Here is a 72089-nt window from a genome sequence, read left to right as displayed (position 1 = left end):
TACAAGATTATTCAATTTACAATAAGAGTTCGTTGTATATACACTAATCGCTTACACATTCACTAATATAACATTAAGTCACAATTATCGAAATGACTGGGCCACACAGAAATGCTTCATATATTAATGCTTTTGCACTTATTTGTTTATAAGTATTTTTTTCCTTAATAGAAAGTCATCATAACAGGATTTCACCTGTAACAAAAATAAAATAACCACAAAGTATATTTCCTTAAAAATTCACATTAATTTTCATTTTTTGTTATTAATTTATACTCATCTGATATATTTTTTCTTCTCTGTTATGTATTAAAATTCTTCCTTCTTTTCCGCAATCGTTTTCCAAAAATATTATTTTTGTTTACAATACAAAATTGAGGGTTAATCGCGCCATTTGACAGCTACAGACAAATTCCCTAGAAATCCCCTTGCCACGACGCAAGATTTATGGCCAAAGACTATACAGGATGCATTGTTGCCAGAAAGCGGAATAAAGAGAGAGCGGAGATATTTTCTCGGACCTCTCTGTCTTTCTCGCTGTTAGCTTCTAGCAGAAGAGTCGAGGCAAAATCTTTCCGTTTCGCTTTGCCGAAAATCTACCAATATTCGATGTCATTTATATTTGCAGGCCAATGCCTTTATACATGATTTTTTCAGCATATTTATTTATCAGCATTGACTTATTTAAATCAATAATAAATTAAGGAAATGCGTATTTGATATATAATAATTATTTTAACTATAATTTCATCGTTATATTTCGCTTATTTCCGTAAAATCTGCATTTCTTTAGTTTATTATTGATTATTGTAAGTCAATGGCAATTTAAAAAAATTTAATCTTAAAAAAAAAAGAAAAGTACCGATCAGGAATCGAACCCGGACCCACGAATCGCCACGCGATTACCTTACCGCCTAGACCACGAGGCTTCTTCAGTGCACCGTAAACAGATAGTCTTTTTAAGGGATTGAAATCTTCTATTGAACCATATAAATAAACGAAGAACCGAAATCTTTATTCATTATTATTCTATCATAATGGTACACAAATTAAAGAATAATTATATAATGTAGATTTTCAAAAGCTTTTCCAATAACCAAGAACGGAAACTGCGAGCGTTGATTATTTATCTTCGTTCTTGGCTATTGGAAAAGCTTTTGAAAACTATTCAAAATATAATTATTCCTTAATTTGTGTACCATTATGACAGAATAATAATGAATAAAGCTGTCGGTTGCTCGTTTATTTATATGGTTTAAAAGAAGATTTCAAGCCCTTAAAAAGACTATCTGTTTACGGTGCACTGAAGAAGCCTCGTGGTCTAGGCGGTAAGGTAATCGCGTGGCGATTCGTGGGTCCGGGTTCGATTCCTGATCGGTACTTTTCTTTTTTTTTTAAGATTAAATTTTTTTAATGGCCATTGACTTACAATAATCAATAATAAACTAAAGAAATGCAGATTTTACGGAAATAAGCGAAATATAACGATGAAATTATAGTTAAAATAATTATTATATATCAAATACGCATTTCCTTAATTTATTATTGATTTAAATAAGTCAATGCTGATAAATAAATATGCTGAAAAAATCATGTATAAAGGCATTGGCCTGCAAATATAAATGACATCGAATATTGGTAGATTTTCGGCAAAGCGAAACGGAAAGATTTTGCCTCGACTCTTCTGCTAGAAGCTAACAGCGAGAAAGACAGAGAGGTCCGAGAAAATATCTCCGCTCTCTCTTTATTCCGCTTTCTGGCAACAATGCATATATGTTTTACCCTATTCTAAGCTTAACGCTCGTGCTTCGTGGTCTCTTCCGATAGATGGCGTTAGGGGTTAGATGGACCTGAGACACGCGTTTGCCAACACCAGCGCCGCCTACCGGTAGGGATTGCCTCGGGACCTCGCATGAGCAATCTCCCGTTTCATCTCTGCATATACTTCTTATATAGCTTTAACATTCCTGTTCGTTATTAAAAAGAAAAATTGAATCAAGAAGTATTATCCTTTCTTATTTCACTAATAGCGATAATGGAGCGTCTACTATTACCACTATTACCAGCTTCATGGGTGAGCAAGATCGCCTTTTATAAAAAGCAATCGCACAACTGCACTTGCGAACCTTCAAATTACTTTTCACCGATTTTCGATTATTTTAACATACTAAATAATCTTTATAACATTTTTAAATCATGCAGGTTTATAGCCCATTAAATTATGAAAATAACGATATAATAATCATAAAAGTTCGTGACGTCTATTTTTTTAACGACAAAGGGTACTTGCACCGTAAAATTGAAACCTAACCGTTTTGAAAGTTTGAAAAACATTTTTAAGATAGCATGGAACATACATTTTCTTGTGACACAATAAATTGCAAAATTAACATTGTAATATTCATAAGGGTTTGTGTCAATTTTTCTTGTAGTAACGAGGAAATGCTTCATGCATACCAATCCGGTGAATACCTTAGGAAGGCAAAACTTCGAGAAGATCCTTATGAGGCTTCAATATTTTTGTCTTATTTTTTTAATATTGCTCTTGTAAGGGTAAACACGAGATAGGTAGCATTTCCTCATTAATTAAAAAAGAAATAATAAGGGTGTCACGATCACTCATGAATATTATTACGCGCAGCTTTCACTATTTAATGGTGTAGAAGATAGTATGGTTAAAATAAATGAAATAAATTTTCTGTCATCTTGAAATTGGTGCCGAAATTTTGAGAATGTTACAAAACCTACTTTTCTTATGAAAGTTCCCTTCATTGTTTAAAAACAGGACGTTAAGGTTGTCACGAACTTACAGCATTCTTTCCTTATTGTTGTTACTTTTAATAATAAAAAATGTGTATTTAAATCGCCGCGCGGTGTGATTGGTATGGCATGGCAATATTCACACCGCGCGTTACTCCACACGCCGTGTAATGGTGTGGCGGACTCCTAGGTAACACATAAAATAATCTCTTATTTCGGTTTTCTAGATTTTGGGGAGAGCGCGTGGAGCGGTCCTTTCCATCGAAACGTTCCATGAGCAAGAGAGAGAATTTTGAATTTTTACTGGGTAATCTGTGACTACGCTCCTAGCGGCGTTTTCTGGAACCTACGAGCTGGTTCCATTTTGGTGCGTTTTGGAACATATTTCTCGCGCTATCTCCACAATGGCACCTTATTACTCTCTCCTTTGTTTTTTTTTTTTTTTGCATGGGAAAAATCCTCCTAGGACACCCTGGGATGGATATAACACCCCTCAAGTTAGTTCTAGGTTAGGCAACTTACGAACCAACCCGGCGGGTGTTCCACCTCAGGGTAGTGTTGGACTCACTATTTTTAAACAGTGCCTACCAACAAAAAAACCCATGCTATTTGCTTACAATAGCGGTTGAACGTGGTTGATTCCTTGACGATGCTACAACTACGAGCCATTCCTCCTTCCATAATTATTCCAAGGTATCCATTATCCATGGAGTTTTAAATGAAATAAGAAGATTTATTAGTTGATACAGTTTCATGTCTTCACACCTTTCACCGGGGTTGATGGAGCCTTAACTCTTTATACTTGAGGTACGTAAAAGATGGTCGTTATGTCTACGAAATGAATAAAAAAAATTAACGATAATAAGGAGGGGATTTAGAGATTTATCTTATTCAAGCGCGAGATTTAGGCAACTATTGCGTGGTGATAATTTTTGGATTAGGTAAAGCGTGGTGAATGTTATGCATTATTTATTTAGTGGGAAAACACTCCTATAATGCTATTGCTCAAGTTGCTTAATAACCTATGCCATTCATTGCAATAAAAAATGCTATCATTCATAAGTATCACACTTGTAAGATTCATTCATATTCACTGTCATTTATTGCCCGCACCTGTTGAACCAGAAACGAATGCATGAATATTTTGGCGATATTCATGATCCGATTTACGAACCTCTGGTCACAAGGGTGGCTAATGAAAAGTGAATCACATTCGTATATTCCATGGCCCAAAATCCATTTTCCGATGGATTGTGAACCATTTAGCCTCCGGTACCTCCAGATACGAAGAGTAGGTACCATAGCGCGATGAGTCAACGCTATGAGGCCTAACCCCGCATATTACTGGATCGGAGCAACTGTGGAGATGGAATATTTCATTCAGACACGCTACTCAATCGATTTGAAATATCGAAGAGTTAGCTTTTTCACATTATACACAGCAATCAGTAACCAATGCATTTCAGGAGGAATTTCCGAAGAAATAAATTTTTATTGAGAAATTGGAAGGGCATTCACCGAAAATGTGAAATGAGTATTAAAAGAAATTTCTATTAAAATAGATTGTAAACAAATAAAAGGTTTATTAATATGTCGGAATTTGCTTAAAGATAGATAAACGTTTCAAAGGAATAGCGGAATTTTGAATAAAGCAATGAGGCTTAGGCTTGACAATTCATAAAGAAATAGGAAGTTAACAAAGCAGAAATACGAAACATAAATGAACTGTAGACAGAAGGGTTGAGTTACGGTTACTATCGTTCTGGCATGCGAACGGTTCGAAACTTAGAAGAATGGTTCGGGTGTAAAAATAGTGAATCGGGGTAGGGTCCTTTCTTCGACATATATATATATATATATAGATATATTTAAAATTATTACCTTTTTTGCAAAATGTCGAAAGAAAAAATTGAGAAAAGCATAAAAGCAATTCGGAGCGTCTAATCTTATTAGTATATTGCAGTATCTTCTGATAACATTGGTTTTCGATTCAAAAGGAAGTACCATGATAGACTAAAAGAATAGAAGAAGACAGTCTTAAAAACCATTGCTATTAATTAATGTTTTTCTCGGAAAAGACAGTTAAATACTAATCCATGTCATTTTTTGTAAAATCAAGGTCGAGACAAGTTTTTCAAAACATTAATTTTTCGCTTTACCCATCTGTTGGCATACTTTTCTAGAAGCTGCTGACGCTTCTTCGTCATGTTTTAATTTTCTATTACGTTTATTACATTCCTTTTGTATCAAAATTACACATAATTTGTGTAATAATTGTTCTTTCAATAATATTTCATGGTTCTTACAGATGAACCATTCGTCAAAAGAAAATTCTTCAAGAATGAATGTTTTCAAACGCAAATAGACAAATATGTCGTGTAATGAAATTCTTCGGTTTATTATAATTATTCCAGCTTCTATAATATCATTCAACTTATTGCCACGTAATAAACAAGCCTTACAAGCAGGACATGCTTTCTTTTGAAAGTACCTTATAATTTGTGCTTTAATATCGTGTAATAGTTGATAGTCGTATACAGTAAGTGGTGGAACATTGTTCTCAAACCTTCTACTACTGGGGCCTTCGTCATATGTGATATTAACTGATGGATCATCGACACTGCTAGAAATTTTTAGACAATAAATAATGAGGATAAGCCTTCCTTTTAACGGACAAACAAATGATCGTGCTTCAAATTGTTGTGGAAATACAGTTTGCTGAGAAGCTCATTGAGAATGAAAATAGTAATATTGATAAGAGGAGCAATAGATATTATCGCGTTAATGATTTTTAACATTACATTCTTAATTGTAAATGTTTTAATAGAGCACGTACATAGCGAAGGTCTGTACCAAACTTTCTTATCTAATTCAAATAATACTAAAAATACATTGGCGTGCAAATATTTCAGCTTCAACTAATTGTTATCAATAGTTTTCATAGAGAAAAAAAAGTTGTTCCGCAGGAATAGGACCAAAAGGAATATAATTTATTAATTTCTTCATTCTCTTCGAGCATTACTTATTTATAATGGTAAATCTTTCTACAGGAAATTTTGGATGCTACTTTATCTGAGGTTTAATTAATAAACATTCATGGATGATATGTGTATTGCTTTTTATAACTGCAACATTGAGAACTTTTGATAGTAATATAAATTGGCTTAGTATCCGATAAAAGTAAATTATGATTTTTACTATTAATTACTTATATATCATTACTTCCAAGTATGTATAACCTTCGATTAATGAAAATTATAATTAAAAATTTTCTACGATTTTAATAGACGTCATGAGCAGTTAGCGTGTCACAACGTTTATTCTCTACATTTACATAATTTTAAGCGGAGTAAGCCTATTGGGTAAACAGTCTAAAAAGAAGCACCGGTAATAGAGCCTTTTAGGTCAGTTGTAACCCTTTTGAATTTTTTTATAATTTGTTGTTTTAAATATAGTACATTATGCAAAATAAATTCAAACATTAGAAACTTGTCGTTGCCCACCACTCTAACTTTTTCTTTAACCGTACCTGGATTTCGGTCAATTGTCTCGCGGTCGCCTTACAATGCGTCACGGGTACAAGAGTGACAAGGATATTTTAATAACGTTCTCGGAAACCAAGCTGAAATGTGCAGAAAATTCAGAGCCTTCTTCATTATAATATAATAAAATGTAAACTGTAAGGTACGACTAATATATAAATAATCGTCCGGTTATCCTCGTGATTGGGCTCATTTTCACCTTAAAATTACGCTTAATTTATTGATATTACTTTTACAAATGTTTAATTAATATTATAAAAATTAAAATTTTTGATTGGGCATTGGATTACTGGTATATAAAGGTGCTACAATTTCGATCGGTTCATTGCCATTGGATTATACCAAGGGACTCCATGTTACAACTGCTACATAACATAACGAGACATGGAAAAGTGATATGTAATAGCTAATTAGGGACCTTTAAATTATATAATGACCGATTACATTTCCCAGAGTATACTTCGTAAAAACAATATTGTGGTATTTAAAGAAATGAAGAAATACAATTTTGTATATTTTCGAAAGTATTGGTTTCAAAATTTTTGTTTATACCTGGTGCAACATCAATGATGTATAATATTTTAAGGACACATTCTTGAGGATGATGGAAGAGCGTCTGAGCTAAATCCTAAATGAGAGAATAAAAGAATATTCAGAACCAATATACTGATTATTTACTAAGAATATTAGAGTACTGGACTTTTAGTTTCAGTTTGGCCTGAAGAATGTGTCTTTGAAATATTAAGCATCACTGCTGTAACACCGTGTATAGTCTCTAAATCCTTTTAGAAAAACTCGAGCATCATGTAGATGACAGAATTCTGAAAAATTCTTAATAATGTAGAAAGTTATTGTATTCTTCAACTCTTGTGTCTATTGCATATACTGTAATTCAATGTACTACATTGTTGTAATTAAACATTCAACAAATTTGTATAAATTGATCAAACAAGTTTATATTTACTTTTCTATTTCTTGCGATGTATCTAAACCAAGAATATCTCGCAAAGAATCATCTAAATCATCTTCATCGATATGTAATTGCGGATAATCTACCTGGATTTCATGTTCAATGCCAGCAGCAGGAATATCCTGTGCAAACTGGTCATTGAAAGAATCTCGCTTGCCTAACAAGTCATCGCAGCCTACTAATTGATCCATGCGATCTACTTCGCAATTAGTTCCATCGATTCTTAAATTTGAATATCTTGTGAGTAAAACGGTTCGCCACGCAAATTCAAAATGGGCAACGGTAAGATGGTTATTGTCGCCTTGCTCGCTTTTCAAAAGACCAAACAAATTTTCTAAAGGATCTTGATTTAAGTAACGAAGGTTCAATTCCTGAAAACCCAATCTTTGCAAATCTATCCATAAATCATGAAAAACGAATAAATTGCTTATCAAGACTTTAGGTGTTGACGTATTTACAGCACTTCCGTCATAATGATAAAATTTTAAAGTTTCTGCTTTTAATCTATAGCTTGTCCATTTACGAATATGATCGGACGTCGCAGAAATTGGAGCTCTGGTCGAATTATATTTTTTATCATTACTACTACTACCAAGAATAGGGTCAAACATTTCGTCTATCTCGTCAAATATTTCTGCTGTAATTTTTGCAGTGAAATTGTTTTCAGGATCGTTACTCCACATTTCTCTTAAACTTTCTGCTATTGACTTGCTGACTATCTGAGCAGATTTATTTACCTTCATCTTACTCCTTGAGGAAGGAAATAAATGGTCTTCTGTTAATTTCGTCATATTACCCTGACAATAAGTATAAAATAACTTTACAACATCAGACCAATACCCAATCTTCCCACCCCAGTGTATCGTATTGCCAGGATATTGAGATTTAATGTTAATACCCTGAGTAGAAGAAGGGTGCTCTTTCAACCATTTTTCATATCTGCCCCTTAAAGATGTGACAAAAGTTTTAATAATGTGTGGAACATCTGCAATTATATATATTTTATGGTCGTAATTTGGGATTGTAAAGAAATTCCCTGGTTGATGAACGTTTGTCTTTCGCGCAAGGTTAGCTAAGGCCTTTCTGTTCGGACCTCCTTGATCGGATACAACAGCAACAATGGTTAAGCCCATATCTATTAAATCTTTTATGGTAATTAACAATAAAGTTTCCAGCTCTGCGCCACTCATAGCCGATTTTGAATAATAATACGACAGAGGCTGTTTCCTTGGGGTATTTATACTTTGAATCATAAATAAAAGAACATGATCCACCAAATCACTTTTACCACTAATAAAGCCGGATACGGAGGCCATCCCCTCTGTGTAAATCAACCTTCTTTTCAAGCATGTCTCGTCCATTGTAAGTACAAAAACTTTATCTAAACTACTTAGCCTAGCTACATTCTCTTTAATAGCATTGTATAAGATATCATTTTTACCTGGTTTTATAGGAAAACGTTTAATTGTTCGAGAAATGGTCTTTCTATCTGGCAATATCATGGTATTACCTAAAAATGTGTAGCACTTATTACTACGACGCTGAATATCAACAGCTAGCATTTTCTCGCCTTCTCCGTAACGACGTCCATGAATGTTTCGATTTTGGTTATGAATGTTCATTGACACTATTTCTCGAAGAGCTTTAGAATTTATATTACCATAGGAAGGTTGGTCTTGCAATTTCTTTTTCAATTCTTCGCATTCCTTCATTTTGTCAAAATACTTTTGTTGCATTACACAAAAATCATTATACGAATTTCATAATTTCGTTAGCAGTATTTTAGTTTTCGGAGAGGGTGGCGTATCTAACGAAATGCCCGCGTCTTGTGCCACCTTTTTTATTGTCAATCGTTCAGTTGAATCTATATAAATTGAAAGTAATTATTTTTAATAACAGCAGAAATCTTCTTAAATAATACCAAACAAATAAAGGGAAATATAATTCACATACTTGAAAGTCGCCTCTTTCTCTTGGTATTCGTATTTACAATCATATTACTCTCAACTTCCTGCAGAATACGGTTATTAATAATTTCATAAATGTATATATGTCTCGAGAAGGTCGAGTTAAACTTAATAGTATGTGACGCATTTGCATTATTGAAATAAATGGAGATTATATTATGAAGTTTCATCTCCTTTTTATTATATAAGATTAAAAATTAACGCCTACGTTCATATTTACATATTAGTGAAAATCCATACAGCATCCACATGACTAAATGATATCTTTACTATATATTACATGACAGTTACTATAGAAGCCTCTCGCGTTAAGGTCGAAATTTGGCACCATAATTTATGAATCATTCGACTATGAGCGCTAACGTGGAGATTAATTTAGAAAGCGCCAAGAAGGAAAGACTGTAAAAGTGACGGAAGCGAATGTCGTGTGCTGACAAGGAAACTATTACGATTATATAAGTGATCAGGACAGGTTAATCGGGGATTTGGAGAACAAATTTTGAAAATTTGTATAAAAATTACGCGAAATTATTTTTCAATACACAAACTGAAATCGGGCGAGTGACTTTGCTTGGCAGGGGCTTATAGCAAGTCACCAGGGTGGTTATAAGATAACAGGTCGGTTAATCTGTACAGATTGGACTTTGAGCGACTTTAATGGAGTGTACAAATAGCGAACAAGAAAGTAAAGATAGATTAAGCAATTCGGAGTGTTTTATGACAAAAATTTTGGCTGATACTGAAGAAAATGATGTTTGGACTATTTTGAAGCCAACGCATTGTAAAAGAAAGATAATAAGCTTCGATTTAAAATTTTAATTTTAATAATTGCTAGGTTTTAAGATGGCTTAATGTATGTGCTCCCGAATTATATTGTCGAGAAATGCCACGGCTCTTTCAGCTGTGTCTATAGAATATTTGTACCTTTAGAATTTGTAATGTTGATTTTTCTTTATTATAAAAAGTAATTTGTAGTTTTGAGTATTTTGTTTTAAAAGACTACATCCCTTGGAAAAATGGAGCGTTAAAAACGATTAGTTTGTAAGTGCTGTATGTGTATGAGAATAAATAAAAATATAATACGCATGCATGTATACCTCCGATGCAAAGGTACACAGTGATATAAAAAACCATTTGTTAATTACCTCAGGATTTGTAATTACCGGCTCGTGATTGTCATTCAAATTATAATTTATGAATGATGTGGAAGGTTCATTATGCAAAATTCGACTTGCACACAAAGGAGCTTCGTCAGTATTTACAGGTGTATTTACAAGTGGTATCTCAGCAGCTTTAAGAATGCACAAAGAAATTGTTTACTTGAAATAGTTAAATAGAAATAATGTAAAGATTAAGAGAAGGCAAAGACAGGAAAAATTGTATTATTAATGTTCGCGTTCAGTTATTTGACATAAGTTTGTACAGTCAATTTAATCTTCTGTTCATCCGAAATGAGCTATTACGATAAATTTGTTTAACATTTGATGTACAAAGCGATAAAAAAAATTGTATGATTCAGCAGTTTTAATTACGTCAGTAAACCAATCGAATATTAATGTTACATTCGCGACTATCATACTTCTTGTTTACCCTAATGAGTTTACATTATTAACGTTTTCAAAATTATCTAGTTACCTTCATTAACAACATTTGAATTCATTTTTACGAACTCTGCTACTTGTTCGTTACTTAAAGATTGTGCCCCGTGTACAATCGGATATGCTGTGCTCACAAGTCGTTTTCCAGCTTGCGTACATTTATAATCAGTAACATTAAAGTGACAGCTGCAAACAAAGCGGCTTCTTGAAAGGAAACTGATGGGTAAGCAAATTAGGTCTTCATTGCCTACAATTTGTATCCATCTTTTGCATCTGTTTTTAAAAATTTAGTAATTATAATAATTTTTTTGTAAGTATAAACACTAATATTGCGTGAAGAAAACAATTAAATATTGACAAAGTGACTAATATTGAAGTGAACAAGCGGCTCGTTACGTTTCTTCTTCACAAATACAGTTTCGCGGAATAAGCAACATGTTTTTATCAATGTAATAATCGGTGAAATTAGAGTAAGAGAAAGGTAGTGTGCAATTATTTATCTTTTTCTTTCTCTCCCTCTCTCTCTTATTCACATGTACATACAGAAGCCTTCAAATATTAACTGTGTTATTTTCAACACAGGTAACAATAAACCTACTTGTGTATGTGTATGTTTGAAATTGAAGAAAAGGCTAGAAAAAAGAGTACCCTAATTCCTTTTCACTCTGAGTCCACCAATTGTTAGAATAGCAATTGAAAATATTTCATTAGGTGTGGCAGTAGGAATGATAGAGGGAAGAATAAGTTACTTATGCATCTCTTTGTCTATCATTAATGAATCGTGTGCCAATGTCCATCATTAGGAATTATACGCTTTGAAAAGCTGGGTAATTTTTTCTACATAATTTTAGGTCATGCTATATATATATTAATCCCCTAACCTTTGAAGATCACGTGGAAAACGGAAGAAAGTGCAATTCTCTTTTCCCTGCTTATGACCGCATAATGTAATACAGCACACTGATCGAGTCATGCTGTCAAAATTTCTGAAGTAATTGGTTGATAAATGATAAGAATCGTTTCCTCTGTTAGCCTTTTCAGTTGAAAATTCCTGTATTTAATAATTCTGAAATTATTCTAGAAGTGTAGCCTAATAGTATTGAAAGAATTAATGAAAACCAATTTGTAAACACTTTATGACGCATGTTTATTACATATTAAGGCGATTCATAATAAAATGAATGAAGCAATTCCATTCACGTAAAATTTCATGTATCATAGCATCTTATTAATTTTAATAGTCTCATCGGCTCTTGATAATACATATATTATTCTCAGAAAAAGCCTATAAAGATGATGAGTTTCAAAGGTTTTTGTTTTTACTGATATATATGTAATGAATTTTCAACCGGATAAACATGCGAGCAGAGAAAATAACAAGTAAATTGCAATTTTAATTCCAGTACCGAATAACGAGGATGTAATTACAATTTTGTGGACACTTGTTTTAAAAAAACTATTTCTAACATATACTAAAAACTCATTTCGTACTACAAATTCTGTTCCCTCTATACCCATACAGGACCAAGTGACTTAAAGATATTTTTTAAACATAATTTAGTCATTTGGATGACTAAAATATAAGTTTATAAGAGAACTTTTAGTCAAGTGTGCTGTAGGGGTAATGTTAATGGGATAATTCACCAAAATAAACCAAATAAATCTGATAAGTTTAACCAGTTAAAATGAAAGTTTTACCAACTTAATTTGCACTACAAGGATATCAGCTATACTATAGTACCAAAATATTTTTACAAGTTTATTCCCAATATAAAATAGCTCTTTCAGTAAATGTATGAACAATGTATAAGATAAAAAAAATGTTATTACATTAATATAAAAAATTTTCAGTTATTCCATTAGTTCACTATAAGTGAGTAATTGCAATGGGTATGAAATGTCCTTTCGTAATAAGAATTCCTTTGGCACCACAAGTTCTGTTCACTATATTATGCCATTGGGAGAATACGCATGTTTAACCAAAAAGATTTGAAAAGTTTAAAATGTTAATATGAAACTTTTACCAATTTAATTTACTTTTTAAGAATATCAGGTATATATTAGTAAAAATTCTGTAAAAGTTAGACTTCAATATAATACATTACTTTCTGCAATTGTGGGAATAATAAGAGGCTTAGAAATAAATATTACTGCATTAAAATCAAAAATCTCAGTTATTCCACAAGTCCACTATATGTGAGTAATTGCAATGGGTACGAAATGTCCTGTCGTAATAAGAATTTATTTGATGCCACAAGTTCTATTCGCTCCATAATGCTATTTAGATAAAACATATATAAAAAATTAATTCTTAATAATATTATAGCAGTTAACATGAATTTTGAACAATTTACTTATTCAATGATCTGACACTTTCCTTAACTGTTGACAAAGTATAGTTTGCTAACTATAGGTGACGTGTACAATCTCTTTCTGATTCTCTATACACTTTATTATATAATAAAAAATGAATAATATTGTATTGGAAGAAATTGCATGTGGTTTCCACAACAAATATTGTTTTAAATATTGATAAAATATTATATTTATTACATTTGCTTTAAATTTATTAACATTTCAATTTAAAGTCAAGTGCTATATATTTTCTGTTCTTAAGTTTAACATTATGGAATGATAAGTCTTGTGGGGAAAATTTCAATTAGCCAATATTTAAATAGAAAAAATATAAAATATCTGACCTTCTTTTACCCATCAATTGAATTGTATTTTTAATATTCCTCCTGGCTGCTGAACAAAAATTGGTGAAAGCAATAAATAGCTTCTTCAAAGAATATAACTGAACTGGAACAAACTGGAGCCGTTACAGAGAATTCCCGCCAATTTCGTACACTTCCACAAATTTTAAAAGTTCTAACGTAAACTTACTCTGATTTAAACATCAGCAAATCAGAAACTTTACGTCCACTGTAACACGTTTAAAAAATCAAAAATATTCGAAAATTTTTAATTTTTTTTATGTCAATGTTAATTTTAATAAATTAAACATTAATACCCGCACGTTCTCAGAATAGATGTTTCTATTTTGGAGTCAAGACGAAATTTGCATACTAGCAGTCCCATAGATGCTAATTAGCTGCTTTCCTTTTACACCGAAGTGAGTCCGAGCGACTAAGATCAGTGAGTTTTAGTACTCAGTTAGTGACGCCATTTTTCAATGGTTTTTAAGTGAGCTATGCAGTTTTAAAAGGAACGCGCTTTACTCAGTTTTTGATGAAAACTAAAACTAAATTAATTTTATTGGTCAATTCTCTTAAGTCTAGACCGTCTGGATTATCCTAACCTAACCTAAATTTGAAACTCTCCCGCTATATTAATTGTCAAAAACAAAATAAATACTCCGAAATACTCGGATATTAAAAATAATCTTGAATTGTAATTAGAATGTAAAGAATATTTATACTTATTAAAATTATATTTATAAATAGCTTAAATTATCTTCTTTTTGGTACGAAGCCAATAATCAGTTTATATCTTATACGTGCTACACATCAATATAAGTTATTTAACTATATTTATTTTTTTGTTATAGGAAGTTCTGCTGTCATAGGTGCTCATTGTTTTTGAAAATTACAATACTAACGGATGTACAGTAAGAAGCAACAAAAACGAGCTATTTAAAGGAAACTTACAATATCATTGTTATATATCAAATTTACTTTATATCATTAGCTTTTTTGTTTATAATATGATTAATTCTGTTTCTAATAATATTATAAATGTAAAATTTATTCTTTGTTATATTATAACAGTTAGTAAAACGATTGTATTTTAATATATAATTAAATAAAAACTATCAGATTGCAGTAAATGATATGGATTCAGATTTAAGTACATCAAATTCATCGACATCAAAGATTTTTTCCTCCTCTAATTCATCATCAGATTCGGACTTACCTGATCATCCTAGAAAGAAGCAGCATCGTATAACTTCATTTATGGAAACTGTGCACAAATACGATGATGAAGAATTTAAAGAACATTTTAGATTAAACCGTACAACTGTTGACTTAATAATAAGTAAGTATACTTTGTTTCTTCAATGCTTTCTTAAAATAACATAATATATAGCTGTATAAAAAAGCATAAATTTCAGATATTGTTGAAACAGAGCATATTTTACCACAACATACATTTGGTAGAAAAAAGATATGCGCAGAAAAATCAGTTTTGTTAACTTTATGGTATCTTTCAAATACAGAAACATTTCGAGAAAGCTCTGATAGATTTGATATCACTAAAAGTTCATGCCATCGCATCATTTCCAAAATTGTAGATTTGTTGGTAAAAAAAAGTACACAATATATTACATGGCCTATTAATAATGAGTTGCATAAGGTACAATCTGGGTTCTATAAAATGCAAGGGATAAAGGGAGTAGTTGGTGCTATTGATGGATGTCACGTTAAAATTAAAAAACCAGCTTCTAAGTACCACTATGCATATTATAATAGAAAAGGGGATTATAGTGTTCTTATACAAGGTGTATGTGATCATAAGAAAAGATTTATTAGTTTTTTCTGCGGAGAACCAGGGTCTATTCATGATAGTCGTTTATTAAAAAAGTCATCATTATATAAAAAGGGTATGAATGGATTTTTGAACAGAAATTTTCTATTAGGTGACTCAGCATATCCTTGTTTAAACTGGCTGATTCCACCGTTTAAAGACAATGGAAATTTTATTTCAAATAAAAAAATATTTAATTATCGTCATTCTGCAACAAGAGTCGTTATTGAAAATGCTTTTGGGCTTTTGAAGGGGAGGTTTAGGAGACTAAAGTTTTTTGAAAATGACGATTTAAAATTGGTGACAAAATGTATCATAGCTACTGCTGTACTACATAATATATGTATAGATAATAATGATATTGACACACAATTGATATAGATGATGAAAATGATGATAATGATGATTCTATAAATATACAAGGAGTTTCTGGCATCAACGAAATGTGATCCAGACGAGACGAAGTATATATGAACATGTTTAAATGAACACAATTATATAATTGAATAATAATTCTATTTATTAATGACGAATAAGGAATTTTTTATATTTTTTAATGTATGAAATAGTTTTTCTTATAATTCTTATATAAGATACAAAAACTTTAAAAACAAAACTAATTAAATTAACAAAATTTATTTTAATGAACTTTTTATATAAAATTTTCAATTTAAGTAATAAACGTTACTTAATTACTCTATTAAGCTATATAGTATATCAGCGGAAAACTTTAAACACTATGCAAATGTTTAATGGAAAAATAGTTTAAATTTCTTAGTACTGACTAGTAATTATAATCACATTACTTGTTCAAACGTTTAATAAAACGTCAAGCTTTTCTACATTTTAATACTGGTTGGTGTAACCTTAAATCATATTACGCTTGCAAATATTTAATGAAAGGCAACCTTTATCTATGCTGTAATACTGACTAGTAACCTTAATCTCTCTCTCACATTATTTTTATGTATGTTCAGTAGAAAATTAAAGTTTTTTACTTTTTAAAAGTAATTATGTAGCTGTTGCTGTATTTTATAAAATATTAATCATACACATTTTTTTCCTTTAAAACCTTTTGTAAACTAATTAAAGCCTCTATTTTCTTTTTTTCCATTTCCATTTTATCTTTATATAATCTCACTTTTTCTTCTTTATATTTTAAGCTTTCTTTAATGTAAACTTTCCTGCTCTCCTCTTTTTCTTTCATAACTATCATTTTGTTTTCTAAAAAATCTTTCTTTATTTTTACCAGCTCAATAGTAGGATTTTTTCTTTTTCGCTTTGAAGATGATGAGCTGCTGGAACTATTGGAAGACGGATCATCTAGGTGTTCTTCGAAATTCTCTACTTCAGGTTGTGCTATAGATTCCACTTGAGTTTCTTCGGTATTTATATCATCAACATCTATTGAATGTTGACATGCATTTGTTGGGGAATCTCCTAATAACTCATCCAATCTATTATAAAATACAAATTTCACTGGACCCCTTCCTGTTCGAGATTTTATATCTTTTCTACTTTTATAAGTTCGCACTAAATTTTGCCATTTCTTTTTACATACTGCTTCAGATACCTATAAATAACAGAAAATATTTTATTTTACTACAGGATGGTAATAAAAAAGAATCAATTACTTGACAAAGCAATTAAAACAACACGTAATTGTTACTTGTGTTTTTATAACCTATAATATTAGAAATTTTACTTACCTCAATATTTTGACTACAAAGTTCTTCACTTATAATTGTCCAGAAAGTCTTTCTCTTATGAATGTGATGCATATCATCATACCGTGCTTCAACAGCTGTCAATAAAGTAAGCGTTTCATTTATTGACCAAGTAGTTCTCTTATCTTTTATTTGTGTTGCTTTTGAATTATCATTTAATTCTTGCAACTGGAAGTTTCCATCAAAATCATTTCTTTCCCTCAAGGCTTCCTCTTCATTTTCTTGAAATTCTGAGCTTATGTCAAAAGCTTCGACATGTTTTATTGCATCATACTCTTGATTTTTAATAAAAGGCTCATTAAATTCATTTAAGCCTATAAACTTATTAGAAACCCAAAATCTACTATTTTTCTCTTAAAAATACATGAATTAACAAAATTAAAAACGTTACCGAATATTTTTATTTACATGTTTATACTAAATGCTTACCAATATCTTGTACATAAAAATCATCATTCTTATTGGTTACAAACCCATCATTAGTTCTTAAAATGTAATATGCCATAACTACGTATAAAAATTGATTAAAACTATCGGATTTATTATCGGTTAAGTAAATACTTTTATTTTTGTGCCTCCCTGCTTAATTAATTAGTTATAACCGTTATATTTAACTGTCATAATAGTGTATAAGGAGATGACAGTTAAATATGTACTACATACACGCTCTCTCCATTGTCTCCATACACTTGTCCACACACTTGTCTCTGAGAACCTATAGATGAGTCTGACAGACTCATCAAAGCATATGCTCCTCAGCTAGCTCAAATGCTAGGGGAAAACTCAGTTCTGTCTCAGTTCAATCTCAGTTACCAACATCAAAAGGAACGCGCATTTAACTGAGCCATGACGTCACAAGTGAGATTTAACTGAGTTTTGGTGTAAAAGGAAAGCAGCTAATGATGCCATTTATGCAGTATGCTGTCGGTCCAGTAGAACGATTAAAACATTTAGAGCCATCAAAATCTGTATGCTTGCGCCATCTGCTATATATCGAACAAACTATAGTAAATAAAAGGCACTTTACTCTGTAACCAATTTTAAAGATATACTATCACGCCACCTATGAAGTGCTGCCAATTATCAGCCTTAAAATTAGTTAAATTCTTAGGTTGGCTAAAGATTGCCTTTGAGCTCTGAGGGACAGATAAGAAAGGGTGGGGGTAGCTGAGTGTCCTACCCCTGATAGGGTCTACCGCTGCAATGGTCTGCGTGACTAGCGAGTAGCGGGATGAGTGGGGATGGCTCACCGTTACTACTGGCTGACAGGGGGGTGACACTGCCGTGTTAAGAAGTGGGGCCGTGATTGCAGCGCCACCTATGAACTCTGAGATTTTTTGAGGAACTATAACGCTGCCCCACTTCGCCTATGAGAGTGTCTCCCCCCTGTGGCTGACTGTGTGTTACTGACACTACACTACGGTAAGCGTGGTGGGGAGACAATTCCATCACAATCTAACAGCACTGTCCCAATGCGGTAGCCAAATCCACCAAATCTTTCTGCTCAGTCTGATCACCAATCCTCTGAATCTCCCGATCACCCGATCGCGAATCGCAGATCGAGCTCACGCGGAAGCCTCTGATCCATCTAGTAATTTTTTTTTCAACGTTGCATTCCTGAGGCTAGGTTCGATTGGGCTGGATCGTGATCTGGATCGTATCACGAACGTAAACGTCCCTAGATCCGGATTAATCTAGGGTTGTATAGGGTATCTTTTCGTAAGTTGCAATTTTGCCACAAGTCTGATCCAAGATCCGGATCAAATCTTTGAAAATAAATGTCCTACTTGTAACGCTGAAAGCTGAGTGCAAGGGTGCGCTCCGAGTCACGCATGCACGCAGGCCGTGCTCCGTTATTGACTGTGAGTACTGAAAATCTATAGTTTATGTCACGCAAACTATAGATTACTAGTACTCACAGTCAATAACAGAACACGGCCGCAGTAAGCACTTAAATTCTATAATAAATGTGACATAAACTGTACATTCTATGCGCTTCATGCGTGATGTGGAATACACCCCAAGAATGTCGTGCCGTAGATAGCCGTGGATGCTTATGTTCAGTGATCTGATGCGGGTTAGGGTTAGACCCAGTTTCAGAGCTGCAACTTTCGAAAAAACTCTAGATGGATCCGAGTCTAGTCCGGGTTAATCTAGGGTTTTTTTCGAAAGTTGTATTACTGCGACTGTAGTAAACCCTAACCCGGATCAGATCACTGAACGTAAACATCCCGTGATTGATCGAAAAGGTCCGTTTTTTTCTAAACTATTTAATTAAATAAAATTACACAAGAAAATGATAAAGTTTATTAATTTTATTCCCATGGTTTTAAGGTTGTAAAATTTTATATTTTAGCTCTTTTTTTTTATCTTTTCACTTATTCGTTAACCTTAATATCAATTACAGACATCAAGAAAATATTCAAAGGGAAATATGTACAAACATTTCACCGCTTTACTTTAAAATTACCAACACGCTTTTGTAAGTAATTTTATTTTTGTAATTCCTTTTGTTATTCATTTACAAAAGTAGTTAACTGAAGCTGGCAATTGTAGACTGCATCCTAAAATTAATTGATTATTAAATTCGTTCATTGTAGAAGCATATACTGTGAAAAGGTATAGCGGCATTCTGTTAAAAAAAACAAACCTGCTAAAGGTTGGTTTTATGAATTATTGGTTACTCCTTATCGCATTTATTCGTTGGGTAATGTTTAAAATATTCATTATAATTTATTATAGTTGGTAATTTTTACCACACATTAATTTGACTAGTAAGTAGAAAATATTGTTTTAAATGTATTAAAATTTCTATAAAATTGTATATGTAGCATAGGAATCCAAAAAATTTGCAACTTTTTACTTTTACTATAGTTACTAACAGTAAATTTCTATTATTGACTATATTTAAAGCCAAAAGTTGCAAATCTTTCCGAGCTTTGATGTTACATATAAAATTTGTAGTACTTTTAATGCACTTTGATTTTGAAATAAAACTTATAACATTTTTTCTTAAAATAATATATTATTATGATTTATAATTATCCTTAAAGGATATTGAGGTTTGGCTGTGGAGATGTTCGGTTCAATTAGCCCTTCATTTTAGTTTAATTAAAAAGAGAAGCAGAACCAGAAACAGATATATTTTATATATTTTAGTTGTTATCTTTTATATTTTCTATGCTTTCTCTAATTTTTCAATATTAAACTATACATTAAAAAAAAGATTCTATCAATCGTAATTTTAGCAGAGACAAATGTTAAGAGAGAAATACATGCTATTGGCTAGTTTTCTCAAATCTTATCATTTTATCCAATGGTATTAAGGTTTTAAAAAGAATTAATTAACATTTGCATAACAGTTGACTGCTGAATGCTATTAAAAGTATAGAATCTATAAAAGTACAGTCCACAAATGAACAAATATATTGTTTAACCAAAAGCAGGCCAAATCAGTGTTATACCTGTTCTATTAACTATGCTTAAGAATTAAATTATGCTTAAAAGGCTAATATATTATTTTAATTAATGTAATGGTTTTTTAATCCTTAAGGTGCACTAGGGGTCTAAAATACCCCAAAGAAAATATATGCTTTAACCCTTAAAGTGCACTTAGGGTCTAAACTACCCCAAAGAAAATTGGTTTAATTGTAACTTTTAGGATTTAAAGTTTTGTGTTTGTACCGTCAATTGTGAAAAACCGATTCATGAGAAACATTATTAATTATTTTCGTAATAGAATACTTAAAAATACAAGTTTTATAGATATTATAAAAAGTTAGGGTCTTTTAGGCCCTATGTACGTTTTATGATATTAATAGGAAGTGTGCGCTTTAAGGGTTTAATTGCTTATATGTTGAGTGCCACGATAGTCATAAGTGGCTAACACTGATCTTTCCATTTAAGCCTTGTTAATCATCAATGGTTAACAGTGCAAATTAGGATATAAAACTAAACATTTTGCATTGGTTTAAGTAATGACTAAAAATACATAAATATCTTGTACTGCAATAAGAATCAATGGCCCCAATACATGTTTACACAGTTATATAGGGTAAATTTCAATCTGTTAATTGTATACTTCGCATTTCTACGCCACAGAAACAATGCTTCCATACAACGCACATAGCCTGATTAGGATTTCATTAAGAATTTGCATGGAGCTCAATGTATTAAATTTATATATTTCAAATGATATTTTTATTAGAGTATAAGGATCTGAATATAATGAGAACATAATATCTATTTTTTTATTATTTTACAGAGGTGAACCATTAAAAAAGAAAAAGAAACTTGACCCAGCTATTGTGAGAGCTAGAGTAGAAAGAAGGAAGAAAAAAGTTGAGAAAGAAATTCGCAGGCTTGAAAAATTATCTAAACAGTTAAAACCTATTGATGAAATTGAGATTCCATCTGAATTGATAAATATGAAAGAGTAAGTTTATAAAATTGTTTTTATCTTAAGTATTAAGCATTAAGTATTATTTTCATACTTTCCACATAATATTTCCTTCATTATTTAATGCTGTGAAAGAACTAATGAAAAAGAGTAATTATTATGATACGGAATTAGGAAGTTAGTAATACTCAGATAATATTGAATAATTTACTGATTAATATAAAAGAAATACAATCTTTTGGTAGATTTTTACATTCAAACTTTGTAGGAAAAATGATATAATAGAGTAGATTGTCAGAATATATTATACCACTTTTAAGTATTCTTTGTAGATGGTATGTATCCAAATAGTTATTTGTATCGTATTGAAAGCAATTTGACAGATTTTCAGTAGAGAAAGGGCCATAAAAAAGGAAATTTTCTTTTTTAACTAATATCATCTAAAATAGTTGGATTGAATTTCGTAATATAATCAGTGGTGGATGGCAGGGCTTAAAAATTCCTGCACATTTCAGCCGATTTCTTAGAGCGACGCTTGAATACTCTCCACTGTTGTACCCTATGACATTATGAGAAGCGACCGCGAGACAGTTATCGAAAATCAAAGTATGTCCAAACGAAAAGGTAATAAGAGTGGTATCTCAGAAGAAACTTGTTATGTTTGAATCAATTTGTTTTACATAATGTTATTTTTTTTAAATCATCAAAAAAAGTATTCAAAAAATTCAGTTGGTAACATGCCACCTAAGAGACACTGTTGGTTATGTATTTTTGTTGGAGCGGTATCCCCAACAGGCTTACTCCACTTAAAATTATGAAAATGTACAGATATATTATTTTAAAATAAATATCTGGATAAATCTTTTAAAGTCTTTTATTGGATTTAAATGACCTCTAGCAAATATTCAAATACTTGTATTAATTGCGGGATCATTTTTTCTTATTAATGCGGTTAAATGTACATCTTCTATGGACACAGAAATATCCCTGATCCTAACTGCAATGAATTTTATGACTTAATAGTAGTACGCCATTTCAAGATATCACGTAAAAAAACGCATCTGTAAAAGTATTTCATAAGGGCAATCCATATACACTACCGGTCAATAGTTTAAGACCACTTGGAAAATTTGGCTAAAAAACAGTTGCTTCATTAAACGAGCATAGCTTGATAACGAAGAAAGATACAAGAAAATTGAAAACAGCATGGGAAAGGTGACGAAATTCCGCATATGATGGAATTACATACATTTACAAGAAGCTTATAATTACAGAGTTGCAATTAAATAAAAATGCTACTAAATGAAAAATTTTTCATTTTTCATTATGTCAATTCAACCTGTTGCAGCACTTATAATAATTATGGTAACTATGTGAAACTTTGGTGACATAAAGCTCAAAGTTGTAGCTTTAATTTGAGCCGTCAATCATAACGATATTCATTGTATTTCCTTATTTTCATAACGTTTTTCTGAGTAATGTCGAGAAAAATTTTTCACCGAAAAACAACTGCCCAAGCATTTGAAACAATTTCAGATCAAAGGATCCGTCGGTATTAAACGACTTATTCTACTTATTCCATATTGCGCTTTTATTCAATTAACACAAAGCACCATTCATTTTTAAATGAAATCAACAAATGTAGAGTAATGATTAACCAAATCTATTTTATTAATTCGAAGATTTACAATTATCATATTTCTTTTAATTGAATAAAATTGCAATATGAAACAAGTATAATAAGTCGTTTAATACCGACGGATTCTTCAATTTGAAATTGTTTCAAATGCTTGGGCAGTTGTTTTTCGGTGAAAAATTTTTCTCGACATTACTCAGAAAAACGTTATGAAAATAAGGAAATACAATGAATATCGTTATGTTTGATGGCTCAAATTAAAGCTATAACTTTGAGCTTTATGTCACCAAAGTTTCACATAGTTACCATAATTATTATAAGTGCTGCAACAGGTTGAATTGACATAATGAAAAATGAAAAATTTTTCATTTAGTAGCATTTTTATTTAATTGCAACTCTGTAATTATAAGCTTCTTGTAAATGTATGTAATTCTATCGTATGCGGAATTTCGTCACCTTCCCCATGCTGTTTTCAATTTTCTTGTATCTTTCTTCGTTATCAAGCTATGCGCGTTTAAAGAAGCAACTGTTTTTCAGCCAAATTTTCCAAGTCGTCTTAAACTTTTGACCGGTAGTGTACATGTAGACATTATAGAACGAAATTCTTGCCTTGCGTAGATCCGTCATTTCTTAACCGATTTTGATGTATAAGTACCTTTTTAATAACGCCAGAAGGAGATCTAGCGACCCACGTTGGCCGATTTACAAAAAGTTAAAAAAAAAGTGAAATTCGAGAAATCGGCCAACGTGGGTCGCTAGATCTCTTGGCGTTTTTAAAAAGGTACATCTAAATCGGTTAAGAAATGACGGATCTACGCAAGGCAAGAATTTCGCTCTTAATGTCCCTATACGGATTTTTCTTAAGGTAGTTGTCGCACGCTGAATTCAGAATGGACTAGTCAAACATATTTTGAATTTAAAATAAACAAAATCCTGCTTTATAATTTAATTAATAATGATGAAATATCAAATAATAGGTGGTACACAAAATATAGAAGAAAAGTTTGCACTTTTATATTTGCATCTATTGCCATTTTATTAACTATCATCTTTTTATTATTTTTTTAAAGTTGATTTTTCTATACAAAATTTTGATTTTTCACTAGATTTTAAACTCTGATTTGTCATATTAATTATGAAAACACCTTACCATTTCACCGAATCGACTTTCGAAAATAATGATTCACGTGCATGGAAACCTTTAATATTTAATAAAAAGATGCTTAAAGATACGAGAAAAAATGATATTATTATTGTTTTTATAGATAATATGAAGAATTGATTAGATGGAATTGTAGGGTATGTTTTCACAATTAATATGACATATGAACGTTTAAAATCGAGCGAAAAATAAAAAGTTTGTATAAAAAAAAACCAAGTTAAAAATATAATTAAAAGATGATAGTTAATAAAATGGTATTAGATGCAAATATAAAAGTGCAAACTTTTCTTCTACATTTTTTGTGCTCCACCTATTATTTGATATTTCATCATTATTAATTAAATTATAAAGCAGGATTTTGTTTCTATTAAAGTTAAAGTATGTTTGACTACTACAGTCTGATTCCAGCATGACAACTACCTTAAATGACGTGGAAATCTATTGGATGTTTCGAATAATTTGTTTAATGTTTGAAAAATAAAAATAACATTATTTAAAAAACATAAATTCAAACACCGCAAGTTCCTCCTGGATCACTATTCGTATTACCTTATCAATTAGCCGTACTTGGATTTCAGGTAATTGTCTTGCGGTCGCTTTATAATGTGTTACGGTAGGGTGGTTTTTAATTTGACGAATTTTGAATTTTTATAGCAGGACACATTTATTTTATTGTAAATGTTAAAAAAAAAAGATGTATCAAGCCGCATTTGAATTGCACAATTTTAACGCATATTCTTAGTCTTCCCATTTTCATCATTTAAATAACATAGGATTTTCACAGACTTTGAGATTTACTTTTTTGCTCACGAAGCTGAAGCTAGCGGGCGATTTTCCTAGCGGCCGATGTAATCAGCTTTGTGATAACTGTACGCGTACTATGATTTGCATTCATATAAACAGAAAACTCATATTATCGCAGGTGTTTCGTATGTATTCAGAAACATTCCGCATATGTTTGTGTGTCCAACGCGATAAGTTCTATCAAAGTCAATAAATAATATAGAAAAAAAGCACATTATTCAAATTAAAAAAATATATCTTCTTCCTTATTTTATAAGGAAGAGATGTACATTCAGTAAACAGTGTTCCGGTATTCAGGATGTAAAAAACAGTATGATGTTTTTAATTTTAACCACATTACTTTGACACCCGTAAAAGCATCTTTACTGAGATAAATCAATTTTAAACCGATAAATCAGGGCTTTGATTCAACGGAAAAATTTCTTTACTTTCACTTTCGTCAACAGTTCCCCTTCAAAAAACAAAAGAAGTTTGTACTTCTCCACTATTCCGTATTGGCTGCGTTCGTTTATGTACTGCCAGTACTGAAAACCTATATTTTACGTGACATACATTGTAGAATTTTAGTACTCGCAGTTAATAAACGAACGCAGCCATTGTCGTACACGCATACACAGACACGCACGGAACTACGCCTATTATTAATATTACCTCCTAAAGTCTTACATTCCTGATCCTGGTGCTAATGAAATTTATTTTCTGCCTATTTTTAAAAGGATCCTCGATAGCACCCATTTGGTTGAAAAGTCAGGAGAATAATACGGCATTATTAGTAGATTCATTTTTAAGTCGTTTTATCTTTTCGGTAACGCGACATATGAACTGCTGTAAGGTTGTCAAGAAATAAGTATTATATTAAAAAAGCTATTATAGGAAATTGTAGTTTCTTTCTGTTTTTGGAAATCTCACTGTTTTATCAGATAGAGGAGTTTGCTGCATCATTGGGAGAGCAAAATAGCTCGAAAATAGGTTTTCAAGTAAAGCCATAGTCTTATTTCGAAATTTCGGCCTAATAAGTGGAGAGCCTGAAGGATCCATTTAAGAATAAATGAGCCTTTTTTCATTTTATGAAAGGACAAGCTACAAAATTAAGAATAATTTTTTATTAATGCTGTAGATTATTATTCATAGTCTGTACGCTCTTAGGTACGAGAAGATTTCAGATATGTTAGTAAATACTTATGCTTTTCTCCTTTCCAGTTTATTACAATATGCTAGGTGAATTGTAAAATATTTCTTCTTGGTGACCATATCAACTTCTAGTCACTATAAACTAGAACCTGACCTAGCAATTGGCTAATTTTACTGGCAGGTACATTTAGACAGACACTATGCAAAAAGTACTGGGCAAAAACTATGGACAATCTACATCATAAAAAAAATTATTCTTAATTTTGTGGATTGTCCTTTTATAAAATGAAAAAAAGCTTATTTATTCATAAAGGGATCCTTCAAACTTTCCAGTTAGGTCGAAATTTCCAGAGAAGACTATGGTTTCGCTTGAAAATCTATTTTTGAATCATTTTGCTCATCCAATGATGCAGCAAATTGCTCTATCTGATAAAATAGTGAATTTCCATAAAATGAAAAAAAATACAATTTCTTATAATAGTTTTTTTAATATAATACTTATTTTTTGACTACCTTAGACCAATCCATATGTCGCGTCACCGAAAAGCTAAAACGGCTTGAAAATAAATCTACGAATAACGCCGTATTATTCTCCAGACTTTTCAATCAAATGGATGCTGTCGAGGATCCTTTTAAAAATAGGCAGAAAATTAATTTCATAAGTCCAGGATCAGGAATGTAAGACGTCAGAAGGTAATGCTTGATGTTTGCAATTTGTATAGCTGCACATGTGTGCGTGTGACAATACAGAACAATGAAGTACGAACTTCTTTTGTATCTTGAAGGGGAACTGTCAACGAAAGTGAGAGTAAAGTAATTTTTCCGTTGAATCAAAGCTCTGATTTATTGGTATCAATTTGATTTATCTCAGCAATGATGTTTTTAAGGATGTCATAGTATAGGTCTTTTCTACTTAGTTTAGCCTAAAGAATAAGTGGTGAAAATTAATAACTTCATTGCTGTTACATCATGTATAGAAATTATTTTAAATAATTAAAGAAGCTCAGTTTACTGAAGATTCTCGCGCTCTTAACCTATACTTCGCTATCTGCTAGACACAAGGAAATTTCTCAACCCATCCAAAACATTTGAATCTCTTTCCTTATTTTATAAGAAAGAAATCTATATGCATTTAAATATAGCTGGTATACGGAAATTGTTTAAAAAAGATTATAGTGCTAAGATTTCGGCAAGCTAAAAGTAGCGTCCAATGATTTTTTTGTTGCTAAAACTGTGTTCTGAATTTTCTCATTCCCCCCTCGCTACTCAATTGTCGCACTAACCATAGGCGACTTACCGTTATATATTTTAACGTACAAACAAATCACAGATGTCTGACAAAGAAAAAGAATTTCTACTAAATTTTGCAAATTCCCTAAATTATATTGAATGCAATATCATTCATCTACATTTTTCTATCAAAAACGAAGCGTCTACATGACAATAAGTTTGAAAGATTAACTTTTTACATTTTGGCTCAATTGAATCACCACTGAAGGAGCCTTAGAAACATCTTGAAAAAATTCAGGAATGGTTCCCTCTCAATGCCCAATCAGCGTTAACACATTTCGGCCGAAAACGCCACTCTTGGTACACCGGTCTTTCAGAGTTTATAACAAATGTTATAGGCATTAAAAAAAATTGGGTAATACATCATGTTAAAGCTTGAAACTTCTCCTTTCAGATGGTGAAGTCGAAATTGCTATAAAATATGGTTAATTATGTGAAAATATCGTTTAAACACAAAAGAAGCAAGATTTTTTCACATTTTTTTTAAATCGATTTTTGAAAGACTTTTCCTTCAGCAATTGACTAGGGATCTTTTTAGTCGGTGGAATAAATGTCTGAAGTTAAATAATACGTACTTGAAATATACATTTTAAGCTTTAGTATTTTAAAAATGACGTGAAATCCGCAAAATAATTTTCAATACATTCATGCATTTTTTACTCGAAAGCTACAAGCTTATCAGCGAAGTGTCAAGAGGGATAAAGTTCTTAAAATCTTTCAAAGAATTTACACAATTTTTTTAAAATAGTTATTGCAGAATTTTCTTTTGCACAGCAAAATTTTTGCAAAAACGAAAAATAATTCAAAATGCTTCCGAAAAATTCTCATCTATTCCTTACTTAATTCTGGAAGCATTTTATCCTTATACATTTTTTATTAAACATTTTTTCTTAAACATATACTGTTCTTTAAAAACAAATTTTTAAAAATCAAAAATGCTTCTTTTTTCTCGTTTTGGCAACAATGCTTGGTAACGCGGTTCGTTATTAGCGCTTACTGTCAGATTTTCCATCTTTGCATTATAGAAGTATTGGACAAGCCTTAGAACATTTTTATCTGCAACGGAACAATTTTTTCAGTGTAATAATTCCTCTCTGCAGTGCGAATTTCTATGGAACCATTCTAAGCTTTTGCATTTTTCTTAACATTTATCGAAATTTCAAATTATTTGCGAATTTTGTTTTAGAGATTTAATTTGCAGCCCAGATTCTTCCTGTATTTGTTACAAAAGATTTTCCATTGTTCGAATTTGAACCTGACTCGGTGGCACGGAATTGTTTTTGAGAGCAGGAATTCGACCTCAAAAATGCAATAAAATAAATAACTACTTCTTTTCATTATTCCGTCTACGGATAGTAACAAATTATTCACTGAAAATCTGAATTCTTAAATATTGTAATTAAGCTCAAATAGAAAGCAGCAAAAATATCTAAGAAGGACGAATCTCAATCAAGCTAGAATGAAAATTTAGATTGTGATGAGGATAATGCGTATGTAATAATACCTGATGCAGACATCTCAGGTTCTGATAGAGATTTTGATTCATATGATGACCATTCGGAGTCTAGCATTTCACTTCCAAATGTGTCATACAAACCTATTTTTCATAATAATATCGGAAATCTTAAAAAGTTTGCTTGGGGAATCTAGATGACGAATTACTTTTGAGCGATGAAATACCATTTCAAAATAAGCCACGCATCATTGTGAGCAACTTCTACTTGACCTTTGTTCAATTTGGCATTCAATTTCGGTACGCTTTTCCGATTTTTTCGAAGTGTACCATACATTCCTGTATCCTTATCATGTAAGAATTCAGCTACTTGAGGAGATAAATACCAATTATCAATATATATTACATGGCCTTTGTGAAAATACGGTTCAAGGAAATAAGCTACTATATCTCTGGAAATCCCCAAACCACATTTTTTGAAATCAGTAGTGGAACCTGTATAGACTATGAAATCAATTAAAAATCCAGATTTGCAATCAACAAGTTCAAACACTTTGATTCCAAAGCGGTCCTTTTCAAAGGAAGATATTGCTTGAACATTAGTCATCCTTTCCACAACACTAAGCTTTCGTGAATGCATAAATTCTTCCCCGGAGATATAGTACGTGAAAATTTGACTCGAAGATCATCGATTACAGATTTCACTTTTTTCAATGGATGATTTCCCAATTCGTCGTTATTTGCGAAATGCAAAATGCGCAGGATTTGTAAATACCTATTTCGACACATTACAGTATTGAAAATGGGAGTTTATAATAAAGGATCTGTACTCCAATAGTTTTCCAATTTACTCTTTCGAACATGACCCATATTGATCGTAAGAGCTAAGAAAATTCGCAGCTCATTGACCGTCACTGGTTCCCAAGCCTTCATATTCAAACGATAAGGTTCAGGATTTTGTTCCTGATATAAATTTGTTTGAGATTTGATCTTTTCGAAGAGAGATTGGTCAAAAAAGAGGTCAAAATAATCAAGAGGTAGGTTGCAACATCTGACAGTATCATGAACCTGAAATGAGCCCGTGAAATCCTTTATTGAAGGATAAAAGAATCTATCATATCTTATATCAGACGAGTATGTACCCGTATCATAATCATCATCATTGATCTCTATTATACCCTGCTCATCACCAGAAGAATCTGGCTCTGATTCGTTACTAGACCAAATTATAGTTTCTTCGGCGTTAGCCATTATTTTTAGGAATAAACGTATAAAGTAAATTAGTACTAAGCTAGTAGTAGCCGATAGCCGATATAAATTATTTAGATAAAAGATCTAAACGTAAAGCATAAAGCAAGTAGAGATGATTTTGGAGCACAAGTAGTATTAGCGCAGAAGACTTATTACCAGCAAGAAGAGTTATGCAACAATGGCCATCTGTTCGCCAAATATTAAATTACTTCAGAGGGGTACTAACTGAATGTCTCAGGAACCCCACGCATGCAAGTAAAAATTGTTCGTGACCGTTTTATATAAGACTTTCCGGCGCTCCAAAGGTTAATTCCCGTACTGCTTAGTGAAGGACCCATGAAAACATCTTGAACAAAAATCCAGGAATGTTCTTTCTCTCAATGCTCAGTCACATTAAAATTAATGCCAGAGCGGCACAAGACCTGTGAGCGAAGACAATAATCCGAATATAAACAGCACTGATTTATTTGAGTGAAAACGCGAAAATGCACAATTTCAGGTCATGTCTTCGATCACGAGTCTTGTGACGCTCTGGAGTTGATTTTAATTTGATTGGGCATTGAGAGAGAGAACATTCCTTAATTTTTTTTCAAGATGTTTTTATAGATCATTCACTAAGCAGCGGTGATTCGTTTGAGCCAAAATGTAAAAAGTTCATCTTTCAATCTTATTGTCATGTGGACACTTCGTTGTTGATGGAAATATACAAAGTGTCCCATGAAAGATAACCATGCCGCTACCTTCAGGTAGGGGATAAAATTCTAAGTTATAAAGTTCCAAAAACTTTTTTGCTGGCACCCTTAATTTAAATGTTATTAGCAATTAAAAGTTTTCCATTACAATTAACTTCAATTAGGCGAAGGATTCTATTGGTCGCGTTACTAGCCCATAAGCGCTAAGACTCTGTAAATGTTAATACTAACACAAACTATACGAGAGCATATCCACTTGACCACTGTAGTAGTGGCCGACAAATTTAGCAGCTGAATTTCGAATTTGAACGCTATAAAAACAATTAAAACATAAACCGTCTGGACAAAATTTGTAAGCTATTATTAATACATTTGCCATTTGACATTTTCGTTTAATAAGCTAATAATTTATATTTTTGAATTCTATGTATTTTTACGATGATAATGAGTCCACAAACGACATAAATACGCGAATATTTTTATTGATATTATTAATTAATTAAAACTGTATTTTATACTCCACAATTGACATAATTATGTTGTTTGGAATCATTTTCATAGTAAAAATACATACAATTAAAAAATATAATTTAGCAGCTTATTAAACGAAAATAGCAAAAGTTTCAATCTTAGCTTACAATTTTTTTCTAGATTGTATAGGCTATGGTTTTTTTATAGCGCTCAAATTCGAAACTCAGCCGCTCAGCTTTTGGCCTCTACTACAGGCTCAAGTAAGTGTGCCTGTGTGCTTGTGTTAGTATTACCATTTACAGAATTTGATCGATTATGAGCTAGTAACGCGACTAAAAAAACCTTCTGCCTAATTAAAACCCATTATAATTCCACCAAAAGACATACGTTTAAAAAAAAGATAGCAAGTATTTAAAATAATCCTTAATAACAAAAAGGATTGAAATGGAATTTGATAAGTTCGACAAGTAATAGATTTGATGAATATAACAAATATTTAAAATATAGAAAAACACATAAAATGCTATTACACATTCTTCGATAAATAAATATTTCAAATTTCATTTAACACAAAAAGAAATCATCACTAAAAATTATTTGCAGGGCACGTGCTTTATAAGATTGAGTAGGCTATTGAAATATTAATTTACAAGAAATAACATTTTATTGGCATATTAAGGATATTATAATATATATAGTACATAAATAAATCACAAACACGGCAAGTTGCTTTTCGTAATAATTTTTTGTTCTTTTAAATTAAATTTAAAATATTTATGTTGAAGAATGTGTGTACAAAAATATTACAAATTGACTAAATTTGCATCAGTAACATATAACTTCCGGGTCTTGCAATTCCTATCTTCAAGATTTATTAAATAATGTTTAAATAGTATATTGAAGATCCATTAAAAGATTGTACAAGTTTTCTTATTACAGATAATAATACCACAAAAAACAGACTTCGCCTGTAAAAAAAGGCGGCAAGTACATGAACCATCTAGCATAAATAATATAGTAAAATTATCCAATTAAACCAAGTAGTGAAATCCAAATATTAGGCAAGTGTATTTTTTCACCTTAGCAAAAGTTAAATTTTTGAAAAATAAAAGGATCAAAAAAGTTACTTGCCGGGCCCGTAATGTCCATGCACAGTGGGAAATTGAATCGTGTGTGAGATGCAGCTATAGCGTAGTACAGCAAATTTCATGTTAAAATACAGAGTGAAGTTAGCCGAACTACAGACGATTCTATTTCTCACTGCGCATGGACATTACGGGACCGGCAAGTAACTTTTTTGTTTCTTTTATTTTTCAAAAATTTAACTTTTGCTAAGGTGAAAAAATACACTTGCCTAATATTTGGATTTCACTACTTTTTTTAATTGGATAATTTTACTATATTATTTATGCTAGATGGTTCATGTACTTGCCGCCTTTTTTTACAGGCGAAATCTGTTTTTTGTGGGATTTCATAACGTTTTGTAAGAGTATAATATTTAAAAAATTCAATAATTCTTTTAATTTTTCTACAGAATTTAAAGAAAATTTCCACACTTCTCATTTTTTGAAACAGCAGCGCTTAACTAATAAAACAATATATATTAATATTGAAAAAATATCACAGTCAACACATTGAATTTATTGATATTTGTAATGCATTTTGCATAAATGAACTTCATAATTAATGCCCCGGCTACTTGTTTAATGTTTTCAGTTTCACTATAATAAAAGTTTGATTAAATTTTTCATAATCAATAAACATACTTTCAACATATAAAAATAATTAAGTAAAATGTATGTTTTAATTAATTTACATTTTCTGTTTATCAACATTTGACTTTTTACCACCATCTGACCTTTACCAGAGACTTCACTAGTTACATCAACTACTTGAGTTGACACTGGGGCAAGACTGGACAAGCAATTCGCAAAGCTTTGAATAAGCTACAATCAAGCATATATTCAAAGCTGACATTGTCGTTTTGCATACCACGTTTCTTTTTAGCACCAATTACTCTCACATTTATGCTGCTAATTCTTGAGAAAGGTGACATAGGAGATACATTGGCGAGTCGTCCTTATAACATTTCCTGTGCCAGAGTTCTCAAATGTTCGTTTCGCTAATTTCTATACACTGTTGAAACTGGTCGGACTTCTGGTGCTGCAAAATGGAGTAGAAACCATTAATTTTTGGACTGAGTTTCAATTGAGAATAAACGTGCATTTTTTCATCCATACCAATGACTAGTATACAGCCTTTGGCCTAGAATACTAGCATATAGGTAACAAAGGAAAACTATCAACAGTTATTAACTCAATTTTACAGAATTTCATCCAATGAGTCTCATCCTTAAATTATGGCTGAGCAATGGATGACGTTTTTCTGAATATTGGCTTATTCTTACTTTGACAATCTTTCAATGCTTTCATCTTTGCCTGTTTCAAGTACCAGAATATAGGAGAGACAAGCCCAATTGTTGATTCAACTCCAATAGTCAGTATGTGAGCGAACCTTCTTCCTTGGATTTTTAATTCTATTGTACCAAATGTATTTAAGTCGAAGCACAAGTATTACTATTTGCTATAATACACTTGCACAGTGACTGTAAAATACTAAATGATAACACTATGAGTAAGCCTGAAATCAAATTCATCATTTAACAATCTTAATCTTCAAAGAAAATAAATATTTGAAGGAACATGAAACATCTCAATTACTTACCAGTATTTGATTTTGCTCCATCTCCATTTTCTTTATTGCTTGTTGACATAACTTCTGTAATATTTGGTTGTCTTCGCTTCTTTTGTAAAAATCTACTATCGTATAATTTGTTCAAATCCAAATACTGGTCAACTTGAATTTTACATAAATGAAGATTCTTTGGAGTGTTTCATATCTTTCAAATAAGCATTGCCATAATTTAATCTGAAATATTTGTCCGTATATATATGATATAACCTATCGGATAGTTACAATCAATATCAGTTTAAAGAAAACAAAAAGCAAAACATACATTATTATTAATGATTTCAATACCTGAAAGTTTAGCATATGATTACTTCAAAGAAAATAAATATTTGAAGGAACATGAAGCATCTCAGTTACTTACCAGTATTTGATTTTGCCCCATCTCCATTTTCTTTATTGCTTGGTGACCTAACTTCTGTAATATTTGGTTGTCTTCGCATCTTTTTTAAACATCTACTATCGTATAATTTGTTCAAATCCAAATACTGGTCAACTTGTATTTTACGTAAATGAAGATTCTTTGGAATGTTTCATATCTTTCAAATAAGCATTGCCATAATTTAATCTGCAATATTTGTTCGTATATATATGATATAACTTATCAGATAGTTACAATCAATATCAGTTTAAAGGAAACAAAAAGCAAAACATGCATTTGAATAATGATTTCAATACCTGAAAGTTTAGCATATGATTATTAAGTACCTTAACAATTTCTTTCAATTAATATCCTCCTGATAATGACCGATGCACATTAATGTTGAAAGTATACTTCTCATTGGTACAGAGTTGTAAATATTAATCTTATTTAATCCAGTCTGCTCTATCCTCATCAACGAATATGAAAATGTTCTGTCTTAATTTATCTGCAAAAAGAAATACCACAGAGTACCACAAAGTATATACTACATCCTGTATTGTAAAATATAATGTTATACTTATCTAATTCGCGAATCCTTCAGTCACTGTTAATTGAATTTATTTGTGGTTTTAGAAATTTAATAGATTCAATATCGCAACACGATAAATAACCTCACTGCATTAATCAAAAATAACCTCACATTACAATTTAAACAGTTCAATGTAGTCGCCGTATTAATTATCAATCATATCGATTTTAATTGACAGTTCACAACCATATGTTTGATCGTTGAGTATATTATGTCGGAAGCGTTGTGAAAATGACGTCATTTTTCTTAGCGATTAACTTCAGCCCGAGACATACATTCTGGCTGGAGAAGAAGATGACGAAGGAGAAGAATCTTAATTTTCGATATATATATAGCTAACTGAGTATGGTATCTCTGGATTGCGTGAATCGATTTTGATGTTCATGGGCTCAAATAAAAGCTTGTTCCAAACCATTTCAAGAAAAGCTTTACTGAAATCATGACAGTGTATCATTTACAGAGAAAAATCGACTTAAAAATTGAGACGGCCAAACTTGCTGTATAAGATACAGTAGTGCCTCGACGGCGGTATAGACACGTCTATACCTACTTTTATGTACTTGCCGTCGAAACACTACCGTGTCTCTTGATTTATTTTATTTCTTACACTTGTTAATAAATAATTATATGCCTTCTTTGTTGATAACAAATTTATCTAATCAAAAATTATATAACATTTTAAAATATAACAGTGATACCTAAAGTTTTCAAAGTGAGGTTTTGGAGATTTAATTAATTTTCTATATACGTAGAAAATAATATTGAACGTATTTGTAAATGTATATTAAGAGGTCACCTTATTAATTTAATGCTTTGATCAGATAAGAATAGCTCTTTGGAATGTTAAGAAGTTCGAAAAGCTCCATTATATTCTGGATCAGTTAAAAGAATAACATTTTATTTTAAGACCTACATTCTTACAAAACGCTATAAGGTCCCACAAAAAAAACAAGCTTCGACTGTTAAAAAAAAAGGCAAGCACATAAATCGTCTAGCGTACATATAACATGATAAAATAAAATATTACAAATAAAAAAATTAGTGAAATCCAAATATTAGTGAAGTATACTGTAGGAAAAATTGAATCGCTGTCTTCGTGCTATAGTATGGTATAACAATTTTAGCAGAGAATATAAGGAGTTAAGTTAGCCTCTCTCTCTCTCTCTCTCTCTCTAAAGGTAACCGAATAATTTCCCACAGCGTACATATTTTTACAGTGTCCAAAGTTAAAATTTCGAAAAAACATAGTAACACAAAAAGTTACTTGATGGGCTCGTAATGCTCATACGTAAGCGTCTATCTTACAATACAAGCGTTGCTTTTCATAATTTCAAAATGTAGCTATTTAATGCCAATGCATACAACAGGCCGAGCAAGTAGGTTCTTTTATTACTATGTTTTTTTCGAAATTTTAATCTTTGACACAGTAAAAATATGTACGCTGCGGGAAATTAACCCGTTTCGGCCGAGAATGCCACTCACCGTGCATCGGTCTTTCACCGCTCACAACTAATGTTACAAGCGTTAGAAAAAATTGAGAGGTACGTGTTTTTAAAGTTTGAAACCCCCCTTTTCGATGGTGCATTCAAAATTGCTAAAAAATATTGTTAATTATGAATAAACGTCCATTAAACAAAAAAAAAAAATATTTTTCCACTCTTTTTTGTTTAAAGTTGAATTTTCAAAAACTTTCCCTTTAGCAATCGACTTGGAACCTTTTTAACTAGTGGAATAAAAGTCTGAAGTTAAAGACTGCATTATTCAACAATTAATTTTTCGTTTTGTTAGTTTCAAAATGGCGCCCAAACCGCAAAAATTTTGCCAATATATTTATGAATTTTTTCCTGGTAAACGAGGAAGTTGTCAGCAGAGTGCTAACAAAAAAGTTCTTGAAATCTTTTAAAAAATATGTCTGAATTTTTTCAACGGGTTTCGATTAATTTTTTTGTTTCGCAAATGACAAAATTTTGGCAAAAACCGAAAAATTGCTCAAATTGCTTCAAAACAATTCTTACATATTATTCAGCTAATTTTGAAAACATTTTATTCTTGTCAAATTTTTCTTAAAACGTAATGTTTTTGAATAAAAAATTTATAAAATTCGAAATAACTTGTTTTTTTGCTTTTGCCATACACGATGGTAACTCGGTTCGTTATCAGAGCATACTGTATTTTTTTTTATTTTTGCATTACAGAAGTACAGGAGGTTCAGCTTTGGAATATTTTTTATCTGCAACGCAACAATTTTTTCTTCTTCAACACGATTTTCAACTGAACCATTCGTAATTTTCATTTGCTTTGCATTCATCGAAATTTGAATCGGTTCATATATTTCATGAAAAGGTGGAAAGTGCGAAAAGTTCATGAAAAAGTATAATAAAAAATAGAATGATTTATAAACTTACTATAATTAAAAAAAAAAGGAAAGGGACTATCTATATTCGCCAACCTCTACGATGGTGATAGTTGGGCAACGTGAATAGTATTTACGGCAAACAAACGATAGATGCGTTTTAATTTAAGAAAAATTGACAAGGATAACATTTTTTCAAAATTAGCTGATGAATTTATAAGACATTTTTTAAGCGATTTAAGCAATTTTTCGGTTTTGCAAAAATTTTGTTATTTGCGATACAAAGAAATGAATCGAATCTCGTTGAAAAAAATTGAGACATTTTTTAAAAGATAACAAGAACTTTTTCCTCTTTGCACTCTGCTAACAAATTCCTCGTTTACGAGGAGGAAATACACAAATATATTGGCAAAATTTTTACGATTTGGGCGCCATTTTGAAATTACCGAAGCCGAAATTGAATTGTTGAATAATGCAATCTTTAACTTCAGACATCTATTTCACCGGTTATATAGGTTCCAAGTCCATTGCTAAAGGGGGAATGTCTTTGAAAATTCAACTTTAAAAAAAAAGCTGAAAATCGTTTTTTTATTAATCGACGTTTATTCATAACTAACAATATTTTTTAACAATTTTGAATGCACTATCAAAAACAGCAGGGTTCAAACTTTAAAAACATGTACCTCTCAATTTTTTTTAACGCTTGTGGTACTAGTTGTGAGTGGTGAAAGACCAGTGCACGGTGAATGGTAATCTCAGCCGTAACGGGTTTAGATTTATCTCAGCAATTATGCTTTTACGGGTGTTATAGTATAGGACTTTTCTATTTAGTTTATGCTCAAGAATATGTAGTTAAATATAGAAACATCATTTCTGATACACCCTTTGTATGGATGTAACTTAAAATGACCCTGCGCAACATCAGGCTGAAAGCGAGTGGGTGGGGAGAACGTCGGTGGTAGATAGAGAATAGTGATGGCAGCGATGGCGCTGAGGCAAGGCTAGCCTGTGGTGGACGACCGTCTAAAAGCGGACCTCTCTCCCCCCTCTTACCCATACCCCTCCACTCCCAAACCCAAATCAAGACCACTGTTTGGACTTAAAAATCGAGGAGGGTGAGGAGCTTCGAGCGTCAACGGTATGTACTTGGTACGTTTGTCTCTTTCTCTCTCTCTTTTATAATAAATTAAGGTATCTTTTATTTAAAAAAAGAGAGAAAGAGAGAAAGAGAGAGAAACGGTCGTACCAAGTACGTACCGTTGACGCTTAAAGCTCCTCACCCCCCTCGATTCTTAAGCCCAACAGTTGTCTGGATTTGGGTTTGCGAGTGTGAGGGGGAGAAGTCTGATTTTCGATGGCCGTCCACCACAGGCTAGGCTTGCCTCAACGTTATACCTACTCTCCATCAGCCACAGACATTGTCCCCACCCACTTGCTTTCAGACTGATCTTGCGCTGGGTCATTTTAAATGCTACACCCTGTATATTCAGTGCCGAAAATGATGTAAAAAAATGTCCGTCCCATCTTTAAACGGTTAATGCAGTCAAATTAATTTGTTTAAAGCTTTGCTATTTTAATTTTTTTTGAATATTATGCATAATTATTAATGTTTGGTACATATATTTAAATTGATATTTACACAAACAATTGTATGATTCTACAGAATCTGATTAAAGATCAAAATATATCTTTGTTCGCAGGAAAAGATTAAGAAGACCATTAATATTGAAGGAGGAAGAGATTGATAATAGAATTCATGCAATTAAAAATTGGAATAAATATAAAATAAAACAGCACTTAAATGACTTAAGAATAATAGAATTGTTACTTTTCTCCCAACAAAACGCTTTGAATGAAGTGAAAGTTGAATCAGAACAACTATATAATGAGGCAATACAAGTAATTTGATGTTTCTAATTTGATTATTATTTTTAATGCTACATTAAAAACTAATTGCATATTTTATTTAAGCCAGCCTTTACTCTTACACCGTATATAGCGCAAGGTCCAACTAACACACCATTTCTAGAAAGTTATGATAATCCTGATGGCGATTATACTGATATAACGAAAAAATATGAAGGGGAAGAATAATATTGAAATACGTGCGCAATATACAAATATATATTGAAATTGAGATACTTTTTTGTGAGTATAATACAATACTATATTCAATCAATTTGAGTTTAAACTTATAATAATATTTTGTAAAGTAAATAGAAAAATGTATATCTTTAAATAAAAAGTAGTAATGCTTCAAACTTTACTTCTTAATCCTTTACTCCATTGCATTTTGTATATATAACTATTTTATAACATTTTCTTATACCGAGTATTAAAGAGATATACTAGTTCTCAGATTTAAAAATGGTAGGGTGCATGAAGTCAAAAAAAATTGTCGAAGCTGTGTGCAACTCTCTACGTTATCAGGTAAATTCGATTGTATAATAAAAGCTTTATTCTGTTATATAGGGTGAGGCACTTAAGCCGCCCCAGAATATGGATGCAGAAAGGCGCGTATCTCTTTAACTATAAAAGATATTCAATTTTTTCATAAAACCTTTCTGAAAGTAAATAACAAGACGCTTCAAAAATGTTCTATAGAAAAATTGAATATCTTTTATATTTAAAGAGTATAACCGGACAAATGATAGTTTGTTGGTTACTTAAATTTGATTTTCACGCCATTGGTTAGGACGGTGGCTTTGTTAGATTGGAGACGGGCCTGGATCAATAAACGGATCGATGCCCGCAAGAGGATGCGACAGCCCTGGGCGCGCATGCGCCCTTCTCTCTTTTTAGGTCCTAAGCCACGCGAACCAGTGATGCCAAAATGCCTACGAAACTATTCCCACCATGACTACCAGCTTCTCACAGCCACACAGGTAGTCCCGTCTATCGGTGAGGCACACACCATTACCTCGATGCGTGCGTGTTTCGGCTTCCACCGCTTCACTTCGTTCACCTTCGGTAACCAGTGAGTGCGAGAGAGAGGGGTATAGTTTTCTCGGACCTCTCACTCGCTCTCAATCTTACCTTCGTTTAGCCGGCGAGTCGAGGAAAAATCCTTTTCGACCAGCTCGGTGAGTAGTCTAATCAAATTAATAAAAATAATTATAAAAAAATCTTAAATTTAGTTTTATTTTTTTTTTTTAAAGCGGTAAATCGTAAGGAGTGAAAATTTACAAAATTCGAACTCATAAGGGGTGTGCTTACAGCGGGGGGGTGAAAAAGGGGTAACCAAAAATATTTCGACTCCCATACGTCGTAGAATAAAATTTTTCTTTTATTTTACTCAGAAAAATATTCTCTACAACTATTATCCAAAAATATTTTTTGTAGCGGAATCGGTTAAAAAGTTATTCAGCAGAGAAGGATACAAATGTTGTAATTGTAACTTATTTAATTTAATATTTTGAATCCCGCTATTTTAACCGAAAATAAGTTGAAATATTTTTTATAGGGCATTTAATTAGCTATAATTCTAGCTAGTTAAAATATGATTTCGTCAAATAGAACCATAGATAGAGGGCATCAAAGTTTATTATTTTAACTATTTGTTTTGTTCAAAGAATGAAATACACATCTTCACTATGTTTTATGTTGAAACATTAAGCTCCTGATGTTTTCAATGTATTTGTGAAAAGTACCTTAAAGAATAAACTCTTTTCCACACCACCATGGAAGTAGAGTTGTGGAGGAATATATTTTTAACGTGGTATCTCTAGAAGGTATATTCCATAGGATTGCTTACTCAGCTAGTTTCGAGACAATTGCAATGAGCTTGGCCATAGGAAATCTCTCATTAAAGATATTTAATTTTTCAGGTTATTGATAAATTAATAAATTAAATGTAAATCTTAAATAATATAAGTTAATGAAAATGACATAGAAATGTTTACAACAAAATTATATGATTCCCTCAAATTTCTCGTTTTAATTTAATTCATAATTATTCACTTCAAATAATTATATATCTTAAACAAGACATCTTTCACTGTTTCAAGAACATATTCTTAAACTCCATAGTTATTAGGCAAAGGTATATTTACCTTTGATTTAAATAAGAAAATAAGTTTATTGAAATATTCATATTTTTTACTATAAAAACGTAAATTCTAATAAATGAAAACATCTAAATATAGCATAAAATATTTTTATTTTAAAACCTTTTCCTTTATATTTATCAAATTAATTTCTGTAATAAATATATCTTACTATAGATACATACTTTTTATTTTTAAAGGGTAAGTTTATTAAAAACAAATATATTGTATTTACTTCCATATTCATTTTCTTTCATTATAGGTAATTTATATTAAAATAGATATAGGGGAAAGTAGTCGAATATCGATCAAGCGGCTAATATTGATCACTTAATTTTACAAAATAGAATTGAGCTATAGGATAATCTTGATAGACTGTGAATTAATAAGTCAGAAGCTTTATAGTAATAAAGGTTTTGGATGACTTTGTCAAAAAGTCGGGCGTTCCTAACGAAAACAAATTTATATACGATTTTCTTATAAGAGTTATACGTCATTGTATGAGGTGTGCACTTGTGTGTGTAGCAAATGAGTCTATTGTAAAATTATTGCCATAGATTAAGCTACGTCGTGATTTAAGGTAAGTTTTACATTTTTCATTAAAGTAGACAATTTTTATATTGGTGATTATAAATGAGCTTGATCATTTACGTGCATACGCGGATAATTTCGATCACGTTGATCGATATTAACCGCCTTTGATCAATGTTAGTCATTAGATTTACTACTTTCTTTACACTTTCAACAAAGCCGTCAGCAATAAAACAATAAAAAATAAAAGAGACTTATTTAAGAAGACAGAAAATTACATTTGTCTAAAATATAAAAAAAATAGTTAGGGATGATCTATGGTAGCGTTTTAGGTCATGTGGATCGTTGGTCCGTCCTATCAGGGATGCCAGATTCCAGCTATTCGCAACCAAAATGACGTTAGCCGTTAGTCAGTCGCACTATCGAGGAATTTGAGGAAAAGGGATACACACACAGCTATGCCTTGTCAGCATAGGTGTGATTTGGACTTCCGAAGACTTCGGCGTTAGAAGAAGAGCGACTACCGCTAACCAACACATTTTTAAATGTCATCCGTGTGAAGTGATGCTGCGTTTACCCAAAAATTCGAAGAAAATAAAAATCCTTTTCCTAAATTAGTTTTTAATATTTATAAAATGCTTATATGTAGCTATTAATTTATTAGATTCGGTAATAAATACAAAAAATGCGTTCTTATTATAACTAATAATGAGTTGAGGTATAATAAACTCAATGTTTTTATATTAATCTGTTAACAAATGCATTTATTTATTTATTATTGAGTCCAATAAGTTAATGGTTATTAAAAAAAAAAATTCGTTGTAAAGAAAAAAAATGAAAAAATATTAACCTCTGCCAAGAATCGAACCCGAGCCCGCCGCGTGACAAACGGCAACCTTACCTTCTGCGCTACAGCGCTCATTTGGTGGGTCAAGAGCAACTCGGTCTTTTAAAGACTGACTACAATTCTTTCATTAACTCGTCATAAACTATCAAGAATTAGTTGTAATAATAAGTATATTTATTTCCACAGCATTATTACATTAAATTTATTATGGTTTTAATTTGAAGCTTACATTTTGCATGAAGATACGATAATTTAAGGGTAACCGCATACAGTACTCTAAATACAAAACTATTCATATGTTCTATTGTCATAAATTAATTAAGTAATATTATAATATACGTTACCTGTAATCGAATAATTTATGATGGTTGAGCATATGAATAATTTTATATTTAGAGTACTGCATTATTACCCTTAAACTCTCATATCTTAATTCAAAATGTATGCTTCAAATTAAAAACATAATAAATTTAGTGCAATAATGCTGTGTAAATAAATGTACTTATTATTATAGTTAATTCTTGATAGTTTATGACGAGTTAATGAAAGAATTGTAGTCAGTCTTTAAAAGGCCGAGTTGTTCTTGATCCACCAGATGAGCGCTGTAGCGCAGACGGTAAGGTTGCCGTTTGTCACGCGGCGGGCTCGGGTTCGATTCTTGGCAGAGGTTAATATTTTTCCATTTTTTTTTTTACAACGAATTTTTTTTTTTAATAACCATTAACTTATTGGACTCAATAATAAATAAATAAATGTATTTGTTAACAGATTAATATAAAAACATTGAGTTTATTATACCTCAACTCATTATTAGTTATAATAAGAACGCATTTTTTGTATTTATTACCGAATCTAATAAATTAATAGCTACATATAAGCATTTTATAAATATTAAAAACTAATTTAGGAAAAGGATTTTTATTTGCTTCGAATTTTTCGGTAAACGCAGCATCACTTCACACGGATGACATTTAAAAATGAGTTGGTTAGCGGTAGTCGCTCTTCTTCTAACGCCGAAGTCTCCCGAAAAGTTCAAATCACACCTATGCTGACCATGCATAGCTGTTGTGTACCCATTTCTTTGGAATTCTCGATAGTGCCGCTGACTAACGGCTAACTTCATTTTCGTTACTGAGGGCTGGAATCTGGCATCATAATGCCGTCAGTGTACTATTGTTAGAAAGGGCCCCATTGCATTTTGAGTCGAGCCTGAGCGACCGTCGAAGTGCGTCTTGCGCATGCGTCAAATAGGCAGATTTGGCAGCTCTGGTTTCATTATGAGTATTACTTATAACGACGATGAAAAGTTCCTGTTTGCATTGTTTTACTACGAGTTCAATGAAATTGTTATATTTGTATATACGTGAATTTGCTTATTGTACGGAAATAAAGACTATTATAAAATTGTTGTTTATTTCACTTAAAGTAGATTATATTGTAAAAAAGGTGAAAAACGTCCAATCGTTATGGAAAAGAAGTCTGAAGTTTTTTAATATGAGAAAATGGCAGGTAGTAGCTGGAATTAAAAATCCTTGAAAAAAAGAAATTCTGAATCCCAAAAATGTTAATTTCAATGATTAAACTATATCATATAATATGTCTGTAGGGCTGAGAGGCAGTTTTGATGATAAAGATCCGATGTTTGTGGCATATATGTACGCTAATTATAGTTTTCGTTAAAAACGAATTATCCTTCGGTTTATGAAAAATCCGTATAATTCGCATTTTCCATTATATAAATGCGTGTAGGAACCATACCCCAACATGCATTTTTTCCCGCCTTACTCGAAGCATTCCTTCTTACTTTAATGACTGGAAAGAGGTGGAGAGGGGCATATGACGTCTATGATAGGCTATCCTTTTTTAAATGCCTTAAGTAGGAAAGAGAGAGTCTTATACCGTTGAACAGGTGGTTTCCTATCTCGGACGTCGCTATTGGCTCTTCTCTCTCTAACCCATGGACTTCTATCTGCTTCTTTGTCTAAAATAATTCTACGCCACTGGTTGATTTTGTAGTGAGTGTATATCACTGGACCTATCTATCTGTGAGAGTAGTGAAAAGTGAAAATTTAACAATTGAACGAACTTACCTAGTGAATCAATTGGAATTGTATGAGCGCCTCCTCCGAGAAGATCAATTGGTAGTCCCTCTACTTTGTTACAGTGTTGCCACACTTTTTAAAGAATAAAATCAAAGAAGGCGGCCACGCATGCGGCAGCGCCGCTCCGCCGCCATCGTCATCTTTTAAAGTATTGCCGTAATATCTAGGGTAATTATCGGACTACAGATAATTGGGTTTACTATTTATGTAATTTAGCTTTCCTTAATTACTATGAATAAAGGGCGGGTTTGATCATCTCTGAGGAGGCGCTCATACAATTCCAATTGAACTTCACTAGGTAAGTTCGTTCAATTGTTAAATTGTATTTCGCGCCTCCTCCTCAAGATCAATTGGTAGATGTTTAAAGTTACGGCAATAATGAGCTTGCTTAATTTTATAAGAAAATTAAGTTTTTATTTCTATGATATTAGTTTAACGCAGAGATGTGAAAATAATGTTCTTATTTCGAACGGTGATTACAAAAGAATATCATTCCAACATTTTTAATTTAGACTTATTGTTATGTTACATTCATCCTTGTAACACAGTTAATGCAAAACTTTGGTCATTTTCAACAATTTGTCTGTTATAAAATTTTGCAAATGTCTCTGAGTTCTTTGACCAACCTGCAGTTTTTCTGATTAGATCTAAATCCATGCCGATTCTTTTTGCGGCCGACGTAGATGCATGACGAGTGCTGTGTGCGGTAAAAACTGTCCTGTCTATTCCACTACTCCTTAATGTATCTTTTACCCACCTACTCAACGTCTGAGCAGTTACACTTTTGATCGGCTTATTTGTAGAGATGAAGTTTTTTAATCGCGTTACGTACTGATCTAGTTTTTTCTAAGTAAAACTTAAGGGTGTTAGCTGCACAGATCTTTTCGTTTGAGTAAAATGGAAGTATCAATATCGGCTGCGCCGAATCCCTTTTAGTTGTTTTGATACGATCAGTTATTAGAATCTCTATTTTATCTGTGCTGATTTTTATATTATTTATATCGATAAGTGAAAAAGTTTGCATACGGTGTGCAGTGACTAAAGCAAGCAGAGAAATAAGTTTTTTAGAGAGAGCTTTCAATTCTAAATCTTCATTGGCTGGCTGCGATTGCCAAAATTTAAGGACAATCTGTGGGTCCCACGTGCGATCGTACTTGGCTCTCGACGGTCTCGATTTGGATATGCCTTGGAAAAATCTTTTCATTCGGTGATCTTGTGCGATGTCTTCTGCAATAATCAACGATAGAGCGGATCTTATTCCGTTCAGTGAGCTATAAGATAATCCTTTTTTGTATTCGTTTGTTAAGAATAAAATTATGGATGCTATATTTGGCTCGAAGACATCTATAGTGTGATCACCGCAAAATTTCCACCATTTCCTCAAGGGTATATCGTAATTCTTCAAGGTTGCATTGCAGATAGACGATATCATTATCTCCATGGTGTCCTGTGGAACTCCTTGTTTCTCCATTGCTTGCCAGATAACCTGCCTGCCACCAGGGTAAGGTCTCTCCACAATGGATGTGGCGTCCTATTGCATGAAGAAAGGAGATTAATATTGGGTTTAAATGATATTTTTTCCCCTTTTAACATATCATGGAAAACAGGATACCATGGCTGAGCGGGCCATTCTGGTACCACCATTATTCCTTCTGCTTCATCCTTTTTAATTTTCCTTAAAGTTTTCAGAATTATACTGAAAGGGGGGAAGGCATAAAAGTTAAGCTCTTTCCAACCGAGCGTAAACGCGTCAACTGACTCCGAGCCCGGATCATTTTTCCATGATGTGAATCGGTTACATTTTTTGTTTGAATAGTTCGCAAACAAGTCAAACTCGGGCTTTCCAAATGTGGATACTATTTTTTGAAACGCGTCATCCGATATTTCGTATTCCGTTTCAGGTTCTAACCGACGCGACTCGAAATCTGCTTCAAAGTTCTCCTTCGATCTAATGTACGAAGCGAAAATAGAAATTTGTCTGCTCTCGCACCATTGCCAAATTTCTTTTTGTTATACTATCTAGTTTTTCGAATTGTACACCCCCCATCCTATTTATATAGGAGATGGCCGTTGTGTTATCAATTCTTAACAGAATGTGCATGTTATTTAGGTGTTTTGCAAAACATTTCAAGCCAAAATATGCTGCTTTTAATTCTAAGTAATTTATATGGTATTTGCGTTCACGTTCAGTCCAGAATCCATGAGCTTTTGTACTTTTATGAACCGCGCCCCACCCAGTAGTGGACGCATCGGAAAATATTTCTAAGTCAAAATTTGGAGTTTCAATTGAATTACTTCCTGATACAATTTGCGTTTTCCACCAATTATAATCGACTTATTTGGGCTGAGTACCATGTTAGCGTTGTAATTCCCATTACTAGTGATTAGAGCTAAATATTTTTCTCTCTCAAAGTTTTTTGTGTAGATCCAGCTAAACTTAATGGCGGGACAACAGGCTACAATAGTACCGATGAATTTCGCAAAATCACGAATTTTACATTTTGATAATGCGCTGAATTTATCGATTAATTTCTTAACAGAAAGTCTTTTTTCCTCGGGGAGTTCTAACGTCATTTTTGCCGAGTCAAAAATAAACCCTAAGAATTTACATCTTTGAGTTGGTGTACTCTGACTTTTTTCCTCGTTTATAACAAAACCTAAACTTTTCAGGAGTCCACGCGTTATTTTATTATTGTTTTCGCATTCCATTTTTGTGTTTCCTAATAATAGAAAATCATCTAGATAAAGGACTGATTGCAGACCTGATTTCCTTAATTGAACTATTACAGGCTTCAACAATTTCGTAAACACCCAGGGTGCTGTACAGAGTCCAAACGGTAAGCAGGTAAATTCATGCAATTCTTGGTGAAACTCAAACCTTAAATACTTCCTGTGAGAAGGATCAATGGAAATTAAATAATACGCGTCTTTTAGATCTATGGTGGACATATAACAATTATAATTGATAAGCTTAATAGCTATTTTGTGATCCTCTAACTTGAAATGTTCTGTTAAAATGAATTTATTCAAATCTTTAAGATTAAAAATAAATCTGTAGGAATTATCCGCTTTAGGCCTTAAGAAAAAACTCGAAAGAAATTGCCCTTCAACAGGTTCACATTTTTCTGTAACCCTTTTCTCTAAAAGTTGAGATATTAAGATCGAAGCCTCATTTTCGTCATCCTTCGATAGCTTACTTGCGACAGGTTCAGTTTGATAAGGTGTCGAGATAAACGGAATTTTATATCCTCTTATCCATGCTAATATTTTTTGGTTAGACGTAAATGTCTTCCACGCATCATAGAAAAAATTCAGTCTACCCGCTGTAGAACTTACAGAATTACTTAGCGTCTCTTCTGGTAGTAGTTCTTCTTGTAGTGAGACTTGTAGCCGCTGTTGTACGATCTCTGGTGATCGTACTTCTGTGTTCCCTGTTTGCGGTTTGCAGGTGCTGTTGATGCAGATTTCGCCCCGCTCGACCCCCCTGTCTGACCTTGTTTGTTCTGTGTGGAGAGCGGGGTCTTGAAGTTTTTTGAACTTTTTGTTGACGAGGATTTTGAAGCTTTTAATTCTTCCGCTGATTGCTCAATGACTTTTGCGGCTTTTAAGTTTTCTGCTAGCTAATTGCCAAAGAGAAAATTGTCCGTCGTTGTTTGGCGTAATGTGTCTTTCATTGCAGTATTCACATTAGCCACAATCAGGCTCCTACGTATTGAGGTCTCGTCGTGCATTGAGTCTGCTATGAGTCTGCATACGTCACTCAGAGCCTCAATAATCGGTATATCGTCCGCTGACTCTTTTAGCAGAAGCGACGATATAGTCTTTCCAAGCCCTGACAGACAGGCGACCAACTTTTGTTGTTTTGAGACGATTCTTTTGTCTCTTGTTCGAGCTATCTCGTTCATAGCGTGGTGTACCTCTTCATTAATTTTTGGGGGATCCAAAAAAGTACAGTTCGCAGGGGGAGGGTATTTTTTAATTAGCTCCTCCTTCTCTTCTGAGGGTAGGCCCAGTGACAGAATATCTGCCCAGCGCAAAGCAAAGCTCGAGTGTACTGGCGGTGCTAGCGTTCTTTCCTCATTTAGCCTTTTCCCAATGACGTTTATGACGTCCTTGCTGAGAGTATATTCCGAAGGCGCGCTAGCGTCTCCCGCTACGGCGTCTTTGACTGGCTTGCCTGTAGATGGCGCCACCCCTCGACGGTTCTCTTTGTTTCTCTCCGGAGATAACGTAATCGACGAAGCTTCGCTTTCTCGAGAACGTGAGCGTGTACCTATGGGCAAACCATTCGAAATAGTGGTTAAATCCTTCTCTTTCAAAATAGGTTTGAAAGGAATGGATTTTACAATGTCGAGCGGATTAGATCCGGTAAGTCAATCAGTAAGTATGAACGACTGCTTACTTTTGAGGTTAGGCCTCTGCGACGTTATTCTTTGAATTAGTCGAATTTTCATAACAGCGTATGAAGTATAGTCAAGGAATAGGTCTCTTGATCTATTACTGATTACGTATAGTCACCGGCTACACAACAAACCTTGACTCCTGCTGCGACTTGAACGTCCGCTTCTCGACTCGCTGGAGCTCGAATATTCTCGGCGGCGTAAATGCTTCTTCCTCTTCTTCACCAAATTCCTTAGTTCTTTAAGAAGGCTCCTGTCCTCTTCCGATGAAGAATCACGCCTTCTCGACTTCTTTTTCCCCATATTTGTCGACTCTGCGTAAAACGATGTGGCTCTTCCGGCACAAAGAAAAGGAATGACGATGGCGGCGGAGCGGCGCTGCCGCATGCGTGGCCGCCTTCTTTGATTTTATTCTTTAAAAAGTGTGGCAACACTCTAACAAAGTAGAGGGACTACCAATTGATCTTCTCGGAGGAGGCGCGAAATACAATTGCCAGTCTGACAGCGTGGTTTCTTAATAATCAAACGAGTGTTAGTGTTAATTGTTAAAGAATTTTAATTTGTTCGAAAATATTAATTAGTTCCAGTAAAGTGCATTATAAAAGCTTTATTTGCTTTTCTGGATTACCAAAAAAAAAAAAAAAATTGTACGATAAATTTTTTATACTTCTCCCCATACAGAAATGAAATGGAACGATTAAAAAAAATGTTATTTATGTATTAATTAAATAAGATCTGGATGTATCATTTTGACAATTTGGTAGTGATTTTCAAAAATTATTTTATTAAAACTTAATTCCTTTACTGTTTTAGGTGCACTAAATGTTACAATATTTGTTTTACAGCATTTCGTTTGAATAACTGTCCTGGATTTTATAAATGAAGATGGAAGAAATATTATCTGTTGGTTCTAAGTGGGGAACAGAATAATGAATTAACACATTACAATATAATTTTTGATTCTTTATTTAGATTATGTCTAAATATTATACTGTGTGAATTATAAAATATTTATCGCAATAAGCACTTTATAAACGAAGGCATATGATATACTTGTTTTGTTTATACTAATAATGAAGTTTATAAAAAAATGGAGGCTCGCGAATGGAGTCATTTTAAAAAGTAAATATATATTGAACATATTCAAGAAGACTTTTTACTATTCTCGACAACCTACCAGCTTTAATACCCGCGCCAAATTTCTAGCGAACGCTAATCCGGAAATGTCTGCCTTCTCCTCGAATTTAATTTGAATGATTTCCATATACCACCGTGCACCGTAATAGGTCGAAGCTATCAATGGACGAAAGAAGAAGAACGTCTTCTGCCTTCAACAATTGTATTACGTCAGTCAAAAGAATCAGCCAAAAACTAGGAGAACGAAAATTAAAGCTTAGTAGTCGTATTAGATGTACAAATTCTTTAACGACATCAGTTATAAATATAGTAGCTAAGTATATAATATTCACCAACCTGAAAATGTGATTCTTCCAATAGCCAGCATACAGGATCCCAAATTTTCGAGTAAATAACGACATTCCAATTCAACATTATCAGCATAATACCTCAAGAATTGGTCAGGGATATATGTAATAAATACATTACCTTGCGCTTTAAATGCCCAAGTAAAAGCATATCCAATTTGTCCTTGTTTGATGCACTGAATTCCTTGGATCTTGCAAATTCTAGTAATTAATACAAGTCCTTTAAGTATCTATTAATTGTCAGCATCAAAAAGCAAATTAAATTACTTACCAACGTGATTCATGTATTATCCTTGACAATATCTATTATTTTAGATATTCTAAATTCACTTTTCATTGGCAGTGACTGCAAAAGAATCTCTCATGCTTTGCCTTGCATTCACGATACATCAGGTAAGTAACACCACTTTGCCATAATGAGTGATAGCTCATTATCGTAGTGCCATACTATAGTAGAAGGGATTCATACAGTTGTTTGCTAACTTTCATTTGATTTTTATACTGAATATTAAGCTTATCACTATTCTATTATAAAGTAAGGTTTTCAAATCAGCTGCAAACCACCCCTTCTCATTCTTATTCTGTATCTTTTCTATGACATGAGGAAAATTACTTTCCATCAATGCAAGGGTAATGCTGTCTGCTTGCCTGCTATGTATCTGCTGCTTTATTAACATAATTATAGGCACAGAATTCATGAAAATTGTAACAGGGTACACATTACACAGTAGATTTATTTTGCAGTCAAATTTTCAAACTTCTAGGTTAAGAGAATTCATGGATATATACACGCACACAACTAAATGCAGTGCAACGTTGCCAGCTCCTCAATTTTAGGCATTCAGACGATTTTATCAATAATCTGTAATACCGGCTTTTGACCAATGTGAATATAGCGTTTTTAGGCGATATTCTTATTAGGTCATCTTCCATGGTACCGTAATTTTATAAAAGTATTTATTCCTTCTATAGTTACAAGATAATGCATACCACGTAACTTACAGAAATTATGGTAGTGCTTGAGAAGTACACTGATCTAATCGTAATATAAGCACGAATAATACGATCTATCTCAATAGGTCCCAACTGTTTACTAAATTAAATAAATATAAATTTACATTGTACAATAATATAATTGGACGAGAATTAAAATATTCTAGTGGAAACGTTAAAAAATATTTGTCAAATTAAGCAGTACTGTAATAATTAATATCCGGTCGATTAATTTGAGTTACAAGGATATCGCTAAATTGTAAATGCTATTTTTCTTATTGGATTAAATAGCACAAAAAATTTGTGATATCGTTATGTATGTTGTTAGATATGAAAATGAGACATACTTTAGACCTGTACATGTCTAATGTTGGACTATAAATAAATTTATAACGATGAATTGATCGTCTAATATCGGCATTTACATATGTGCTGTACAAAATCAATGTAGTACACAAGACACGTATGATCCGCACGAAAACAGAAATGTTAACAGTGCGTAAAATTTCTTATGTACAAATGATTTAGTAATTTTTTTTTTAAGGGAAAAATGCATCCTAGCACACTTAGCGAAGAGAAAAAGAATATATATATATATTCTTCCCTTTCTTTCTAAGTAGTGTGGGACTCACTATCTCTTTGTTCGACTCAATACATTGACAGCAATCTGTATATAGATAACTATTGCTAGTTTCTGTTTCATAATATTGCTATTAAGGAATTGAGTTGAACATGGATTTATCAGATAGCGCCTACCCACTAAAAACCCTAAATTACAAAGTGTCGCAAGAGGCAGACATTGTTTATAATTATTTTTAAATGTGTCGCAAGAGGTTGACATTGGTATAATTTTTGTTAAGGTGTCGCAGTAGGCAGACATTTGTTTAATTTCTGTTAAGGTGTCGCAGTAGGCAGACATTGGTTTAATTTTTGTTAAAGTGTCGCAGTATGCAGACATTGGTTTAATTTCTATTAAGGTGTCGCAGTAGGCAGACATTGGTTTAATTTTTGTTAAGGTGTCGCAGTAGGCAGACATTGGTTTAATTTTGGTTAAGGTGTCGCAGTAGGCAGACATTGGTATAGTTTTTGATAAGGTAGCGCAGTAGGCAGACAATAGCTCAGTCGTTCATATTAAACCCTGATCATCATTATCATCATCATCATCATCGCTTTTATACCCATGAAGAGTAAGAGTCCTTTCATTTGCTACACAAGTTTTAGCATATAAATAATTTGTTGCAGTTAACAATAAATGTCTTTTGGTTACTGGCATAGTAACGCTATTAAAGTTTGTACACTTAAAGTAGCTTTTAATCACACATATAGAATTTAACGTTGCAGAGCTAATACTATTTCTTTTTTTCGTTTTCACATCAGGTATTAGTGAAAAACAGCGCTCGGCTTCTGCATTGGAATGCGGTAATGATCTGACATTGTTAAGAAGCAATCGCAGTTGAGGATACGTTTTAATTCCTTCAGACGTTAATTGAGAACATATTGTTATCCACATTTTATCAAAAGAAAGTTGTAACGAAGTTCCCCGTTACGTATACGAGATACCGAATAAAGAACATAAAAGCTACCGAACAGTGGATATTATTAATCCCTACGTTACCGACTCGTGAGATAGGCTCACGAGTGGATTATAGCTAACGTCAAGGATAGACCCCGTTGACAGGCAGAGGCCCGGATGAAAAGACCGGTGCTCCAGTAAACGATGTCCAGGTTGTCCTGAGAAGTAAGGCAGGGCCATGCCAACCAACCCAGGCAACCTGAGATAAGGAGAAGCGGCCTCGGGGAGTCCTAAAACAATGACAGTGTCTATAAGTCCCCACGAGGAGGGGAAATAGAACATCGAGTCTGGCTTGAACGCTGGTTACGCGCGTCAAGCAGGCTGCGCGAATGTCGTGCGCAGACTGCTATAGCAGGCAGTCGGAACGCGACCATGGGACTGTGCTGATGTGTCCGTGCGTGCTGGTGAGCGCGTGACGCGGCACTCAGACAGCCATTGGTCGGTTCGCGTACGTAAGGCGTGTGCTATAGGCCAGCCTGCACGTACGTCACGACTGGATACCGGCCAATGCATAGTGGGTTGTGCAGGGGCGTAGTTAGCCCGTTGGAATGTGTCCCGGTGCCCTCCGTAATCCCATAGGCTTGCGCTATGGCTGGACGGGCCGTGAACATTGCCTCCGTGGTGGTCCGCTCCTGGCAAAACTCTATGCTTTGGCAATTGATACCGCATGTTCCCGCACTCCTCACCACCGCCTGTGTGTGGGTGGTGAGGAAGAAATGTATGCCCCTCAGCAGGCAGGTCTGCGAGGCTCGGACTTCCGTAAGGAACCCTCCCCTCTCTCCACGACCTAGCATACTGAGCGACCCTGTCTACCGCTACCGTCCATATGCATGGCCGCAGGGCCGTATGAGATGCATAAAGAATGGGGTCGAAGGACCCAATTGATAACGTAGGGTTGTTGGCCACCCAACTGACCAACTGGCGCCCTGATACCGATAGAAAAGGACGGGCGAAGGTAATGGGAAAACCCGTAGTGTGAGTGGCCCCTCACACTGACGGGAATACCGTTACAAAGTTTAGACCATGCAATTCTTTCATCCGGCGATTCTTTATGAAAAAGAGAAAACCATTCATTTTTTAAATCTGTTTCATTTGAAATATCAAAAATATTACCGATTTTTATTAATACTGCAGCCGATGAATCTCGGTCGGAATCGAAATAAGCAGTTTTATAATCGAAAAATTTTTAATTTTTGAAAAATTCATTATTGAATGAAAAGCGGTTACGGATTTCCTTAGCAGATTTTATTAAAAATTGCAGGCATTTTTTCTTTATGTCATCAATTTGTATTTTGGTTAATGACTCTTCGAGTAATTTATCTTGGAGATATTCTTCGCAATCAGTACCAACATTTATATCATATATATCCATAATATTGTTTTGATTGGAGAAATTGATATTAATGCAGCCTTCTTCCATCATTACATATTTTAATAACGCAGGCTTAATAAATGTGCTTAATATGGAAAATAAAATTTCTATTGATTTTGGCTGCAATAAATGAATTTTTGTTTCCCGAGACCGAAATTCCGCATTAAAAGTATTGAATTTTTGTAATACAAAATGCAAAAAATGCAAATACGCTTTAGTTTCAACGTTTTGCATATATTCATACAATTGAGTAGCCTGTCTATTATTTTCAGAGGACTGCTCTAATAAAAATGCACGTAAAGTATCCCAATTTTCTAATACTCGGTCTATATATTTATGGTGAGAAAGCCATCTAGTTTCTGCGTATCTCAAAGTACTTGATATTTTCTGAGCGAAACAATTTTGAAACTCACGAAATATAGCTGTTCTTTTAGGGCTTCCATGTATGAAAGTCGCGATATTTTTTATAAACTCTTCGTGTACCGAAGGAATCGCTCTGCACGCGGCAGAAGCCGCAAGTGCCGATAAATGGCATATGCATGGGACTGTAATTACTTTTGAATTTTTTTTAAATTTTTGTCCGAAAAGACGAATTTTATCCTACCATGACGGACGCGTTATCACAGCCTATAGCTTGTACTTGCGCTAAGGAAATTTTTTTCATTAATTCATTATTGAACGCGGAAAATATCTTGTCGGCAGAGCAATCTCTTGCATCAAGGTTTATTAATTGCAAGAGCCGTGATTGTATTTCTATCGTCGATGGTTCTATATAACGAACCATTATGGAAAACCATTTATCGTTGGTGATATCCGACGTTTCATCAACGAATACCGAAAATTTCGTGTTTTGCAGCGTTCCCATCAGTCTATTAGTCTCTTCGCGACAAACGACGTTATTGACTATTTTCGATAATTTAGCGCGTCCTAATTTTACAGCTTGTAGAACTAGCGGCTCCTCGCCTATACTTTGAAAAAGATCTATCATCACGGCACTGACAGAATATGGAATATTGTGTTCGACAAAGAATGTAGCTATTCTAATTTCTGCGATTTTCACGCGATCACGATACTCGAAATCAGGTTTCTTTCTAGCTTCAGAATAGCTACTAGTAGAAGCTTGCGGAAGACCACGATCGCCAACTGTTACGAATTTATCCGTATTTCTTTGGTGTAAAACCGACGACTCGTGCTTTTGTATTTCCGAATACCCGCTGCACAAAGATTTTTCGCAAAATAAGCAATAACATTTATACTTGTCTTCCGTAATTTCTTTCAACCACTTCCTCCAAGATGGATGTTTGTCGTACCAGTGACGTTGAAATATTTTCTTATTCGCAGGCTTCTTATTTCCTGCAGTGGAGGGGGGACTTCCTTGTTCTTTTTTCTGTTGGACTGGAAGAATCCGAAGACATTTCCACAACACTTTTTATCACTTTTCACAATCTCAAACACAAAAATATAAATTTTGCAAAAGTATTGACTGTAACAGATTTTAGGCAACTGCCGTGGATACAAAGGTTTCGTTTCCTTTTATATATTTATTATTGTATACCAACACAGCTAGCAATGACAAAATTTAAAAAATTTGTTGTTTTGCATTTTCATGTTACAGTTAAATTAGTACCCACAAAAAACAAGCTTCGCTTGTAAAAAAAGGACGGCAAGTACATAAGTCGTATCTAGCATGATTAATATATAATAATATAAAATATTTTAATTAAAATAAATAGTGAAATCCAAATGTTAGGCAAGTATAAATTTTTACCATGGCGAAAATTGATATTTGGAAAAAAGTAAATAGTAATACAAAAATTACTTGCCGGGCCCGTAATATTCATGTGTAAGTCATTATCTTGCTTTATAATCGTTGCTTCTTGTAAGTTATAAATGTGGCTATTTAATGCGACTGCATACAACAGGCCCGGCAAGTAATTTTTGTATTACTATTTACTTTTTTCCAAATTTCAATTTTCGCCATGGTAAAAATTTATACTTGCTTAACATTTGGATTTCACTATTTTTTTTAATTAAAATATTTTATATTATTATATATTAATCATGCTAGATACGACTTATGTACTTGCCGTCCTTTTTTTACAAGCGAAGCTTGTTTTTTGTGGGGTCTTATAACGTTTTGTAAGAATATAGAAATTAAAACTAAAAAATTGTTTTAACTAATTCAATCTTACAAAACATTTTCCAATGTTGTGATCGTTCCATAATGTAACGCTTCAATTCGAGATATTAATTTATTAATCTAATAAATAAAATACAAAATACTACAATGATAAGTTTTTATCATAATTACACTTTTAGATGCATTTAACATAGGATTCAATGACTGTTTGAATTATATTTTCAATATCTTATAATCAAAATCACCTTAAAGCCTTTCGCTTTCAAAAATTTATTTCTAAATATACCTTTAAATCCACCTTATTCTTAGTTGTTGCTCTCACTATCACCTTTGCATTATGGCTCTTTCCCTGATAAACTAGTGACATTTATATGTTCTTTTCATTAATATAAACTGTAAAATATATACCAGTTAATGCAATGGAAGCCTATGATTTTTAGGTATACTGCTTTTATTTTCCTGAAGTTACACATCGTATGCTCTATTACATGTGAAATATTGAAATCCTGAATTCCTTTTATATTTACACATCTACATGATTTTATTATAATTTTCATCAACTATGTGATTTCTAATTCCAAAGTTGTATGCCCAAAATAACCTGCAAGTTTTTCCCTCTCAAGGATTTTCTTATGAATTGACTCTTTTTTCCACCTTTTTCTTAGCTGTCACTCTCAATATTAACTTTGCATTATGGCACTTTCTCCAGCACATTAATGCCATTTATATTTTCCTTTCATTCATATAAACTAGGAAATACACCAACCCCTGCAATGGATGCCTCCCCAGATAGCCTTATCCGATTGTGCAAAAGTAAACGAAATTCTGCTACAAAATCCAGTCAGCAAAATGACACCATATTGGAAACAGAACCTGACTTGTCAGTTTCTGCTAACAGATTAACAACAATATGATATCGCTTTATGCGGCAGAACCTACAGTACATTTGTAGCAGAAACGCAAGTGAACCTGCAGCAGATTTACAGCAGGAACGCAGTAGACTCTGCGGCAGAGCCTGCAGCAGATTTGCAGCAGAAACACAGCAGACTCTGCGTACTTGATTTAAATGTCTTACGCCGTGTGACGCATGCACAGAACGATAAACTTAACGGCATGTGTCAGTACAATGTAGTCACTAGGTGGTGCTGGTGCATCGTTTAAAATTTTATGAATTTTATTACAAATAAAATAGGTTCATTAAACAATTATAAAAACAAAATGAATTTATGTATTCTTCAAATAATAGATTTTTATTTAATACTAATAATCCTTCACACATATTATTTAAATGATACCATATAATATTATATATTCATATGAGAGTACTTTATATCTAGCGATTATTTGAGTTTATAACATGCAAATTAGGAATGTTTGTTCATAATTTTGACTTTCTTTTCTTTCTTTAGTTACTCGTCATACCATTGTTTCTGTCTATTTTGAACAATCTTGTCTTACATCATTTAAAACTTTTGAATGGTTTTGATACTTTCTTATTTGATAGGTTCTCAGGTATACATTATAAATTATACATATTATTATTTAACTTTATGGAAAATCAAAACGTTATTTTTAAGGACCGATAATAGTTCTTTTGATTTCAAATTTATCAAAAAGAATTTGTGTTATATGTATTATTAATATGAATGTGTATTCCTGTAAATATTTTATAATGTAAGAAAAAATAATTCTGGTAATAAAGATTGAAATGAAACGCTTTAAATTAAAATAAAATGTTTTTATTGAATTTTCAAGAAAATTAGCCATAACTAGATTTAAATAACAATTTAAAACCATTTAAAGTGCGCACATACACCGTGTAACAATTACTGCTTTATTTTTGTTTTGAATCTGCTGTCAGAGCCTGTACTGCAGACCCTGTCCCAAATCTGTTATAAATCTGCGCCTAGGTTATGTTTACAGATTCCGTTTTGTTTTTGGCGCCATTCTGCTAGAAGGCTAGTATGTGCCAGTTCTGACAGCAAACACCAAGTCAAATGTTTCTATAGTTGATAGCAATCTGACAACAAAATTTGAGCATTTCTGTTGGCAATTTGCTAGCAATCTGCGCACAAAATGTTATCTGGGTCTCTTCTTTAGATATATGGTTTTCAGCTTGCTAAATTTATTCACCGTATGCCCCATCACATGTTAAATATTGCAATCATGAATTCTTTTTATATTTACAGATCTACATGATTTTGTTATAATTTTCATCAAGTATGTGATTTTTAATTCCAAAATTGTATACCCAAAATCATCTACAAGCCCTTCACTTTTAAGGATTTGCTTAGAAATCCATCCCTTTTTCTTAACTGTTACTCCCAATATCAGCTATGAATCAGGCCTCTTTTTCAAGCAAAATAGTGCCATTTGTATTTTCTTTTCATCAATATAAACTAGAAAATACACAAATTAATGCAATGGTAGCCTCTATTTTAGATATACTGCTTTCATTTTCCCAAATTTATTCACTGTATGTTCTATCCTTATAACATATCCTGTGCCAGAGTCCTCAGATGTTCGTTTCGCTAATTTCTATACACTGTTGAAACTGGTCGGATTTCTGGTGCTGCAAAATGGAGTAGAAACCATTAATTTTTTGACTGAGTTTCAATTGAGAATAAATGTGCATTTTTTCATCCATACCAATGACCAGTATACTGCTTTTGGCCTATATAGAATACTAGCATATAGGTAACAGAGGAAAACTATCAACAGTTATTAACTCAATTTTACAGAATTTCATCCTATGAATCTCATCCTTAAATTATGGCTGAGCAATGGATGACGTTTTTCTGAATATTGGTTTATTCTTACTTTGCCAATCTTTCAATGCTTTCATCTTTGCCTATGTCAAGTTCCAGAATGCAGGAGTGAAAAGCCTAAGTTTTAATTCAATTCCGATAGTCAATATGTGAGCGAACCTTCTTCCTTGGATTTTTAATTCAATTGTACCAAATGTATTTAAGTCAAAGCATAAGTATTACTATTTGCTATAATACACTTGCACAGTAACTGTAAAATACTAAATGATAACACTATGAGTAAGCCTGAAATCAAATTCATCGTGTAAGAATTTCAATTCTTCAAAGAAAATAAATATTTGAAAAGGAACATGAAAAATCTCAGTTACTTACCAGTATTTGATGTTGCCCCATCTCCATTTTCTTTATTGCTAAGTGACCTAAATTCCTTGAGACTAAGATCTGTAATATTTGGGTGTCTTTGCATATTTTGTAAACATCTATTATCGTATAATTAGCTTAAATCCAAACACTAGTCAACTTGTACTCAACGTAAATGAAGGTTCATCGGAATGCTTCTTATTTTCCAAACAAGCATTTCTATAATTTAGTCTGAAATATTTGTTCGCATATATGATATAACCTATCGAACAATTGATATTCATATCAGTTTAGAAAAAGAAAAAGTTAAACATAAATTTTATTAATGATTTCCACACCTGGAAGTCGAGCATATGATTATTAAATACCTTAACAATTTCTTTCAATTAATATCCTCCTGATAATGACCAATGCACATTAATGTTGAAAGTATACTTCTCATTGGCACAGAGTTATAAATATTAATCTTATTTAATCCAGTCAGCTCTATCCTCATCAATGAAAATGAAAATGTTCTATCTTAATTTAATCTGAAAAAGAAATACTCCACAAAGTACCACAAAGTATACTACATCCTTTATTGTAAAATATAATGTTATACTTATCTAATTCGCGAATCCTTCAGTCACTGTTAATTGAATTATTTGTGATTGTAGAAATTTAACAGATGCAATATCGCAACACGATCAATAACCTCACTGCATTAAATAAAAATAACCTCACATTACAATTTACACAGTTCAATATAGTCACCGAATTAATTATCGATTATATCGATTTTAATTGACAGTTCACAACCATATATAGTTTGGTCGTTGAGTATATTATGTTGGAAGCGTTGTGAAAATGACGTCATTTTTCTTAGCGACCAACTTCAGCCCGAGACATACACTCTGGCTGGAGAAGAAGAAGAAGATTATGAAGGAAAATTTTATTTTCGATATATACAGAGTGTTTCACGTAAGGCGCCCCAGCTCGAAAAGAGGACTTAGAGCGCATGGTGGGGGCAGATGCATCTAATTGGCCGCGGTTGGAGAGAGAGAGAGAGTAAGAGAAAGAAGACAAGAGTTGACCAAAGATGACTGGTGTGAGCGGGGAAGGGAGGGGCAGCGATACGCTAGGCGTATCGTCTAGTAAAGGATAGCTCTATCCTTCTCCACGTTATTCCTTCTCTCTCCCTCCGCGGCCAATTAGATGCATCTACCCCCACCATGCGCTCTGAGTCCTCATTTTGAGCTGGGGCGCCTTACGTGAAACACCCTGTATATAGCTAACAGAGTATGAGATCTCTGGATTGCGTGAACCGATTTTGATGTTCTTAGGCGCAAATGAAAGCTTTTTAAAAACCATTTTAAAAAAAGCTTTACTTAAATAATGGCAATGGATTATTCGCGGAAAAAAATCGGTTTGAAAATTGGGACGCCCCAACTAGCTGTATAAGAGAGTAGTGCCTCGACGGTGGTATAGGCATGACTTTTTTTACTTTTATGTACTTGCCGTCGAGACACTACCGTGTCTCTTGATGGAAGCCTATGTTTTTTAGGTATACAGCTTTCAGTTTCCTGAAGTAACACATCTTATGCTCTATTACATGTGAAATATTGAAATCATGAATTCCTTTCATATTTACATATCTACATGATTTTATTATAATTTTCATCAACTATGTGATTTCTAATTCCAAAGTTGTACGTCCAAAATCACCTGCAAGCACTTTACTCCCTAGGATTTTCTTATAATTCATATTTATCCATCATTTTCTTAGCTGTTACCCTCAACATCAACTTTGATTTATGGCACTTTCTCCAGCACACTAGTGCCATTTATATTTTCCTTTTATTAATATAAATTAGGAAATACACCAATTCATACAATGGATGCCTCTCTTTATTAAATATTCAGCTTTCAGTTTCCTAATTTTATTCACCGTATGCCTCATCGCATGTAAAATATTGCAACCGTGATCTCTTTTCATATTTACAGATCTACATGAGTTTGTTATAATATTCATTAACTATTTGATTTCTAATTCCAAAATTGTATACCCAAATTCACCTGCAAGCACTTCAGTCTCAAGAATTTGCTTAGAAATTGATCCCTTTTTTTACCTTTTTCTTAACTGTTATTATGAATATCAACTATGAATCAGGGTTCTTTTTCAAGCAAACTATATAGTGCCATTTGTATTTTCTGTTCATTAATATAAACTAGAAAATACACAAATTAATGCAATGGAAGCCTTTCTTTTGTGGATATACTGCTTTCAGTTTCGCAAAATTATTCACTGTATATTCTGTTGCATGGAAAATATTAAAATGATGATTTCTTTTCATAATTTCATTTCTATATATATAGATGATGTTATCATTATATTTATTATGTAATTGACTTATATATTTCAAAGAGTTTATGCCCAAAATGACTTGCAAGCTTTTCAATATTAAAAATTGGCTTCCAAATTTTTTAATTTCTCCACATTTTCCTTAGGTTTAACTCGCTCAACATTAACTTTGCATTCTTTCTATCATAAACTGGTATCATTTCTGACTTCTACTATTAAATATTACAGCTCAAGCCTGTACAATGACACAATAAACACGTTATTGTAATTCAATCTGAAATAAAATCTCACTAAGTACCAAAAAATATGTTACATATTATAATATAAAATTAAATGTTATTCTTATAAAATATTAAATTTGAATAATTTTTTTGGAGATAATAATTTCTTTCTATTCTAATTAGGGAAGCGTAGATAAATATTTGGTTTTAATACTTTTTTATATTATACTTGAATATTAAATAACGATTAGAAAATATTCATCTACTTTTCTTTAATCGTAGTAATAAGAAAGTTTTATTGTCTCCTGGAAAATTGTTTGTATATATAATAAGCAGAAACTGTTATTGTCTCATGGAAAATTATTCTTATATGTGATATAACCTATCGGGCAGTTGAGATCCATATGAGTTTAAAGAAAAGAAAAAGTTGAACATGAATTTTATTAATGAATTCCATACCTGAGATTTTAGCATATGTTTATCAAATATCTTAACAATCTCTTTTAATTAATATGCTCATGATAAGCACCGATGCACATAAATGTTGAAAGTATACTTCTCCTTGGCACAGTGTTGAAGATATATAAATATTAATCTTACTTCATCCAGTCAGCTGTAGTATCAGCAATGAAATTGGCAATGGAAATGTTCTGTCTCAATTTAATCTGAAAAATCAATTTCACAAATATCAAACAATATATGACATATTATATTGTAAAATTTATTTCTATATCTAATCGTAGTAAACAGAAACTTTATTAACTCCTGGAAAATTGTTCATATTGTTATATACATATAACTACTTATACTACTTTTCTCTATTAACTAGCTAATAACTAGAATTAAAACATTTAATTAATAAAAGTTAGTTTAATTCAAAAAGTCTCCGGTTGCATTCTAACCAAGAGCCGTGTGGCGTCATTCGTATGCAACCTGAACCTCTTTCTTAGGCAACAGTACTTCTCTGTTGCCAGGGCCTCAGAGCGCGCGTGGCTAAAAATCTTAGTCAGCTATTAGAACAATCGTCTTATTGACGCACGGTTGACTTAGTAACCACTGACGCACGATCGATTCCCTAAAACCATACCATATATGGTCATGAGAATCGATGCATTTTGAGGCAACGACTTGACTGCTCGGTTCCTGACCGATCAGTCCAGGCCCAGCAGTAACTAGAACAAGTCATCTGTGACTTTAACCGAGCATTAGCTCCCAAGTTACTCTAATTTCAATCTAACTTCAATTAGATAATCTTTTTATTTAAAACCTCTAAAAACCTGTATAACTATAATTTATTTTTATAATTCAACATTGTAAAATAACTCTACAAGGACTGAATAAATTTAGTTGTACCAAAAGTACTTGAATTAGTTTGTCACGGTGTGAACCCATAACAAAAGTGGTGGCAGCGGTGGGATAGGCTGAAAGATCTATCGACTGGTGAAGCAGCAGGAAAAAGAAAGGAGATTTCCTTACGCTCATCAACTACTACGACGGCAACAACTGGAGGAATTCTCACTTCAAATCAACCCCTCAGTACTCCAGTCGTCAAGGGACTCATCGATCATTATCGCAGTCTCAACATTTCGACCTCGTTCATTCGGAAGATCACTGCCTATCCTAGAGGATTCAACATCACCGACCAGCTTACTCAAGGAATCTACAAGAGGACCTACGACATCAGGACTCAACTGAAGAAGAATGGATCTTTGGTGAGTACGGTTCCAACTTGTAAAAAATCAGTAGCAAAACTATTTACTTTGCGAATCATTGTAAACGCGAGCCCCGCGAGCGAAATTAAAATTTTAGAGGAAAAATTTTCTCATGAGTCAAGACGACGGAAACCTTGACCGGACTCAATCCGTTCCAAATCTTACAGCAACTTCTAGGCGCTTATTTAATCAAGTCTCTATCAGTGACGAAGTAACTTCCTTCTTGCATGAAGTGCAGGAAAATACCGAACGTGCACTATTCGATTCGGAAAGCCCAGAAGTGACCGATACCGTTGCATTTCCTAGCACATCAAATACAAACACAAACCGAAACCCATTAGTTGGGAGCGTAGACCGCAGTGCTTTTAGACGCAACGTTACTATTCGTAGGCGCAGAAGCTCCATAATGGCAAATCGCGATCGTGTTGTTTTTCATGACCCAAACTTGGTTCCTGAACAAAATACAGATAGAACTCTGGATACCAGACTACCTTTATCACCTGCCCCAAGGGTGTCTCAGTCGCCAGTAACGACTGAAATAAACAGACTAACTGAAACCTTACGACGAGAGACTAATCCTCTCGAAGAAGAGAATGCTAGGCTAAGAGAAGAACTTAGACAACTACGTTTCCGGCAGGATGCGATTTTATATGCAACAGAAAACGAACCGCGACCTTGCGGAAGTTCCACAATAAGGAGACCTTCACGGAGGACCTTCTCTAAACCATTAAACCATGGTTCAAATCATGAACGGGAAGAATTAACTCATAACGAAGACGAACCGAAACCCCGATTCTCGTTCGAAACAGCTATGAAAATGTTACCCACTTTCTCAGGGAATCCAGATGGATTAGATCCATTTATAAGTACAGCGTACCTTATTCACGATGGTATAGCCCCTAAAGATCGAAGCGACCTATTACAATTCATTAGATTCTCAAGTTTAAAAGGCAGAGCGTTCCATGAACTTAAACATAGGGCCATTGATACCATTGACGATTTAGTCGTAGAATTAGAAGCCATATTCAGGCCTAAACGATCAGTAGCAGTCGTACAAAACGACCTATATACTAGCCGACAAAGGAAGGACGAGCCAGTAAAAGCATACGCTAACCGAATAGAAGGATTGGTAACTGAGCTATTACAATTAAGCTTAGACCCAGGAAACTCAGCAGACAGTAATGCCGCAATAGAAGGATTGCTGAGAAAACAAGCATTGATTCAATTTAATCACGGTTTAAATTCGCGTATTGCCACGATAGTGAAGGCTTCTAAATGCCTCACTCTACAAGAAGCTATCTCTACAGCTATAGAAGAAGATAGCACCTACCCATCCTATAATGAACCTAATCATAACAAGAGAGGAGTTCAACAAGGCTCTCATACAGGTAACAATAAGAAAAATGATAACCTACATTGCGAAAGGTGCGACAGAAAGGGACACCTCGCAAAAAATTACTACGCACGATTATCTAACGCTAAAAAACCTCAAGATAAGAGAGTATCAATAAATAAAATATCTGATGTATGCAATTATTGCAAAAAACCTGGACACAGTCCAAGAGTGCCGAACCTTAAAAAGGAAAAAACAAAGGGAATCCACTCAGCAAACAAGTGCCGCAGAGTCGCAAGCAGAGGAACGAGTACGACTCGACACTACGAGACTAAACGTATTACAGAACTCGTCACATAGAAATTTAATTGAAGTTCAAGCTGATGAATTCAAAAACCGAACAGCTATGTTACTTTTTGACACAGGAGCTGATATTTCTATCATAAAGGCAGGAGCTCTCCAAGGAAAAACGATGATCAACCAAAAGGAAAACACCGTTACTGGATTAGGAAACTACCCATTCACTACTGCAGGAACAGTGGAACTACATGTGAAAATAGGGAAACACGTAATTTTGCATCCATTCCAGGTAATACCTAGTTCATTCCCATTAATCGCAGACGGAATCTTAGGTGTAGATTTCTGGGAGAAAAATGTTTACACGGTAAACCGAGATCATTCAATTACAATGCTAGGACACAGCTGGCAAATGCACTACTCAGCTCCCCGGACAGTGACCCTGAAACCGAAACTTTAGTGGCGGCAATAACACATAGCACGAGTGAGGGGCTAGCGACAGCTCAAGAGATTATACCAGGCGTATATATGGGAAACTGTGTCACCAGGCCGTCTGAGTCTACCTGCTGCGTCAGCATAATCAATGTTACAGAAGACGAGCAGAAGATAGATACCCCAATAGTGGAACTAGAAAAAATTCCCGACCCACCCGAAGAAAACATCGAGCACTCTCAACCTCCAGCAATTTATCACATAAACAATTACAATGAAGATAGAATTGATAAACTGATAAATCTCATAGATGTAGCCCATCTCAATGAAGAAGAAAAACGGAAATTATACATGATTAGTAAAAGCTTCAGCGATATATTCCAAATAGAAGGAGATCGTCTTTTGACTACAAAAGCAGTAAAACACACACTCACCCTAAAAGAAGGGACCACCCCAATTTTCAAGAAACCTTATCGTCTGCCAGAAAAACATAAAAACGAAATAAATAAACAGATAAATCAGATGGAAGAAGAAGGTATAGTACGTACGAGTAAAAGTCAATGGAATGCACCACTCCTGGTAGTTCCTAAGAAACCTGATGCCCAGGGAAATGTGAAGATGCGCATAGTCGTAGACTTCCGTAAATTAAACGAAGTAACGGTAGGAGATGCATTTCCTTTACCAAATATAACAGAAATACTAGATCAATTAGGATATTCTAAATATTTCACAACATTAGATTTGGCATCAGGCTTCCATCAGATAGAAATGGCAGAGAAGGACAAGGAGAAAACAGCATTCTCTACGCCAATGGGACACTACGAATATAATCGTATGCCATTCGGTTTGAAAAATGCACCCGCAACATTCCAGCGTATGATGAACTCAGTGTTGTCAGGACTGCATGGAATCAAATGCTACGTGTATCTGGATGATATAGTAATCCATGCACCAACTTTAACAGAACATAATAAGAGGCTACAAGAAGTGTTTACCAGATTAAGGGAAAATACGTTAAAATTACAACCAGAAAAATGTCGGTTTCTGCGAAAAGAAACATGTTATCTGGGACATATAATATCGGACAAAGGAATCTACCCTGATCCGAGCAAAACAACAGCTGTGGAAAAATATCCACGACCCAAAAATGTAAAAGACATTCAATCATTCCTAGGATTAGCAGGCTATTATAGACGTTTTATAGACCAATTTGCTGACCTAGCCAAACCACTAACAGAACTCTTAAAAAAGGGAAAAAATTTTCATTGGACTACGGCGGAAGAAACTGCTTTCAACACATTGAAAAGGAAACTCGTAAGCGCACCAATATTGCAATACCCAGATTTTAAACAACCTTTCATTTTAACTACGGACGCATCTGAACTAGCAGTAGGAGCCGTGTTGTCACAAGGAATTCTGGGAGAAGATCTGCCAGTGGCATATGCCAGTAGAACATTAAACAAAGCAGAAATAAACTATAGTACAACCGAAAAAGAACTAGCAGCCATAGTTTGGGCAGTTCAAAATTTCAGACCATACTTATATGGAACAAAATTCACTATAGTTACAGACCATCAACCTTTGACATGGTTATTCAATATTCAAGATCCAGGATCAAGACTTATGAGATGGAGACTGAAACTTGAGGAATACGATTACGAAATAAAGTACAAGCCAGGAAAACAAAACACCAACGCAGATGCTCTTAGTAGAATGCATGTTGTCACAAGGGCCACAGCGAAAACGGTACCCTCAGATCCGCTAACAAATGATAAGGCAAAATCTCCAATAGCAGATCCTAAGTTGTTACAGAAGAAACAAAAAATCAGCAAAGAGAAGACGACAGCTGAAACTGTTACATCACTAGCGACACCGAACGTGGACCCAGAACAGGAGACGTCGAACGTTGACGCCGACACAGCTGACTCGTCAAGGCCAGAAGAAAGCGAATCAGAGGAAGAAAGCGAGTCAGAAATATTGGAAAAAGAGGAGACATATTCCGCTGAAAAAATAGCTCGCATACTGTATGAATACCATGATACACCCTTTGGAGGTCATGAAGGTATACACAGAACCTTAAAAAGAATTAAACTCCGACATACCTGGCCCAACATGAAAAAGGAGATACAGGAATACATCGCAAAATGCGACAAATGCCAAAGAAACAAGACAGAGGGAGTAAAAAGGGCTCCAATGCTTATTACGGATACACCGTTAGAACCCTTCGAAAAGGTAGCACTTGACATTATTGGACCCTACCCGCCAACACCACGTGGAAATAAATATGCGCTGACGTTTCAAGACTTATTTACGAGGTATAGTATTGCCTTACCAATACCAGACCAGTCAGCTTCTACAGTGGCTAAATATTTTGTGGAAAAAATACTTTTTATATTCGGAATCCCGCAAAAAGTATTAACTGATCAAGGTACTAACTTTGTCAGTCAACTCTTCAAAAACGTATGCAAATTGTTGAAAATCGAGAAAATTCAAACAACCGCATACCATCCACAATCAAATGGAGCTTTAGAACGTTCGCATCGAACACTAACGTCATACTTAAAAAGCTACGTTAATGACGACTTAAATAATTGGGATGAGTGCCTACCCTACGCTATGTTTGCATATAATACAACCCCTCATACTGCCACAAACGAAACTCCATTCTCATTGTTATTTGGGAGAGAAATAGAACTCCCAACATCCCTAAAATCACAGCCGAAACCATCATATACATACGGAGATTACCGTGAAGAATTACGCGAAAGAATGCGTTCGGCAGGTATCATGATGAAAGACCATCTGATAAGGGAAAAAGAAAAATCTAAACTGCAATACGATAAAAACGCGCGAGAAATTGACTTTAATATAGGAGATAAAGTTTTACTAAAAAGGGAAATGATTCGGCATGGTAGACCAAAGAAACTTGAACCTATCTACGATGGTCCCTATATGGTTACAAGGAAACGAAACGATTTAAACTACGAAATACTAACCGGAAAAAAATTCGTGAATGTACACGTAAACAGATTAAAACCCTATATTATGTGAATAGTCAAATAAGTATAATAATTAATCGCGTAGTTTTAATAATTAACACTATAATTTTTTTTTAATAACTAACAAGTCTACTCTACTGCAAACTAACAATCAATCGTAATTAAAACTAAACCTGAGCTATCTTATACTAACTACATACTAAAAGGTAGGAAAATACAAATAAAATAAGAAAAAATTAGGTAAAATCAATAATTTATTTAAAAATTCGTTTGGGAAAGGAAAACATAAAGGAGAATTACAAAATTGAGTAAAATTATCAATTTATTATAAAAAGGAAAAAAAAAGAAACATAAAGTTATACAAAAAAAAAAAATTTTACTCCTCTTAATTAATCAGTCCGTGGTACCATAGGACATAGTCCTCCGAGGGGGCATGTGGATACCATTCCTCCGGATACTCCACTTGACAATTGTTGTACCCCCAGCCACGTTTAGGTACCACGCCGGTGTACTGCAACCACCGGATCCCGTAGTAGTCGAAGACTTCATGGAAGTCGTTGTCCTGCTCCGCTAAGTCCGCGTGTGCCTCCGCGAAGTACCGCTCCTGCCGGCGATATTGTTTCCGCGCCGTGACTGCTCGGAGATTTTTCCATAAAACTAAATGAAACAGACAACGATATTAAAAAGAGAAAAGTTACAATCAAATATTGTAACGTCCAGAGTTGTACGATTATTAAATTTAACACGATGCTCAATTACAATTTCATATCATTGCTGAGCCTCTAGGTAGCGTTATTATTCTTTTAAATAAGGCGTCGTAGGTAAGGAAAAATAAAACCCTGGGCGTACAAAATGAGAAGGAAAAGTGAAATTCAAAATTGGAAAAAATATAATTCAAATATTACCTGGTGATGAACAACAATAATAAAAAAACAATGAAGAAGGTAGAAGGGAGACTCTCCTGTTGCTGCTTCTCGGACTACGGTCGTCGTCGCCGTAGGGAACCAGGGATGATTGTGTGAGTGTTTGGTGAAGAGAAAAGTGTGCACTGAGTCAATTAGCGAGAAAAATTTTAATTTGATAATGATTTCGCTTGGTTACACACAAAAAAAAATATAAAAAAAATTGTTCGTTTGTATTTTAACAAAATTATAACGCGAAGCTTTGTCTCACTTTCTAGGTTCGAAACTTATGCAAATTCTTGAATTTTACTTAATCAAAGACGTACGAGATGAGTGAAAGTAATTTAGAAAGAAAAAAAAAATAATATGAGTCTAACTTGAAAATGAATGAAAGAATGCATGCAGCGTCCATCCGCTCCGCTCTTAAATAATTAGCTGGGGGGAAGAACGTCGCGTCGCCTTCAGCCAATCAGAAGGCGCTACTGCCTAAGCTTGGGTACGCTAGAGAATGAGACAAAGGGTGCTGAGCTTGCACCTTTTGTATACAATCGTTTACTTATAACTAAACGCAATTATTAAATAATATTAACAAAATTTAAAGATTAATACGGCATTAGCCGTCGCATGAGCAAAATATGTCCTAATCCGGACGCGAGAGAAAAGTAATAATAAAAAAAAAAGGAAAAGGGAGGAAAACTGCGAGAGGAAAACGATCACCGTTTTAGGGTTAAAAAACCATAACAATTAAATTGTTAAACGGTTGACCGCTTCCAAGGGCAAGTTATATAAAAAAAATAGTATGCACGTGGCTACCTGTGGTTCGATATCCCGTTACTCATGGGACCTGATATCTAATGTTTCTTGTTCCTATGGTTGGACTTATATAAACGGTGGCCCGAATGGTTACGGAGAAGAAAAAAAACGTTAAAATAGTTAAGCGTGAAGAAAAAATGCCCGAATGGTTACGGAGGAAAAACGCTTAATATTTTATCGCAATTATGTTCCCCATGGTTTATTGGGGTTAGGAAAATCGAAATTCCAATATCTATCTTCGTAGATAATGGAATTTACAAAGGTTCGATTGTTTTCTTTTCGCTGAAGGGTTTCTCTATGCAAATAAAAAGCATGCTTGCAGCAAAGGCATGTGTTAAGTGGGGCAATGAAAAGCAATGATCTATGGCAGATGTTACAAAAGATGTGGTTAACATCTTTTGCAGCTCTAAGACGGTGTTGGCGAATTGTTGCTAGGATACTTCGTTTGTTGTCCGGAAGGGCGGCCTCGCAATAGGCACAGATCCTTTGGGCTGGATTGGTCCTAACATATTTGTATAATAACCGCTCACAAACGAAAAGTTCCTTTGGGGCCATGCTGATAATGAAACGGATTTGATGGTTAAAATTTGGACACAGGATGTATTAAAGATAGAATAGAAGAGGCATAAGGCAGTAAGCGTGAGATCCGCTGACTAGCGTCTGAGAGGAACCCTTATCGCGAGTAACGTGACTAACGGTGGGGTTCCAGGAAAACAAATAAAGAGAGAGAAAGAGAAGAAAAAGAAAAGAACAAAATTAGTATTTGTTAAATAAGTTAATCCAAAGAAGGGGGAAAATATGGGGAATTGAAAATGAATAAAGGAAAATTGTTTAACAATCGAGTTAAGAAGGGGAAAAATATGGAAAATTGAAAGTGAATAAAGGAAAAATTGTTTAACAATCGAGTTAAGGGGAAAAGTATGGAAAATTGAAAATGAATAAAGGAAAGATTGTTTAACAATCGAGTTAAGGGGGAAAATATGGAAAAT

General features: G+C 33.3%; 3 protein-coding genes across 4 annotated transcripts; 2 read left to right on the top strand and 1 right to left on the bottom strand.

Moving 5' to 3' along the window:
- The first annotated feature begins 14670 nt into the window (after positions 1–14670).
- Positions 14671–15813, top strand: LOC136778103 (uncharacterized). The gene is made up of 3 exons (XM_066734714.1): positions 14671–14875; positions 14952–15674; positions 15746–15813. The coding sequence occupies exons 1-3, from the start codon at positions 14671–14673 to the stop codon at positions 15811–15813; spliced, it is 996 nt and encodes a 331-aa protein (XP_066590811.1).
- Positions 15814–19201: 3388 nt separating this feature from the next.
- On the top strand, positions 19202–39689 carry LOC136778010 (large ribosomal subunit protein mL40-like). Of its 2 annotated transcripts, none has more exons than XM_066734615.1 (5): positions 19202–19425; positions 19499–19573; positions 21356–21526; positions 39135–39333; positions 39410–39544. In XM_066734615.1, the coding sequence occupies exons 1-5, from the start codon at positions 19388–19390 to the stop codon at positions 39431–39433; spliced, it is 507 nt and encodes a 168-aa protein (XP_066590712.1). In that variant the 5' UTR covers positions 19202–19387; the 3' UTR covers positions 39434–39544. The 2 variants fall into 2 exon arrangements, with proteins under 2 accessions (XP_066590712.1, XP_066590711.1); XM_066734614.1 differs by having other exon boundaries at positions 19221–19425; positions 39406–39689.
- Positions 39690–45753: 6064 nt separating this feature from the next.
- On the bottom strand, positions 45754–49663 carry LOC136778102 (uncharacterized). The gene is made up of 4 exons (XM_066734712.1): positions 49495–49663; positions 48589–49233; positions 47256–48463; positions 45754–46491 (listed from the first exon to the last, which is right to left on the bottom strand). The coding sequence occupies exons 1-4, from the start codon at positions 49661–49663 to the stop codon at positions 45754–45756; spliced, it is 2760 nt and encodes a 919-aa protein (XP_066590809.1).
- Between the last annotated feature and the right edge of the window lie 22426 nt (positions 49664–72089).

This window comes from Prorops nasuta, unplaced genomic scaffold (assembly GCF_024137725.1).
Source record: "Prorops nasuta isolate Cenicafe-Biocafe unplaced genomic scaffold, Cenicafe_Pnas_1.2 PNAS00013, whole genome shotgun sequence".
In the NCBI taxonomy this organism is placed as follows: Eukaryota; Metazoa; Arthropoda; class Insecta; order Hymenoptera; family Bethylidae; genus Prorops; species Prorops nasuta.
This window is presented reverse-complemented; position numbering and strand designations above follow the sequence as displayed.

Excerpts from the sequence above, each read along its gene's own strand:
- LOC136778103 (XM_066734714.1), top strand. The coding sequence starts at position 14,671 with ATGGATTCAGATTTAAGTACATCAAATTCATCGACATCAAAGATTTTT. Across the intron at positions 14,876-14,951 it reads AACTGTTGACTTAATAATAA|ATATTGTTGAAACAGAGCAT; the intron begins GTAAGTATACTT and ends CATAAATTTCAG. Across the intron at positions 15,675-15,745 it reads TTTAAAATTGGTGACAAAAT|ATGATGAAAATGATGATAAT; the intron begins GTATCATAGCTA and ends CAATTGATATAG.
- LOC136778010 (XM_066734614.1), top strand. The coding sequence starts at position 19,388 with ATGATAAAGTTTATTAATTTTATTCCCATGGTTTTAAG. Across the intron at positions 19,574-21,355 it reads AAAATTACCAACACGCTTTT|AGGTGAACCATTAAAAAAGA; the intron begins GTAAGTAATTTT and ends ATTATTTTACAG. Across the intron at positions 39,334-39,405 it reads TATATAATGAGGCAATACAA|CCAGCCTTTACTCTTACACC; the intron begins GTAATTTGATGT and ends ATTTTATTTAAG.
- LOC136778102 (XM_066734712.1), bottom strand. The coding sequence starts at position 49,663 with ATGGGGAAAAAGAAGTCGAGAAGGCGTGATTCTTCATCGGAAGAGGAC. Across the intron at positions 48,464-48,588 it reads GACGGACAATTTTCTCTTTG|AACAAACAAGGTCAGACAGG; the intron begins GCAATTAGCTAG and ends CTCTCCACACAG. Across the intron at positions 46,492-47,255 it reads AACGCAAATTGTATCAGGAA|GACGCCACATCCATTGTGGA; the intron begins GTAATTCAATTG and ends TTCATGCAATAG.